This window comes from Apium graveolens, chromosome 1 (genome assembly GCF_009905375.1).
Source record: "Apium graveolens cultivar Ventura chromosome 1, ASM990537v1, whole genome shotgun sequence".
Taxonomy (NCBI): Eukaryota; Viridiplantae; Streptophyta; class Magnoliopsida; order Apiales; family Apiaceae; genus Apium; species Apium graveolens.
In genome coordinates this window covers 106,482,339-106,554,427 of record NC_133647.1, presented here as the reverse complement: position 1 = coordinate 106,554,427, position 72,089 = coordinate 106,482,339, and the positions used below count along the sequence as shown (strand labels likewise).

At 35.3% G+C, this 72,089-nt stretch overlaps 1 protein-coding gene, 1 long non-coding RNA gene and 1 other non-coding gene across 6 annotated transcripts; 1 reads left to right on the top strand and 2 right to left on the bottom strand.

Annotated features, from left to right (window-relative positions):
- Positions 1-7,113: 7,113 nt before the first annotated feature.
- LOC141679592 (small nucleolar RNA R71) lies at positions 7,114-7,220 on the bottom strand. The gene has a single exon (XR_012558138.1). It is a non-coding gene; the product is annotated as a small nucleolar RNA R71 (small nucleolar RNA).
- A 28,793-nt stretch (positions 7,221-36,013) lies between these two features.
- Positions 36,014-42,053, top strand: LOC141665499 (uncharacterized). Of its 2 annotated transcripts, none has more exons than XM_074471494.1 (8): positions 36,014-36,208; positions 36,378-36,462; positions 36,574-36,733; positions 38,295-38,371; positions 38,974-39,123; positions 39,949-40,234; positions 41,030-41,263; positions 41,392-42,053. In XM_074471494.1, exons 3-8 carry the CDS (start codon positions 36,587-36,589, stop codon positions 41,761-41,763), a joined length of 1,266 nt encoding a protein of 421 aa, XP_074327595.1. In that variant the 5' UTR covers positions 36,014-36,208; positions 36,378-36,462; positions 36,574-36,586; the 3' UTR covers positions 41,764-42,053. The 2 variants fall into 2 exon arrangements, with proteins under 2 accessions (XP_074327595.1, XP_074327589.1); XM_074471488.1 differs by having other exon boundaries at positions 36,014-36,240.
- Positions 42,054-44,425: 2,372 nt separating this feature from the next.
- LOC141720364 (uncharacterized) lies at positions 44,426-61,442 on the bottom strand. Of its 3 annotated transcripts, XR_012574271.1 has the most exons (6): positions 61,193-61,442; positions 60,838-61,094; positions 60,561-60,616; positions 58,229-58,274; positions 58,084-58,156; positions 44,426-44,794 (listed from the first exon to the last, which is right to left on the bottom strand). It is a non-coding gene; the product is annotated as an uncharacterized LOC141720364 (long non-coding RNA). The 3 variants fall into 3 exon arrangements; XR_012574263.1 differs by lacking the exon at positions 60,838-61,094 and having other exon boundaries at positions 44,426-44,805; XR_012574262.1 differs by lacking the exon at positions 60,838-61,094.
- Between the last annotated feature and the right edge of the window lie 10,647 nt (positions 61,443-72,089).

The window sequence follows — 72,089 nt, the reverse complement described above, 5'->3', positions numbered from 1 at the left end:
AAATTTAAAATCTTATAAACTCTCTTTATTACAAACCGTTATCTAACCAGTTTTAAAGTAAGTTCATCTTTATTCAAACAAACACACTAACTATCTACACTCCACCTGTTCGGGAAACTCAAAGCTTTCTTCCTGGATTAGGATCAACACCTTGGGTATGAGAGGATCCCGCGGCTTGACCCGCTTCTTTACTACTCAAGTCCTGATAGGTTTCATATTCCTTCTTAACTGAAACAATAAGGTGAATAACACAAAAAAGGAGTGAGCCAATAATTGTTCAACAAGTCCGCAAAATATAAACAGTGTTAAAGCAATTTAAATGAAACGATAATCTGGGTACATCTGCAAAGATATAACCCCGCGAGGATAGAAAGAAGGCCATTACTGGCGAATACCAAATGAACTAAACTAGACATGAGTTCGCATCTATACCCTGCTGATTAGCCAGGATACAGTGCAAATCTATATCTCACTATGTAGATCTAGTTGGGCACTCAGGCTCTACGGCCTATCTCAAGGATCCGGTTATACCCCGGTCCTTAGGATCAAGTAAAACTTAATCCCAAACGTCATTATCCAGTCCATGGAGTAGCAACCGGAACAATCGGTATGCCTTGATATATTCTAATCACCAGAATATACCAATGTATATGGGTAACAATTGGAATATGAATAGAGGATTCAAAGGACAAGGAGAAAATAAGAATCGAAATGAAATATGAACAAGAGAATAACAATTATGTATCAATGTTTGTGAATAAGAATTAAAAGAGTGCAAGCGTAATAAGAATCTTAAAAAACGTCACTATTCTGAAATTAGAATAGGGGAAAAAACTTGCCTTCCACACGATTTACTCCAAATATTTCTCCTTCGTCTATCACCGGCTTAAGTTGCCTTGCTGGCTTGGCTTCTATCAAAGAAATAGACTGATTTAGTCATCTCGTATCTTAATCGAGTCTCAAACCGGCTTCACGTAGCTCTTATTGTCTACCCATACATGTATTATTGACTCGTATATTATTTATTAACAAGCAAGAGTCGATTAACCATATAATACACATAAGCACATAAGCTACATAATCATTTTTATGTTTAAAATAATTTTTTGAATCAAAATTGACTCGCTGTTCGCTTAACTGATCATTATCTGACTTGTTTCCTATTTTTCGGAATTTATTGGACTCGTCTCTACACGCGATTCAGCTTATAATCAAATAAATATCAAAGGTCAGCCAGTTTCTAGAAGAAATTAAGTTTTAATATTATTTTTAATGAAAATAAATCATTTTTCCGAGTCAAAGGGCTTTTGTTTCGCTCGAATCGGACCAACGGTCTAATTAATATCAACTAAACACAGATAAATCAATTTATGATTCAATATAAATAATTATTACTAATTATTGAACCTTAAAATAATTTTTAAATAATTATCTGGGAAAAATCAGAATTAAAAATGATTTTTCTATAATTTTTGGAATTGAAATAAATTTATTATAATTTATTGAAAATTATTTAATTAATTATGAAAATAATTAATCATTTTTAAATAATTAATTAATAATAAGAACTTAAGAAAATAATTAAATCTGATTTTTAGAAAATATTTCAGAATTATTTATAATATAAATCAATTAATTAAATACTTAATTAATCAATTTATAAAATAAATAAAACTGATTTTATAATTAATAAAAATTAAAATTAAAATTAAATTCCAGAAACATTTGTCAGAAACCAAACTCTGACAAAATTGGATCAAAACCTGATAATCCAATCAGGTCAAGCGGGTCAAAATCCGGGTCGTGAAGAACACGCTGGATTTTACCCAGAATCCGGCCACCGAAGCAGATTCCGGCGTGCTGTTTTCAGGCCAAAAACGACTTGGTTTGGTTCGTTTTTCACAGGTTTTCTATTCCAATCAACTTCAGCAATTCATCTCCGGCCAAAACAGACCATAAACATCTTCATCTCCGATCAAAACCGACATCAACTCCGACCAAATATCGAATTTCTTCATTTGTACATGAAATTGAACGTTCTATAGTGCAAATCGAAGCTAAAAACACATACAATCAAACCCTTAACATTTCAAGAACGAAATATTCACCAAAATCACGAAGTTATGATTTGAAAATTGAACATAAACCCTAATAATCGAAAATTACTATCCAGGAATCGTTTGTTCAATTAAACACCATGAATCGATTGCAAATAACATCAGGAAGCTATATCAATCATCAAAACATCATAATAACCCTAGAATCAAAAAACCCTGATTCGAACATAAACCCTAAAAATCGAAAATCAAAAACGATGCATTAAAACGTGAAATTGATGATAAAAACAGAAAGAACAGATCAAAATCTTCGATTTGGATACTCGAACTGCTTGATTTGGTACAGAAATCCGATCAAAATCTACGATTGAATCCTCGACCCGAATTTGTTCTACCCGACCTGGCTGCAGAGAATTTTGTATATTTTTCTGAATTTTATTTAATTAATAATAATTAGGCTATTTATAGTAGTAAAATTAATACTCCTAATTAAAATTAAGGCCCTAATTCTACATCTTTTAAAATTGATTGGCCCCTAATTTTATAATTTTTGAGTATCAAAATTTAATTTATAAATATTTTATATATACAATATATATGCCAAAATTTCCCAAAACTGTGAATAATGCAAAAATACAAAGAAATGATATAAATAAAAGTCCTATAATTTTATAAAAATAAAAATATGATTTTTGTGGGGTTTATAACACCCAATGGGGCCCGGAAAAGTCATTTTTCGCCAAACAAGAAAATTTGTAAAATACCTAGATGTTCGGAATAACACGATGGTAAAAGCCGTTTGATGAAAAATAAAGCCCATTACTTTATTTGAAATATCAGCTATAAAATCATGATTCGAGTCGTATAACTTTTGATAGGAAAGCTATAAATACAAAATAAATTATCTGAAAAATACCCTAAAAATACCCGGATAATACATAATGCACGTAACACGTAGCAGTTAGGGTTTTGCAACTAATTACACATAAATCACACATTAACACACATAATTTATTATAAATATAATATAATACAAGCGTAATTTTCCCAAACGGTACATCCTCCCCCCTTACTAGGATTATGTCCTTAAAATCTCGCTAAGAAAACAAATGGGGATACTTTTCTAACATTTCACTCTCAAGTTCCCAGGTTGATTCTTCAACCATAGGATTTCTCCACAAAACTCGAACTAAAGATACAGACTTATTCCTCAACACTCTCTCTTGCCGATCTAGAATTCTTACCGACTGTTCTATAAAAGATAAATCAGGTTGGATATCTACCGGTTCATATTCTATTACATGTCTAGAATCAGGATTATATCGCTTAAGCATGGAAACGTGAAACACGTTGTGAATATGTTGCATATGAGGCGGTAAGGCTAACTCGTAAGCAACTTTTCCGACTTTCTTCAAGATTTCAAATGGACCAACGTATCGTGGCTTCAATTTACCCTTGTTGCCAAATCTGGTCAATCCTTTCCATGGCGATATTTTGAATAGCGTATGCTCTCCTTCTTGGTAGTCCATATCTTTCCTAGCTTGATCTGTATATTTGTGTTATCGACTATGCGCTGCATCCAGTCACTTTCGGATAAGTTCTATCTTTTCTTTAGTATGTTGAATTAATTCTGGACCCAAAATCTTGCGTTCTCCAACTTTATCCCAACACACTGCTGATCTGTATTTTCTACCATATAAAGCTTCGTAAGGCGGCATTCCAATGCTCGCGTGATAGCTGTTGTTGTAAGAAAATTCAACCAATGGTAAGTGCTCATCTCAGCAGCCTTCGAAATCAATCGCACAAACTCGTAACATGTCTTCGATTGTTTGGATAGTTCTTTCACTTTTCCCATCGGTTTGCGGATGATAAGCGGTACTCATATTTAATTTAGTTCCAAGACATTCTTGAAATTGTCTCCAAAATCTTGAATTAAATCGGGGATCTCGATCAGACACGATAGATATTGGAACTCTATGTCGCATCACAATTTCCTTGAGATATAAGTGCACTAGCTTGTCGAGTGAAAATCTTTCATTAATCGGTAGAAAGTGTGCTGACTTCGTTAGTCTGTCAATGATTACCCATATCACGTCATGATTTGCTTTGGTTCTTGGAAGTCCTACCACAAAATCCATTGTTAGATGTTCCCACTTTCATTCTGGAATATCTAATGGTTGCAGTAATCCACTTGGACGTTGATGTTCCGATTTAACCCGTTGGCATGTATATCATTTACTTACCCATTATGTTATCTCCTTCTTCATATTTGGCCACCAAAAATTTTCTTTCAGATCGCGGTACATTTTTGTACTTCCCGGATGTATGGAATATTTCGAACTGTGCGCATCTCATAATATCTCTTCCTTCAACTCGGCCACATTAGGGATCCAGACTCTTGATGCAAAGCGTAAAATTCCTTCGTTATCCTTCTGGGTTGTGATTTCTTCTCCCGTTAAGTTATCAACTTGACCCATCACTTCTTCTTGACATTGTCGAATCTTTTCTAACAATTTTGGATGGAAAGTCATTGCATAAATAGCTTCACTAGAGTCATTGGGAACACGAATCTCAATTTCCAACTTGTCAAGTTCCTTAGCTAATTCTTCATATGAAGTTAACAAATTCAATCTTTCTTTTCGGCTCAGTGCATCTGTCACAACGTTCGCTTTCCCTGGATGATAGCTAATCGTAACATCGTAATCTTTAATAAATTCTAGCCATTGTCGTTGCCTCATGTTAAGTTTCTTCTGCGTAAAGATGTACTTCAAACTTTTATGATCCGTGTAGATTTCGCATTTTTCACCGTAAACATAGTGTCTCCAAAGTTTCAATGCAAATACGATCACTTCTAATTCCAGATTATGTGTAAGATATTTCTATTCATGAGGTTTTAGCTGTCTCGAGGCATATGCAATTACGTTACTGATAAGTGGCATTTTATACCACTTAGAACGTCTTAAAATGGCTTAAATTGGTGTCTTGAAATTAAGTATTTTGTGTATTTGATGCGTTTTTCTAGTGTTTATGCATTTCAGGGTATTAGTTGCATTTCGAAGGAGGAATCGTCAAGAATAAGCCTTGGCATGTGTTCACCATTGAGAGAGGAAAAGAATGGGCAGATTACGGCGAAGAAACGGAGCAAACCTGGAATTTTTCCAGTAGGGTCCTGCGCGCCCGCGCAGCAATGCTGAGCGGCCGCGCAGCAGCCTTGCGCGCCCGCGCAGAAATGCTGAGCGGCCGCGCAGGGTCGGGGAAAAAGATATATTATTTTAGACTTCTACTTCTGTTTGGCTTCCAACTTCTATGTAATCTGAGTTTTATGGGACTATTATATAAGTAGATTTGAGATGTTTTTCACAGAGTATTAAGAGGAGATTATGTTTTAGATTATGTTTTTGCAAGAAGCGAAGGAGATAAGGAAGAAGACCGATTTAGCACACAGCAACGAAGAGGAAGCATATATTCTTGTGATTCTTGTTTCGTTGTAACGTTGGATGCTAGTTTTCTTGCTTTGACTTATTTACTCTTATGACGTACTCTGTTTTAATATAATCAGTTTAGTTATTATTTTCTTGTGTTTGCTTATCATGATTTCATATGAACCCATGATGGCGATAAGTTCTATTATGGGCTAATCGTGATCATGGGGTTGCAACGGATTTATTATGGAATTCTTTAGTTAATTGTTTAATACTTTAGTATGTGATGATTGCATGATATCTAGTATTGGTTGTGCGTATTCGTCTTATGTGCGTCGCGAACATATAAGATAGGGTGTTAATTTCTTGTGAAGCGACGGTGAATCTTGAGATTTAGAACTTGCCATGCTAGCATAGGTTCATGTACGTTGTGCATGATTAGTGGGTAACTCTAACAGTTTTATTTACCCTATGTAATCAAAAGGGATAACTTGTGCTTAAATCGTTGTGTTGTCAATTTCTGTAGACATATAGGAACTCAACATAATTGATGACTATTCAACTTCTATCTTAATTGTGGATGTTTGGTAGAATGGTATTAGTACAATGAAAGTTGGCTTTTATCAGTTTCGTGTTATTCGATTAATATCATCACTGTCACATGCTAAAGGTAATAACTATGGCTATAGAAGGAAGTAATAATGAAGTTGTGATCTCATGAGTGTTTTATTATTGATAAATTAAAGTGTTAGTTAAGTGGTTAATTAAGTAGTTAATTATAGTTAATATTTAATCAACAATTTTAAGTGTTATTATCTTAACATTGAGAAGTAGTCATACATTGGTGAGTGAGTTAAATTAGACAATAAATTAGTCTGAGTCTCTGAGGGAACGAACTAGAAAGTATTCTATATTACTTGTGAACGCGTATACTTGCGTGAATATTAGTGCGTGATTTCGCCCTAACAAGTTTTTGGCGCCGCTGTCGGGGACTCGGCGTATTTGTTTAGTTTATGTACTTACCATCATTGGTCATTAGGACTCAGTGATTAGGACGTAGTAGTTAATTACTCTTTTCGGTTGTGTTTCAGGTACTTTAGCAAACGTTTATGCAAATTCGTTCTCGTGCCCGCAAGAGGACCTTAGATACAGCTGAGGAGAAAGACGAAGTTCTTGATACACCGGAGAAGTTAGATTTTGAGGATTCGGATTCAGGAACTGAGCAGGAAGAACCAGTAAACATGGGAGATCGTATTGTTCAAGCTAATCCAGCTCTTATGGATTTTTCTCGGCCTAAAATTGATGACATTCAGTCAAGCATCCTTCATCCGGCTATTCAAGCTAACACCTTTGAAATCAAGCTGGGCACTATTCAGATGGTGCAGAATTCTGTTTCTTTTGGAGGAGCGGCAACTGAAGACTCCAACATGCACATAAGGAATTTTGTCGAGATCTGCAGCACTTTTAAGTATAATGGTGTGACTGATGAGGCTATCAAGTTGAGGCTTTTCCCATTCTCACTGAGGGATAAGGCTAAAGACTGGTTACATTCTGAACCAGCCGGGTCCATCACTACGTGGCAAGATCTTGCGCAAAAGTTTCTGGTGAAGTTTTATCCAATGGCAAAGACTGCTGCTATGAGGAGTGCTCTTACTCAGTTTGCGCAGCAACCTACAGAATCTATGTGCGAGGCTTGGGAACGCTACAAGGAAATGTTGAGAAAATGTCCACATCATGGAATGCCGGATTGGATGGTAATCACTGGTTTTTATAATGGTTTGGGGGCCCAATCTCGGCCCATGCTCGATGCAGCAGCTAGAGGCGCCTTATGGGCTAAAAGCTATACTGAGGCGTACAATCTTATCGAGACGATGGCTGCAAATGAGCATCAGAACCCAACTCAGAGGATGACATCAGGCAAGGTAGCAGGTATTCTGGAAGTTGATGCAGCCACCGCTATTGCAGCCCAGCTCCAAGCGCTATCAATGCAGGTTGATTCTTTGGCTACGTATGGAGTTAATCAAATAGCTATGGTTTGTGCTACGGATCAGTGTTCTCTTGTCAACAAATCTGTTCAGTATGTGAATAATTATCAGCGACAACAGCAGCCTGTGCCAGCGACCTATCATCCTAACAACAGAAATCATCCAAATTTCAGCTGGGGGAATAATCAGAATGCTATTCAGCCACCATATCAGCAAGGAGTGAGTAAACAGTTTAACCCACCTGGATTCCAGCAACCACAGCAGTATGCTACAAGGCAATCATATCCTCAACAGGGAAGTGCAGCTGCACCTACTAGTGCTGATTTTGAGGAACTTAAGCTGTTGTGCAAGAGTCAGGCGGTTTCTATCAAGACCTTGGAAAATCAAATCGGTCAATTAGCCAATGCAGTGCTCAATCGTCAACCTGGCACTCTTCCCAGTGACACGGAAGTACCAGGCAGGAAGGAAGCTAAAGAGCAAGTCAAGGCTATTACCTTAAGGTCTGGAAAAGTAGCTGATGCTGAAAAGGCAAAAGAAGTCGAAGCTGAAGTTAGAGATGAAGAATTTAAGCAAAAGGAGAAAGCGGCGGAACCAAGGAAGACTACTGTTGAACACACTCTGCCTGAGGCTAATACAGGGGAGAAACAACTATATCCTCCACCACCTTTTCCTAAGAGATTGCAGCAACAAAAGCTGGATAGACAGTTCGGGAAGTTCTTGGAGGTGTTCAAGAAACTTCACATCAATATACCTTTCGCTGAGGCTCTGGAACAAATGCCTAGTTATGCGAAGTTTATGAAGACTATTCTTTCAAGGAAGGTGAAACTGGATGACCTTGAAACCGTTGCTCTCACGGAAGAATGCAGCGCTGTTCTGCAGCAAAAGTTACCACCAAAACTGAAAGATCCAGGAAGCTTCACCATTCCTTGCACCATTGGCAATCTAACTTTTGACAAGTGCCTTTGTGATTTGGGAGCAAGTATTAATCTGATGCCCTTATCGATCTTTAAAAAGCTGGATCTGCCTGATCCAAAACCCACATACATGTCGCTACAATTGGCTGACCGTTCCATTACTTACCCAAGGGGCATAGTTGAGGATGTGCTTGTCAAGGTGGATAAGCTCTTCTTTCCTGCAGATTTTGTTATTCTGGATTTTGAGGAAGATAAGAAGATTCCCATAATCTTGGGGAGGCCTTTCTTGGCTACTGGCCGTACCTTGATAGATGTGCAAAAAGGGGAACTTACTATGCGGGTCCAAGATCAGGATGTGACCTTCAACGTATTCAAGGCAATGAAATTCCCGACAGAAGATGAGGAGTGCTTAAAAGTGGATGTGATTGACTCTGCGGTTACTTCAGAACTCGATCACATGCTAATGTCTGATGCATTGGAAAAGGCCTTAGTGGGGGATTTTGACAGCGATGATGAAGATAGCAACGAGCAATTACAATATCTGAACGCTTCTCCATGGAAGCGAAAGCTCGACATACCATTTGAATCTCTTGGTACTTCTGACCTTAAGAATGCTGAAGGGAAGCTCAAACCATCAATAGAGGAAGCACCTACCTTGGAGCTTAAACCATTACCTGAACACTTGAGGTATGCTTTTTTAGGTGATTCATCTACGTTACCTGTTATTATTTCAGCTGACCTTTCAGGTAGTGAGGAAGACAAGCTCTTAAGTATTTTGAGAGAATTCAAATCGGCTATAGGATGGACCATAGCAGACATCAAGGGGATAAGTCCTTCATATTGTATGCATAAAATTCTGTTAGAGGAAGGTAGTAAGCCAACTGTGGAACAGCAGCGAAGACTGAACCCGATCATGAAGGAGGTGGTGAAGAAAGAAATTCTGAAATGGCTAGATGCAGGCATCATTTATCCTATTTCTGACAGCTCGTGGGTGAGCCCCGTGCAATGTGTACCTAAGAAAGGAGGTATCACTGTGGTCGCAAATGAAAAGAATGAGCTCATCCCTACTCGAACAGTTACAAGATGGAGAGTATGCATGGATTATAGAAAATTGAACAAAGCCACAAGGAAGGATCACTTCCCTCTCCCATTCATTGATCAAATGCTTGACAGATTGGCGGGACATGAGTATTTTTGTCTTCTGGATGGTTATTCCGGGTACAATCAGATTTGTATTGCACCAGAGGATCAGGAAAAGACTACCTTCACTTGTCCATTTGGCACATTTGCTTTTCGTAGAGTTTCGTTTGGGTTATGTGGCGCCCCGGCCACCTTTCAGAGATGTATGATGGCTATATTCTCTGACATGATTGGAAATAACGTCGAAGTGTTCATGGATGACTTCTCCGTCTTTGGACACTCATATGATGAATGTTTAAATAATCTGCGCGCCGTACTCAAAAGATGCGTGGAAACTAATTTGGTGCTTAATTGGGAGAAATGTCATTTTATGGTGCGTGAAGGCATTATCCTTGGGCATAAGGTCTCTAGAAAAGGTCTGGAGGTGGACAAGGCCAAGGTGGGAGTCATTGAAAATCTTCCCCCACCTAATTCGGTGAAAGGAATTCGTAGTTTTCTCGGTCATGCGGGTTTTTATCGGCGATTCATCAAGGACTTTTCAAAGATATCTAAGCCGTTCTGCAATTTACTTGAGAAAGATATGCCTTTTAAATTTGATGATGAATGTTTGGCAGCATTCGAGACTCTCAAGGAGAGTTTGATCACGGCACCAGTTATTACAGCATCAGATTGGACAGAACCGTTTGAGATGATGTGTGATGCGAGTGATTATGCGGTAGGTGCAGTTCTGGGACAGCGCAAGAAAAATCTCTTCCATGTGGTCTACTATACGAGTAAGACTTTAAATGGGGCCCAATTGAACTACACCACTACTGAGAAGGAGCTTTTGGCTATAGTCTTTGGCTTTGAGAAATTTTGATCTTATCTGCTTGGTACGAAAGTGACAGTATTCACTGATCATGCAGCTATTCGCTATCTGGTTTCTAAGAAGGATTCGAAGCCGAGACTCATTCGTTGGGTGCTTTTACTTCAAGAATTTGAGTTAGAGATCAAAGATAGAAAAGGTACTGAGAATCAAGTAGCTGACCATCTCTCTAGGTTGGAGAATCCCGATTCTACTTCACAAGATAGGACGTTAATCAATGAATCTTTTCCGGATGAGCAGTTGTTTGCAATTCAGAAGGAAGAACCATGGTTTGCAGATATTGTAAACTATCTTGTCAGCAATATAATGCCTCCTAATTTGACATCCGCTCAAAAGAAGAAGTTTCTGCATGAGGTGAAGTGGTATATGTGGGATGAACCATATTTGTTTAGACAGGGAGCTGACCAGATCATCAGGAGATGTATCCCGTTCTGTGAGACGGAGGGGATATTACGAGACTGCCATTCCACGGTTTATGGTGGACACTATGGAGGTGAGAAGACGGCAGCTCGTATTCTGCAAGCAGGTTTTTTCTGGCCTACTTTGTTCAAAGATGCTCATCAGTTTGTTTTAAGGTGTGATCGTTGCCAAAGAGTGGGAAATTTGTCAAGGAAGGATGAGATGCCATTAAATGTGATGCTTGAAGTCGAGGTCTTTGATGTATGGGGAATCGATTTCATGGGGCCTTTTATCTCGTCTTGCAATAATCAGTACATCTTGCTGGCAGTCGATTATATCTCAAAATGGGTCGAAGTTAAAGCTTTACCGACAAATGATGCAAAGGCAGTGCTAAATTTTCTTCATAAGCAAATTTTCACAAGGTTTGGAACACCTCGGGTAATCATAAGTGATGAAGGATCGCATTTTTACAACCGTAAGTTCACTTCTATGATGCGGCGTTATAATGTGAATCATCGAGTAGCTACTGCCTATCATCCGCAAACAAATAGTCAAGCGGAAGTGTCTAACAGAGAGATAAAGCGCATTCTAGAGAAGGTTGTTTGTCCGTCAAGGAAGGATTGGTCTTTAAAGCTCGATGAAGCTGTTTGGGCTTACAGAACAGCATACAAAACTCCACTTGGGATGTCACCGTTTCAGTTGGTGTACGGTAAGGGATGTCATCTATCGGCGGAGCTTGAGCATAAGGCCTACTGGGCATTGAAGAAATTGAACCTGGATTTAGATGCAGCTGGTAAGAAAAGAATGCTTCAGCTTAATGAACTTGATGAATTTCGACTTCAAGCGTACGAGAATAACAAAATGTATAAGGAAAAGGTGAAGAGGTGGCACGATAGGAAGCTACATCCTAAGTTATTTATGCCAGGGCAACAAGTTCTGTTATTCAACTCTCGGCTCCGACTTTTTCCTGGGAAGTTAAAATCAAGGTGCTCTGGACCTTTTATTGTCAAAACTGTGTTTCCACATGGAGCGGTGGAAATTTTTGAGAATGATTCGGACCAAGCATTCAAGGTTAACGGTCAGCGGTTGAAGCACTACTATGGGGACATGGCAAACCGAGAGGTGGTTAGTGCCATTTTGTTGACTACTTGAGAAAGGTACGGAACGTCAAGCTAATGACGAAAAAGAAGCGCTGCGTGGGAGGTAACCCATGAATTGTTGTTACAGGAACCCTTAGAAGTTAATAACCTATCCAAAAACACAAAAAAATCAGAAAACAGGGGCTGAAAAAAAAAATTCCAGAGACCCTCTGCGCGCCCGCGCAGAAATGCTGAGCGGCCGCGCAGGGGTCGAGTTCCAAAAAATTTTTTACAGTTCAGAAAAAAAAAAAACACACACATAAAAACCCATCACAGCCCATAAACCCACGAATTCTTTTCCCATTACCCCATGATTTTATCCCTCAACCCCACTCCTAATCTAATTTAACCTACTCCACACCCTATATATACATACACCTATCCCACATATCTCCCACAAACTTCCTACACTTAAACCCTCTCATAAACATCAAAAATCAGTTCTTACACACTTTTATTCACAAATCAATGGCACCCAAGAGAGCACGCACTATTGACAGCAGCAGCACAGTTCCTACTGCTGATTCATCAAGGGGTACTGCTGCAAGGCCTCGGTTAACTGACAGAGCCGCGGAGGAGGAGTACACTAGGCTGTTGGGGAAGCCGATTCTGAAGGAGAGGGGGTTTTTACCATCAGGGAGGGATCGTGAGTTGTTGCCCATGATTGCAGAGAAGGGGTGGATAGCTTTTTGTGAGTCACCCGAAGCAGTACCGATGAGTGTTGTTCACGAGTTCTACGCGAACGCGAAGGCTGAAAAGAATGGGTTTTCTGTAGTTCGTGGGCTGACGGTTGATTATCATCCTGCGGCGATTCGCCGTGTGATTGGACAGCGAGAGAGAAAGCCCGAGGAGGAGAACTAGAATGAAAAGACTGCTGAGGACTTTGACTTGGATTTGATTTGTGCGACTCTCTGTCGACCGGGCACAGTTTGGAACCGCAGTCCAGCCAATAATGAGTATCGTCACTTTCCGGCGATCGCCATGAACAGGTATGCCCGTGCATGGAATGCATTTATATGTGCTAATATTTTGCCTTCTTCACATGCACACGAGGTCACAGTTGAGAGAGCACAGTTGTTGTGGGGAATTCTGCATGAGGAATACTATGTGGACCTTGGTGAGTTTATCTACCAAGGAATTCTGAAGTTTTTGAGGGGAGCAAAGCATATGAACATCCCTTATGCATCCACGGTTACAAAGCTATGCCGAGCAGTAGGAGTGAATTGGCCGGCTCATGAGCAGTTGCAGTTGCCAGCAGCTCCGATAGATTCTGGCACTCTGAATGGGATGCAGGAGTGGACCGGTGGTGAGCCTGAGGAGCATGGGCTGGGTTATCGTCTTCCAGGAGGGCGTCCAGCCGAGGTGCTACTATGGCCAGGCCAGGGCGTGGTGAGGCTAGTTCTTCGAGAGCTCGGGAGGGTGCTGGGATGGGTGATGCCCAGTATAAGAGGCTTTCACGGCGGATGGATGCCATGTATGAGACGCAGAGCAGGTTTGCTCAGGAGCTCACCCTTGCGTTAGGGACTGCTTTTCGAGGCCTTGGAGCTGATATCCAGTGGCCAGTTTTTGGTGAGGACTCTGCATACCCGCCGCCTGATACTCCATCTACTGAGGGTGATGATGATGATGACTCCGAGTAGGTATACCCTGTGTTCCTTTCTACTACCTTCACTGGGGACAGTGAAGATTTTAAGTTTGGGGGTGGTAGTTAAGGAATATTTTGTGTGTGTCATATAGCTGCATATTCATGATAGTTAGTTCATATAGTTGCATAATTTTTGCCATATAGTTTTTTTTTTATATATAGCTTTATTTGTTTGTCATATCATATAGCTCATGCATATACCATGATCCCTTTTGCAATGATTTATTGACTGAATTGTGATATTGATGCGAGTGTAGTGATAGCATTAAAGTGTTATTAAGTTGTGTAGGTTGATATGCATGCTAGAAGCACTTGTATTGTCACTAAGTCTTAGAGAATGCTTAAGGACTAGATTGTTGTTATGATCTGATTATTTTCGAGGATAATCTATTTATTATGCTTAGTATTTGATAATAGGTTCTTAGTGGTAAAGGCATGAAAAAGAAAAAAAAAATAGAGTAAAAATGGAATTTGTTGCTAGTTGTGGCTAGGCGTCAAATGGCTAGTAGCCGGCTCGCATGTTATGCGAGTAGTCTAGGGTTGAGCAAGATGGAGCGAAACGCACTTGCTCAGAAAAAAAAAATAAAAAAAAATTGCATAATTGATCAAGAGTGGGCTCTTTGGTATTCGAGTTATTAAGTTCTTAGGGGACTTTGTGCCTAGTTGTAACACCCCCAGATCCGGGGTCGGGGATCCGGGTCGTCACGGTCTTTCTTTCCACAATATCACTTCACTTAATTAATAAATAACCTTATGCTGTGACCCCACACTAACACACACCACAACCCGTTATAGTCTCAGAGATGAAATTGAAATAAGTACAAGTCTTTGAATCCACAATTTAAAAGTTATTACAACCCAAAATGATTACTTGATAAATTTACAGTTAATTGCCATTATCTGCCACAAGTTATAATTATACATAATTGATTCTCAAAAGTAGATGGTCTGATCTACAATAGATCTACCTCTGCAGCTATAGCAGCTACAACATCAACGGGAAGACGCAGGACGCTTCCCACGCGCTTGCGCTGGGTCTGCTGGAGTCTGGCCATCTTTCCTAACTGTTGTTGTGTGATGAAGAAATAAAGCAAGGGTTTGTAGTTTATACCTTCCTTGGAGAGTGGAGAATCAAGAGAATGGCTTGGAATCACCTTTAAAGCCCTTATCCAAGCTTAATCTAAACAAAACTTCAAGAACACAAATTTTAGTTCTTGAAAACACTATTCACCATCTTCTTTCATGATTTATAGAAAAAGATTGGCTTGGAATTAGAAGCTTAAACTTATAGGAAGTATGTAACTATCCATGGGGAAGCTTAGATAATTACCTTGCTAAATAGTAAGTGGAGGAGCTTGGACTTTCATTTTTTAAGAAAACCACCCGAGAGCTTCATGAACAAAGCCTTGGTTGCTTTTGATTTTTTGATGAAAATGATTTTTGCTTGGCTTGGTTGCTTGGTTTTTGTGCTTGCTTTAGTCAATTACCTTCTTGCCCTTGAATTTGTGTGGTTCTCATTCAACCACACCTCCTTCCTTCCCATGTCATGCTTATATCATCCTCATGATGTCATCCTCCCCCCTTTGTCCTCTCCTTATTGGTTGGATGACCTCATCATCCCTAACCTTCTTGATTAACCTCCTAATTGTTTGCCTAATGACCGCTGATCTGTTATACGGTTCGCTTAACTTTCGTTTTCGTTTATCGTTTGAGGGATCATACCCGGGATCTTATTACTTAGGTTCCCTTAACCTTTCTCAATATATTGTATTCCTTTTATGATCCTCTCTTATAATCCTTTAATTTAAATCCTTTTTATCCTGTTACCTTATACTCAATTCTTTCCGTATCTATTGGATTTCCGGGAAAAATCAAAGTGTTCGGATTTGGATTCTGACGATCTTTACATACACTTATATCCCATATAAAGTACTAATAAAATCTCAGAATATCAATAACAGAACCCCTACATAGTGTGGCATGAAAAGTTTTCTCATTCAGCAAAAACACTATTCATAAGGGTTTCAAAAATTTCTCAAAAATTGGGGTTATTACACTAGTGACCTAAGGCTTTTAGAGTCTGGGATCCGCTAACATAACGCTCGTTACATGGATACCATTGTATAAGTCTTTTGTGGACCTCACTCATTGCACGGTCAAATAAGCATTTGAGTTGTAAATAAAAAGCACGATTCCGTAGTAAGCTCCAGAGTTCTTATAGTGTTGTATATCACTTTGTGCCTAGAATTTTTATTCTTTGTATAATCGTAGGATTGCCTTGAGGATAGTCTAGTCATAGTAATTGGTCTAGTTCCAAAGCATATCTGTTAAGCATTTGCACACACCACGTTTCTGGCGGTATGTCCGTTTGCATGAGTTTATTGATCTTTAGTGTCTAACTCCATTCGTTGAGACGTGACAATTTGGTTGGTTAATTGTAGTAAGGGGGATCGTTGCATTTTCATATAGATTGCATTCATGCATATTTTTATTTGTTTTTGAGTCTGTGACGCTTGAGGACAAGCATCGATTTAAGTTTGGGGGTGTGATAAGTGGCATTTTATACCACTTAGAACGTCTTAAAATGGCTTAAATTGGTGTCTTGAAATCAAGTATTTTGTGTATTTGATGCGTTTTTCTAGTGTTTATGCATTTCAGGGTATTAGTTGCATTTCGAAGGAGGAATCGTCAAGAATAAGCCTTGGCATGTGTTCACCATTGAGAGAGGAAAAGAATGGGCAGATTACGGCGAAGAAACGGAGCAAACCTGGAATTTTTCCAGTAGGGTCCTGCGCGCCCGCGCAGCAATGCTGAGCGGCCGCGCAGCAGCCTTGCGCGCCCGCGCAGAAATGCTGAGCGGCCGCGCAGGGTCGGGGAAAAAGATATATTATTTTAGACTTCTACTTCTGTTTGGCTTCCAACTTCTATGTAATCTGAGTTTTATGGGACTATTATATAAGTAGATTTGAGACGTTTTTCACAGAGTATTAAGAGGAGATTATGTTTTAGATTGTGTTTTTGCAAGAAGCGAAGGAGATAAGGAAGAAGACCGATTTAGCACACAGCAACGAAGAGGAAGCATATATTCTTGTGATTCTTGTTTCGTTGTAACGTTGGATGCTAGTTTTCTTGCTTTGACTTATTTACTCTTGTGACGTACTCTGTTTTAATATAATCAGTTTAGTTATTATTTTCTTGTGTTTGCTTATCATGATTTCATATGAACCCATGATGGCGATAAGTTCTATTATGGGCTAATCGTGATCATGGGGTTGCAACGGATTTATTATGGAATTCTTTAGTTAATTGTTTAATACTTTAGTATGTGATGATTGCATGATATCTAGTATTGGTTGTGCATATTCGTCTTATGTGCGTCGCGAACATATAAGATAGGGTGTTAATTTCTTGTGAAGCGACGGTGAATCTTGAGATTTAGAACTTGCCATGCTAGCATAGGTTCATGTACGTTGTGCATGATTAGTGGGTAACTCTAACAGTTTTATTTACCCTATGTAATCAAAAGGGATAACTTGTGCTTAAATCGTTGTGTTGTCAATTTCTGTAGACATATAGGAACTCAACATAATTGATGACTATTCAACTTCTATCTTAATTGTGGATGTTTGGTAGAATGGTATTAGTACAATGAAAGTTGGCTTTTATCAGTTTCGTGTTATTCGATTAATGTCATCACTGTCACATGCTAAAGGTAATAACTATGGCTATAGAAGGAAGTAATAATAAAGTTGTGATCTCATGAGTGTTTTATTATTGATAAATTAAAGTGTTATTTAAGTGGTTAATTAAGTAGTTAATTATAGTTAATATTTAATCAACAATTTTAAGTGTTATTATCTTAACATTGAGAAGTAGTCATACATTGGTGAGTGAGTTAAATTAGACAATAAATTAGTCTGAGTCTCTGAGGGAACGAACTAGAAAGTATTCTATATTACTTGCGAACGCGTATACTTGCGTGAATATTAGTGCGTGATTTCGCCCTAACAGTTACCGTCCGCGGTATGAAGCGTCGCTGTAAATGACAAATTCTCCATACTCATTTGGTAACACAAGTACCAGTGTAGTTACTAACCGATTCTTCAGTTCTTGAAAACTTTCCTCACATTTGTCATCCCATACGAACTTTTCACTTTTTCGAGTCAACTTGGTCAGTGGCGTTGTTATCTTCGCAAAATCCTTGACAAACCTTCTATAGTATCCTACCAATCCCAAGAAACTTCGAACTTCTGTTGGTGTCTTCGGCCTTTCCCAATTTAACACAGCTTCAATCTTCGCTGGGCCAACTTGAATGCCTTCCCTACTAATGATATGACCTAAAAATTATACTTCCTTCAACCAAAATTCGCATTTCGAGAACTTTGCATACAGTTGTTCCTTCTTTAGAATTTCCAAAGCAATCCTCAAGTGCTCGGCATGCTCTTCTTCAGTCTTCGAATAAATCAAGATGTCATCAATAAATACAATCACGAATTTATCCAAGTACCTCTTGAATACCTTATTCATCAGATCCATGAATGCTGCTAACACGTTGGTCAAACCGAATGCCATTACGAGAAACTCATAATGTCCGTATCTGGTACGAAAAGCAGTCTTGGGAATATCTTCAGCTTTAATCTTCAATTGATGATAAACCGATCTCAAATCTATCTTAGAAAACCATGCGGCTCCTTTTAGTTGATCAAATAAATCATCGATTCTCGATAGAGGATATTTATTCTTGATAGTCAGCTTATTCAGTTCCTGATAGTCGATGCATAGTCGGATGCTACCGTCTTTCTTCTTTATGAATAATACCGGTACACCCCATAGGGATATACTGGGTCTTATGATTCCCCTGTCTAGTAGATCTTGTAATTGTGTCGATAATTCTTTCATCTCGACCGGTGCCATTCGATATGGAGCTTTCGAAACTGGTTCTGTACCTGGCGCAAAATCAATTATAAACTCAATTTCTCGGTCTGACGGTAAACCTGGAATCTCGTCTGGAAAGACATCAAGAAATTTACATACAACTAGAATATCTTTTATTTTGGGACTTCCCTTCTCTGAATCTAATACGTAGACTATATACATCTCACATCCTTGTCAAAATAATCATTTGGTCTGCATTATTTTCAGAAATTTCTTTCGCTGTTTTTCGCCTTTAAACATTACCGTTGCATTTTCTGCAGTTCGCAATTTCATTTTCTTATTTGCGCAATCGATCTGGGCATTATGACAAGCTAACCAACCCATTCCCAAAATAACGTCAAACTCTCCTAATTTAAAAGGAATCAGGTCTACGGAGAAATGATGTCCGGCTATCTCGATATCGCACGCAAGACATACTCGATCTACCGGAACTTGGTCGTCATTCGTTAATTTTATAATTAACGTCTCGCCCAACTATTCAGTTTTATAATATATCTTATCAAAGAATTCTTCAGAAATAAAAGATCGTGTAGCTCCAGAATCAATTAGTACTTTTGAATTTACTGAGTTCACCAAAAGTGTACCTACAATCACACTAGGACTCTGCACGGCTTCTTTTATTATCATATTAAAAGTCCTTGCTCTAGGTTGATTAGGTTGCGGTGGAGGAGGTAATGCCAACATTTTAGGAATACTAGCTGCCATTGCTGGTCCTTTGCAATTCCTAGTGATATGTCCTTTCTTCTCACACTAGAAACAAGTAACTTCTGTCTTTCCCGCTGGACATTCATTAGATTAGTGCCCTTTCTGCTTATATTTGAAACACGTCACATTTGCCTTGATACAGATGCCGGTATGTTTCCGACCACAAGTCTTACAGTACGGCATTGGGACTTTAATTATTCTCTGCTGGCTGGGAGCTTAGAAATGATTTCCTGTATTCTGGTTGCCTTGTCCTACCCTTTTGAAATTCATATTTATCCGGGCTTGAAATCCCGGCTTCCTGTTGGAGCGCTTTTGGAAACTTTCATGTCCTCTTTCCTTTTGGGATCTTTCGCTTTCTCCCTCAATGATCATGGCTTTCTGGACTATGCCAGTATAAGTTGTCAACTCAAAAACTGCAACTTGATCACGGATCCACGGTCATAATACCTGCTGCAATCTTTGAGCTCGTTTTTCCTCATTATCAACTTGTTCTAGAACAAATCTAGCCAATTCAGTACACTTGGCTTCGTATTTTGTCACGGACATACTTCCCTGCTTCAGCTCTAGAAATTTAATCTGCATCTAATTTTTCACATAGCGAGGAAAATGTTTCTCTAAAAACAGCTCTTTAAACCTATCACAGGCTATAATGTCTTCACCTTCTAAAGCTTTCCTAGATTCCCACCAATGATTTGCTTCTCCCTTCAGAAAGTAGCTAGCAAAATCAGTCTTTTATTCCTCACCTACTTTCACAAGTGGAAATGCTTTCTCTATTTCCTTCAACCAAGTGGTAGCCTTAATAGGATCTGCTGTTTCATCAAACTCTAGAGGCTTAACTGACTGAAACTGCTTGAAGGTAACAACAGGTATAGCTGGTGGTATCTGAGGTTCAGGACGAGGTGGCGGTTGTAACATTTGTTGTTGAATCTGTTGCTGATGTTGTTGCATCTGCTGCTGCATCATTACCATTTGTTGTTGCATCAAATGGAACATTTGGTTCATGGTATCATTGGTCTATCCCTCTGAGTTGCTGTTGGAGGTTTCGGTTCTAGTCTTTCTCTTTGGTGCCATTTTCTGATAATAAAATAAATGATTTATTTTTAACAGTTTATCAAACAATTGACAAAAAGTAAGAAAACAATTTATCCTGTATAAACAAAAATTTAAATAATAATTTACCATAAAAACAGGAAATTTAAACAATTAACCGAAATGATTTTATTTGATTTTTTTTATATAGAATTTAAAGTATGGAAAACTGTAAAATAATAGGGTAAACGTAAATGCTGTAAAATTGTAAAGACTGAAATTTAAATAAAAGAAAATTTGGAAAAGTTCATTTTATATATAACACCAGCCTCAAGTGTGGATGCTTGGTACAAAAAGTATCGGTCAACCGTCATGGCTGCTACTACAAGTCAAGCTAACTACTACACATATACATCACTAACCATACTATACTAGCTGCATTTATCTACATCAGTCACCTATACTACGCATCTGGTCTCCTGCGGTCAGATCTCAAAATCCTGGCGGAATACGCCTCAGGTAATCTCGGAATATCTGGACAACTGTTTGTGCCAAACAAAGAACCCTATGAAACTCCGCATAAGAAGGCGGCCCGTCATGTGTCAGAGCATCTAACTCAAAAGTAGCATTCATCACTGTGGACTATAGCCTTTGTCTCATCATATAATCTGGCTGAAGTGCGGCTAATGGTCCCCGGTCTTTCTGATCAAACAAATGCATAATCTCCCTACACTGGGCTCTCCAGTACTTAGCATCCTCTCTCACAATACTGTAATCATAATACGGTACCATATATGGCTGTGCAACATGTCCTACTGACTCCTGCGACGGAACTCTCTACATCCCTCCAGCACCCTGTTGTGGTAATCTCAACTGTAAATCTACATCATGCTCACCCATACCCTCAACGGGAACCATCTGAAATACCTCTAGCTCTGGGGCATGCACCTGAATGTGAGGTAACATTGCTGGTGGTGGAAACTCTAGCTCAGCCTCTGGCATAAACTGATGCTCTAATGGAAGTGGAGGTGGAAGCATCGACCCAAAGAACTCTGTTGGATCAAACATCTCTATTGGATCATGAATCAGCCCTGGCACTGGTGGTGCTAGCTCCTGGGGCAATGGTGGAGGTGGTGGAAGAGGTGGAAATATGTACTCAGACACTGGTGGAATAACTGGTGCAACTGGTCCTGTGATTGTCCTCTCAGATGAAGCTGAATAACCAGATGACGCCATCTGATAATATACCAAAGAAAGAAGGAAGGTCACTAAATAATTCCTAGAACTTCTACTTTCTTATTCTAATCTCATCTAATCCTAACACTACTCTTCTGTAAGTCATATGTCATAGCCTATTTGTATATTCGAGGATTCAACTCAACTCAAATAAGAATGTAATAAGTAAATAGTGGATCGACCGTCAGAGAGATCTCACAAAGTAATATCTGTCAAAGGATTCAGAAACAAGGTTCATCTACAGACTTGAGGAGGTAATTCACTGGAAGAAGTTCAAGAAGTTGATCATGCCTCAGTGATATAAATCAAGATCGTGGATTTAATCAAGTGACAGAGATCTCGTCAGAGTATCATTAATTACAAGGATTTAATCTGAAGAAAATCAAAGCGTCAAAGTCAAGACATGAAGAAACGTCACGGAAGTTAGTCACTCATGAACCAGACAGTACATCGAGTGTCAACGTTGAAGTGGTGGAATTGATTCATAATTCTCAGTGATTTTCAGAAGATATTCAGAAGAATGGATGCTGCTCATGGTTAGTATTAATTCTCTATTAATTAATTAAGTCATATAATTTAATTAAGTAAATAAATTATATCTGCAAAGATTAATTTATTGATTAATTAAATTAATTGATTAATTAATTCATAATTAATTTTAGGAATTTTCAGAAGTTTAATTGGATTAAATTCAATCTTAAATCAGCAAGACAATTGAAAATGAACTAGCATGACAATCTGGATTGTCATACCGATTGTCATGCCAGTTCAAAAGATTGTCCTACCGATTGTCATGCCAGTTCAAAAGATTGTCCTACCGATAGTCATGCTGGTTCAAACGATTGTCTTGCTAGCTCAAAAGGATAGTCTCACCAATTGTCATACAAGCTTAAAGGATTGTCATTCCAATTCAATTAATTCGGCTGTTGATAAATAGAAGTAGAAGTCATTCAACTCAATGATCTCAATCATACAAAACACATTCAAGAACAAAGAAAAGAAAGCAGCCGCCTTGAAACATTTTATTTTCTTCTCTGCTTACATCAAGATCAAAATTCTAGTTTGTTAATGTTAAATCCAAACCACTAGAATTATTTATCTTGTTCTTATGTAACAATCTAGCGGATCAAAATCCCTAGAACTTAATCTCAAATCGCGTTTAGCATTTGATTCTAATTATTGCAAAAATAGAAAAAGTTCATGTCGAATTTATTCTAGATTTGTGATAATTGATTTGAGATTAATACCTTGTAATCGATACAGTTGTTGTAACACCTTTCAAGTTTAATAATATTTTTATTTAACTTGAATTTTGTTTCACATTTTTTATTCCGCATTTATTCGATTATTTGGTAACGTTTGTATTCAACCCCCCCTTCTACAAACACATTGGGACCTAACAATTGGTATCAGAGCCTTCTGATTAACGAATCAATGGCCCAAATTGTCAAGAGATTCTCTAATGTCAGATTCAGGAGGAATCCCAAGCTTAAGTACAAGTCCAACTACAACAAATTCCAGAAAGGTGGATCTTCATCCTCTAACACCAGCAGTGGTGGATACAAAACAGGGATGGTTGATCGGGGCACCATTAGATGCTATAACTGCAATGAGTTGGGACACTTTGCCACAGAATGTAGGAAGCCAAAGCAAATAAGAAAGAACTCTGAAAGGGCTTATCTGGCAAAGGGAAGAAGCTGGGATGATACTGATAGTGAAGATGAAGAAGAAGGAAATCTTGCTCTTATGGCTATTGATGGAAAAGTTTCATCGTCAAGAATAGAGGTAAAACTTTCTGATGCTGAAATGGTTTATCATCTAAGAGGTAACTTAGATTGTGCACGTCGTGATAATGAACTGTTAAGTTTACAGATCACAGACCTTGAGAAAGAGGTCAATGAATTAAGACTTGTGCACATTAATCAAGACAAATTAAAAGAACAGGTATCTTTTCTAGAGAATAGAGTTGACTGTTATAGAAAACTCGAAACTATTCTCAAAGACAAGATCACCGGTCTTGAGACTAAGGTTAGAGCCTACTTCAATTCTTGTTCGAAGGCTAAAGAGTTCTACAGTAAGCAAGCTGTTAATCAAACATCTGGAATAGGTTATGATTACAATGTTGCTATTGGAGAATTAGGCATAAACTCCCCTCCTCATGTCTGTGCTAAAGGGAGGGAAGTACCACATGTGCTTAAGGGTGTTGATGAACCCCTCTATAAAGCATCAATTGCTGAACCATTTGATGCGACCTCTTCTGTTATTCAAGAAGAAATACGTGCTGAGGATCATGCTTATGAGAAGATTGTTTCCAAGTCAAGTGAGTCGAAAGTTCCAGTCAAAGTTGTGAAAGCAACTGAGACTAACTCAGACACACATGAGTTGGATAACAATAATGCCATGTCTACCATGCATAAATTACCTGCTGTTAATCACTCTCATAAAGCATGTAGTGTTGCTAATTGTATGTCTTGTGCTTTTAATATGATGTATGCTTATTTTAATGGTAAGCATGTGTCTAATGATAAGACTACTCCTCGTCAGCATGTGAATAACAAGAAGCATGATAGGTCTAAGACTGCCAGTCCTTCTAAGGCTAGAAAGGAGACATTTGTGCCTAAGCTTAAACAGAAATTTGTTAAGGCTGTTTACAAGGTCAAATGTTCAGTCATTGAGAAAGTTGAGACAATTAAAATTAAAAATGTTGTTTTGCCTGACAAAGGACAGTTCTACAAGTATGTCGGGCCCAACCAAGTTTGGGTTCCGAAGAAGGTCTAATCCATTTGTAGCCAAGGCATTAAACAGGTGTAACCGGTAGTGTGGATTCTTGACAGTGGATCATCAAGACATATGACCGGAGATAGAGCCCTGCTATCAAATGTGGATTGAGAAAGCTGGCCCCCTGGTTACCTTTGGAGATAACAGCAAAGGTTTATCTGAGGGATATGGCTGTTTGCAAGCTGGGAATGTTATCATTGTAATTTTGTATATTGTGCTAGGTTATTATCAGGAAGCAGTATCTAACATATAGCACCAGTGACGAGACTTGAGAATATTACGACATATCAGACACCTGCTGCACATTACACTTGGAATTGTACTCTAGTAAGATGTGTACAAGTGTACTCCTGGTTGGTAAGTCAAAAGAGGAAGTCAATGCACCACAGTTCATGGACTTTGCAGCTGCAGATCTATTGGACTATGCAATTTCTTCTTCACAATCTCACTTCAGGTTGGTATGAACTAGTATACTGCTCAAGCAATCGTCAAGGACATGGTATGGCACTCTAACAGAAGTTATAATTTTATATGAATAAGTAGAGTCGTCATATTAATAACTATCTTATCACTAAGCACAATCATATTGTTTTATATGTGCAGTGGTATATTGATTATGCAACATAACCATTAGTATCTAAAGTACTTGACAAGTATCAGTCAATGATATCTTGTTAACATTATGTTGCAGATATTTGTAAGCTTTTGACATGAATGAGAATTACTTAGACTTTACCCTAAGTGATCAATGTTTTATCAAAAACTCATTCATATTGAAAAACAAAATCAAACTTCTTTCTACATTAGTGATTTCTTATTTCATGTAAAATATTTTGAAATCACTATTGTAAATCATTTTCTCTCTATTACCATATGTTCTATGATACAGGTTCAGTCTCCATTGACTTTCTTTCATTGACAGTCATGAGGTTGAAAACCCACAACATCTATCCCAAACTGTAAAGACAAACACAAAAACAGAACCAACCAACACTCTCTTACCACTAAATGTAGTATGAATGAGCGTGAGGGAGATAGTGCCTTAGTGCACCACATAAGGAAGGTTCTGTAGTCAACCCAGTAGCTCTGTCTCCTACATAGATGAGTAGTATTTAAACCGAGACAACTGCTAGACCCCATACATCTTCTCAAAAAGATGTAATGGCTGAAAAGGCACAAAAACAGTTACTAGATTCATTCTCTCAACAGGGTGAGTCTATTGAATTTTGCCTGTCGGCCAAGGTATCCGATGTAGTGTCACCACTTCAAACATAATCAATTCTTGATGCACAAGGAGAGGTTACACACACAAAGGATGAGTTGACGGAAACAAGAGTTTCGACCATTTTAAGGTCAGATTCGATTGTTCAAGGTTCGTTAGTGGACCAATTGCCTTTACAGGTGTTAGGAGAGGATACTGATCCAAAAGCCATATGTCAGTGGTCAGTGTCTACCTCCCCAGGCTTAAATCCCCTGGATGCATCTGCGGATAGTGGATCTGACATAGGTGCAGATCGGCAACTTGTTGACAATGATTCAGATATTACCTGATAAGTCACAAGGAAGTGTCTTCACAGACATTAGAAGGGAACTTTGATCTTTATGCTAAAATCGTTGGATCATTGTTTACCTTCCCAGAATTCAAATCTGGAACCCTAAAAGGGAAACTAGCAACTTGTAGATTATGACTCAGATTTATCTGACGAGTTTAACAAGGATGGGGATTTGTGAACTCCCATTGCACCACCTGTGACCTCCTTTAAGGATGGCTAAGGTGATTTTCCTTGCAGGTACAGCTGGATTATGGAGCTATGAGAGAAGAGTGATACACTTGTGAGAATGAGTGTAAACACGAGTGGAGAGAAGAGTGATACACTTGTGAGAATGAGTGTAAACACGAGTGGAGAGAAGAGTGAAACACATGTGAGGTACACTAAACAGAATCACACACTCACAGTGAGGTAGAAAGAGAAACTACTTGTTATTTCTTTTCCAACCAAGTGAAATATGAGAACTCCTTCAGACGACGGCATACATTCCTTCTTTAAGGGGGAGATAAAAGCTTAAGAAATAGTTTGAAGGATTCCTCAACTAAGGGGGAGAAATAGCAGGGAGGAAGAAAAAGATCCTAAAAATGTACACTACACCACACCATTGTTGTTTCTAACTACGGATCCTATTGTACGGGAGAGGTGGTAAACACAAGGTGATTTCCTAGTAAGGGAAGAAGCAGTTAGGGGAGTACCATTGGTTTTTATCTGCGGATCCTATTGTACGGGAGAGGTGGTAAAACGAAGGTGATCTTCTTTAATCAGTTGATTCTCATAGGGGGAGAAGCAAGAGATATGGGCTTCTCAACAGGAAATGTGGTTGTACAAATGAAGATGGAACTACTTGAAGATATGTCCAGTCTAGAGGAACATCTACTTAGAATCTGAAAAATGTTAAATCTCATCCAGAACTTTTCTGCTATTTACTTTGCATGTATGTTTATATCTTTTTCTTATTTGTTAGTTGAGTTATCCTCTAGGTATTTGTGTGTTATTGTCTAACAAATAAATAGGGGGAGATTGTAAGTCATATGTCATAGCCTATTTGTATATTCGAGGATTCAACTCAACTCAAATAAGAATGTAATAAGTAAATAGTGGATCGACCGTCAGAGAGATCTCGCAAAGTAATATCTGTCAAAGGATTCAGAAATAAGGTTCATCTACAGACTTGAGGAGGTAATTCACTGGAAGAAGTTCAAGAAGTTGATCATGCCTCAGTGATATAAATCAAGATCGTGGATTTAATCAAGTGACAGAGATCTCGTCAGAGTATCATTAATTACAAGGATTTAATCTGAAGAAAATCAAAGCGTCAAAGTCAAGACATGAAGAAACGTCACAGAAGTTAGTCACTCATGAACCAGACAGTACATCGAGTGTCAACGTTGAAGTGGTGGAATTGATTCATAATTCTCAGTGATTTTCAGAAGATATTCAGAAGAATGGATGCTGCTCAGGGTTAGTATTAATTCTCTATTAATTAATTAAGTCATATAATATAATTAAGTAAATAAATTATATATGCAAAGATTAATTTATTGATTAATTAAATTAATTGATTAATTAATTCAGAATTAATTTTAGGAATTTTCAGAAGTTTAATTGGATTAAATTCAATCTTAAATCAGCAAGACAATTGAAAATGAACTAGCATGACAATCTGGATTGTCATACCGATTGTCATACCAGTTCAAAAGATTGTCCTACCGATTGTCATGCCAGTTCAAAAGATTGTCCTACCGATAGTCATGCTGGTTCAAACGATTGTCTTGCTAGCTCAAAAGGATAGTCTCACCGATTGTCATACAAGCTTAAAGGATTGTCATTCCAATTCAATTAATTCGGCTGTTGATAAATAGAAGCAGAAGTCATTCAACTCAATGATCTCAATCATACAGAACACATTCAAGAACAAAGAAAAGAAAGCAGCCGCCTTGAAATATTTTATTTTCTTCTCTGCTTACATCAAGATCAAAATTCTAGTTTGTTAATGTTAAATCCAAACCACTAGAATTATTTATCTTGTTCTTGTGTAACAATCTAGCGGATCAAAATCCCTAGAACTTAATCTCAAATCGCGTTTAGCATTTGATTCTAATTATTGCAAAAATAGAAAAAGTTCATGTCGAATTTATTCTAGATTTGTGATAATTGATTTGAGATTAATACCTTGTAATCGATACAGTTGTTGTAACACCTTTCAAGTTTAATAATATTTTTATTTAACTTGAATTTTGTTTCACATTTTTTATTCCGTATTTATTCGATTATTTGGTAACGTTTGTATTCAACCCCCCCCCCCCTTCTACAAACACATTGGGACCTAACATCTTCCTATTTGACTATTCCTATCCTATGTGATCTTCCTATCTTATCTTATTCCTAATATTCTTGTTTTCAGGGACCAAACCTACATCTCTGATGCCAAACCTGTAACGCCCTCCAGACTTGGGGTATAAGTCTGGGGGTTACTAGCCAATCTCCAAACCTGTACAACCTGGATAACAATAATAAAGAAATATATTTAAACCCCTTTTACACTAACCAGGATCTTTTTAGGTTGAAGTATAAAAACAAGAACCACTAACTACTTTATTAAAAACCAAATTTAAAATCTTACAAACTCTCTTTATTACAAACCATTGTCTAACCAGTTTTAAACTAAGTTCATCTTTATTCAAACACACACACACACTAACTATCTACACTCCACCTGTTCGAGAAACTCAAAGCTTTCTTCCTGGATTGGGATCAACGCCTTGGATATGAGAGGATCCCACAGCTTGACCCGCTTCTTTACTACTCGAGTCCTGATAGGTTTCATATTCCTTCTTAACTGAAACAATAAGGTGAATAACACAAAAAAGGGTGAGCCAACAATTGCTCAATAAGTCCGCAAAATATAAACAGTGTTAAAGTAAATTAAATGAATTGGTAATCTGGGTACATCTGCAAAGATATAACGCCGCGAGGATAGAAAGAAGGCCATTACTGGCGAATACCAAATGAACTAAACTAGACACAAGTTTACATCTATACCCTGCCGATCAGCCAGGATACAATGCAGATCTATATCTCACTATATAGATCTATTCGGGCACCCAGGCTCTACGGCCTATCTCAAGGATCCGGTTATGCCCCGCTCCTTAGGATCAAGTAAAACTTAATCCCAAACGTCATTATCTAGTCCATGAAGTAGCAACCGGAACAATCGGTATGCCTTGATATATTCTAATCACCAGAATATACCAACGTATATGGGTAACAATTGGAATATGAATAGAGGATTCAAAGGACAAGGACAAATCAAGAATCGAAATGAAATATGAACAAGAGAATAGCAATTATGTATCAGTGTTTGTGAATAAGAATCAAAAGAGTGCTAGCGTGATAAGAATCTGAAGAAACGTCACTATTCTGAAATTAGAATAGGGGAAAAAACTTGCCTTCCACAAGATTTACTCCAAATATTTCTCCTTCTTCTATCACCGGCTCAAGATGCCTTGCTAGTTTGGCTTCTATCAAAGAAATAGACAAATTTAGTCATCTCGTATTTCAATCGCGTCTCAAACCGACTTCACGTAGCTCCTATTGTCTACCCATACGCGTATTATTGACTCGTATATTATTTATTAACAAGCAAGAGTCGATTAACCACATAATACACATAAGCACATAAGCACATAAGCTACATAATCATTTTTATGTTTAAAATAATTTTTAGAATCAAAATTGACTCGCTGTTCGCTTAACTGATCATTATCTGACTTGTTTCCTATTTTTCGGAATTTATTGGACTTGTCTCTGCACGCGATTCGGCTTATAATCAAATAAATATCAAAGGTCAGCCAGTTTCTAGAAGAAATTAAGTTTTAATATTATTTTTAATGAAAATAAATCATTTTTCTGAGTCAAAGGGCTTTTGTTTCGCTCGAATCGGACCAACGGTCTAATTAATATCAACTAAACACAGATAAATCAATTTATGATTCAATATAAATAATTATTACTAATTATTAAACCCTAAAATAATTTTTAAATAATTATCTGGGAAAAATCCGAATTAAAAATGATTTTTCTATAATTTTTGGAATTGAAATGAATTTATTATGATTTATTAAAAATTATTTGATTAATTATGAAAATAATTAATCATTTTTAAATAATTAATAAATAATAAGTACTAAAGAAAAGAATTAAATCTGATTTTTAGAAAATATTTCATAATTATTTATAATATAAATCAATTAATTAAATACTTAATTAATCAATTTATAAAATAAATAAAACTGATTTTATAATTAATAAAAATTAAAATTAAAATTAAATTCCAGAAACATTTGTCAGAAACCAAACTCTGACAAAATTGGATCAAAACCTGATAATCCAATCGGGTCAAAATCCGAGTCGTGAAGAACACACTGGATTTTGCCTAGAATCCGGCCACCGGAGCAGATTCCGGCGTGCCGTTTTCAGGCCAAAAACGACTTGGTTTGGTTCGTTTTTCTCAGGGTTTCTATTCCAATCAACTTCAGCAATTCATCTCCGGCCAAAACAGACCATAAACATCTTCATCTCCGATCAAAACCGACATCAACTCCGGTCAAATATCGAATTTCTTCATTTGTACATGAAATTGAACGTTCTATATTGCAAATCTAAGCAAAGAACACATACAATCAAACCCCTAACATTTCAAGAACCAAATATTCACCAAAATCACGAAGGTATGATTTGAAAATTGAACATAAACCCTAATAATTGAAAATTACTATCCAGGAATCTTTTGTTCAATTAAACACCATGAATCGATTGGAAATAACATCAGGAAGCTATATCAATCATCAAAACATCATATTAACCCTGAAATCAAGAGGCCCTAATTCGAACATAAACCCTATAAATCGAAAATCAAAAACGATGCATCAAAACGTGAAATTGATGATAAAAACAGAAAGAACAGATCAAAATCTTCGATTTGGATACTCGAACTGCTTGATTTGGTACAGAAATCCGATCAAAATCAACGATTGAATCCTCGACCCGAATTTGTTCTACCCGACCCGGCTGCAGAGAATTTTGTGTATTTTTCTGAATTTTAATTAATTAATTAATAATAATTAGGCTATTTATAGTAGTAAAATTAATACTCCTAACTAAAATTAAGGCCCTAATTCTACATCTTTTAAAATTAATTGGCCCCTAATTTTATAATTTTTGAGTATCAAAATTTAATTTATAAATATTTTATATATACAATATATATGCCAAAATTTCCCAAAAATTGTGAATAATGCAAAAATACAAAGAAATGGTATAAATGAAAGTCCTATAATTTTATAAAAATAAAAATGTGATTTTTGTGGAGTTTTTAACACCCAATGGGGCCCAGAAAAGTCATTTTTCGTGAAACGAGAAAATTTGTAAAAAACCTAAATGTTCGGAATAACACGATGGTACAAGCCGTTTGATGAAAAATAAAGCCCATTATTTTATTTAAAATATCAGCTATAAAATCATGATTCGGGTCGTATAACTTTTGATAGGAAAGCTATAAATACAAAATAAAATATCTGAAAAATACCCTGAAAATACCCGGATAATACATAATGCACGTAACACGTAGCAGTTAGGGGTTTGCAACTAATTACACATAAACGACACATTAACACACATAATTTATTATAAATATAATATAATACAAGCGTAATCCCAGACGTTACAATAAGCATCTTCAAAATGCAGAATTATGTTGCTTTGGGAGCCATCATGGGAAAGATCAACATTTCACTGCCTGCCTTACCTGAACAAATTAGGCCAGAACTTCCAACTCCCCTGATCATGCCTGTTTCCAAGACTAAGGGGGAGATTGAGGCTATGATTGCACAATCCAGGGATGCTAAGACACAATCTCAAAAGCCTGTTTAGGTGGGACAAAGCTCAAATACTCAAGTTGATGTTGGAAAAGAAAGACTACTAAGGGCTGTGAAAGGACCTCATCAAGATCAGGAATTCAATGACCTTCTTGCAGCACTAAGAGTGTCTCTTCAACACAACTATATGAGTTGCAAGAAAGCTTTAGGCAAGAACATCAATTTTGTAAGAACAGTGGTGGTAAAGATTAACAACTTCTTAGAGAAAAGAATTGTGATGAATATAAATGACGGTGGGGTGGACATGTGTCTTCAGTTTACCTTGGAAAATCTTCAAACATTGAGAGCATCTGAATTGGATGTTATGATTGACAAAGTACACCAAGTAATTCCTGAAGATACTCAACTTCTACATGAGCTTAAAAAGGATCAGATAGCAGCTTTTCCAGAAGCCTATCTATCTCCAAACAAGGGAATTGTTTATGTCTTCCCTTCAACTAATCATGCCAAGCATCTCTACATTCCCAAACATTGTGTCAGATCAAACTTAAGGTTGTTCATGACTCTACAGTCTGATTTAAAGATCAAGAAGAGCAAGAAGTATGAGGATGTGGAGATGATAAAAATCTTGGAAAGATAGATTATAGATTATGACAACATGTTGCCAACTACTAAGTACAATCCAAGGAAAGATGAGGATGATGATGAGCAGAAAGATGAGCAAAAACCTTCTGGCTCAAATTCAAGTCAATCCTCCAAGGCAATAAGTAGAGAAGAAGAATGATGGGAAGAAAAGAGAAAGTGAGAGGAGAACCAAAAAGAATCATGATAGTTCAGAACCACAACAAACCCAAAAAATCCAAACATAACTAGCTCAACCTACAACATCAACTATCTCAAACATAAAGCCACCTCAAACCTCAAAACCTAAATTTCTATTCAAACAAATAGCTAACTCTTTCCTGAAAATTCCAATTACCACAAACCAGACAAGTCTCAAGAAAATCACAACCTTACCTTTAGCCAAGCCTTCACTAAAAGTCAATCTCAAATCTGTTGGGAGAAAGCCTAAGAAAGCCAAGCTTACAAAGAAAGGAGAAGTCACTGAAAGAGCCATCTGGAACTTTTCAAGCAATCTAACTTTCTACCTTTGAATTGGTGCATCTTAGATGAAGATCATTTTCAACAACTTGTTGAGAAAATAGTCAGAGTCTGGGTTGTATCTCTTAGGGAAGTTAGAATCTTCTATGAAGATGGGTCCTTCACCTTTCTTGGTAGTGATTTAATGGATTCTCTTTCTACCACAGAAATTAAGAGAATAATAAGTTTGATAAAGGACAAGAATACTGCCACAAGGGCATGGAGATCAGTTATAGCTGAATGGTTGATTGAAAGGGAAGAAACAAGAAAAAGAAATGAGGTTGAATCTGAAGAGAGAAGGAGGAAGTATGATGAAGAAATTGAGATGTTCATAAAAAGATCAGAAGAGCTCAAGGCCACAGGAATGAGTAGAATCTCTAAGGATGGGAAATTTCTAAACATCAAAGCTGGTGGATTCTTAAGATTTAGGATTGATTTACTAAACAGTGGTTATCCAAAGGTTGCAAGATAAAAACTTGTAGAAGTTCTAAGTGGAACACCCATTATAGAAGAACTAGAAATTCTTGATCACTTGAATGATGTTCTTAGGGAAGAAACAGATACAAAAACTGTCTTTACCTAATACTTGTAACCATTAAACTTTGTAAATCTCCTAATGTATAAAAGTTGTAATTGTATCAAGTTTTATGTATTGATTTTATTTTCCATATTTTTTTTAACTTGGGGTTAGTCTTGTAAACATGCATGAATTTGTGTTAAGCAATCTTCTCACAAATTGGGGGAGATTGTTGTGCAAGACATGCCTGAACTTAAACAAGACGAAGTCAAATTGATAATTCTAAGTAAGTTGTATTGTAATCTTAGTTTGCATTTGTACTTGTAACATTTAAAGTCTGTAAAAATGTAAAAGAGCAGACTGAAGTCTTTTTGTTTAAAAAATATCAAGCCTAAGTATTATATCCGAAAGAAGATCAAGAAGATCATGCCTCAGAAGAATTTTGAAGAAGCTTGGAGTTGAATAAATCTGTTTGGATAAAAATATTTTAAGTCAAGATCTCTACAAGTCACATATTTAATGTTATAGAGAAGTCACTCGAGAACTCCAAATGACTTATCGAGAAGTTAGAAAAGCTTATAGAGAACTCACAGAGATATCGACACGCCAAATTGAAGACATGAAGATTGGAGATATCAACAAGCCATTTCTTCACTAGAGAACTCAGAGTTATCGACAAGTCAACATTCATTAGAGAACTCTGAGTTATCGATAAGTCAAACTTCACTAAAGAACTCAGAATTATTGATAAGCCAAAATTCACTAGAGAACTCTGAGTTATCGACAAGTCAAATTTGACTAGAGAACTCTGAGTTATCGATAAGTCAATAAACCACTAGAGAACTAAGAGACATCAATAAGTCAAAGTGAAGATATGATGACTAGAGATCTCGACAGGCCAAATTCTCTTATAGAAAACTCAGAGACCTCTACAAGTCAAATTAACTATGTAGTATTTGAGATCTCGATAATCCAATATACTTATCGAGATGTCAAGTTCTCTATAGACCAAATGGAGATCTCGAGGTGAAGTCTCAAAGTACAAGATTACATACCAGTTCAATATCCAAGATTTACAATCAACAAACAATCCAAACAGCTAGATCGACAAGTCTACAAAAGCAGCTTGAAGGATGTGTAAGATCAATGGTAAAGATTAACTGACAAAGGAAGATCAAAGTAAACACAGGATACTAAGATATGCTAAGCCAGAAATGGAAGATACACTTTTTCTAAAATGGAAATGACAAGTGACAGTTTACTAAAGTTAATAGCATGTCTTATTGTACACTATGTAAACCAGCAGTTAACTAAATTATAAAGTTAACACTGGTCTTTTAGTCAGTTGTAACAATTTAGAAAGAAAATCTTGTAACACTCTCAAGAAGAAGGTAAGGTCTTTATCAACAAAGAGCCTAGAAATTTTGTAGCAAAATATTCTTAATTTTAATATAAAATCAAGTGAGTTTTGAAAAGATTTGTGTTCTTTATTATTGCATGGTTAATTTCTGCAGTAATACATTTCACTACAATATTTAATTTACGTTGTTCAACCATAAAAAGTTCAAAAAAGCATAAAAACAGAAAAACTCATTCACCCCATCTGTGTGTTATTCATTTCCTAACAAATTTTGCTATCATAATTATAAATAATACCATTAGAGTGTTTATCATTCTCCTTAAATAAAATTTACATAATTATTGTTTTATCATATTTTAGCTAACAGTTCTTGTAATTACCATTAAAAATACTCATATGGGGTGTTTGGATGCAGTGTGAGAATGCGAATCGAATGAGAATGGAGGGTACGCGAACGAGGGTTAATGGGAATGCGAATGCGAATGAAATGGAAAACCAAGGATTATGGTGGGTTTGATTTAATCACACTCCACCTCTAAATTGTCAATCCAAACACTATCACTTAGGTTTAAGGCCATGTTCCCGAGTTTTTTAAAGGGGAAGAAGTAGTTAAGGAGATAAAGTAATTTAATCCCATTTTTAGAGTGAAAGTTTGTTAAATTTGTATTCATTATCACTTGTTTTAGCCCATTTTAAAAACTCGAGAGCACAATTCTAAATGCAACTAAAACTACTTTACTCACCCGCCACTTACTTTATTTCATATTTAAAATTCGGGAGTAAGAGATATGATTTTGATTCCTGTTAATCGGACATATTAACAATCAACCAAATATCCCCATAATATAATGGAAAATAATTCTTTTGTTTTCACTTACAGCTTTATGAACGATTGAGGGTTCGTTTTAAAAATATTTTCCGAATGAGCATAAGTTCAAGTTAGTACTATATAAAACAATAGATGATAAAAATTTAACCGCAGAATTTTTTAACCGTGCTCCAACTTAGTCTAATCTAAAATCTTGTAAAAAATTACTACACCCTACATTTCACTGAATTTTTTTATATATTTTTTACTCATACTTGACACGCATTTTAAGGATAAGAATATGATTTTATAATTTATTTTTAGTTTTTTTTTCTGTATAAAAATTTAAATATTATTATTTTATTAAAATTATTTAGAAAAACATATTTTACGAGAAATTTAAAATACGTGCTGATCTCCGCTAATCCCCGGACGAGTGAGTAATTTGTTTGTAAATTCCAAATAATTGACTTGTCGCCGTATTTTGGTTGATTTAATTACCCGTAACCGCTGGTGACGCCCTGTTATTCCCGAATTTAGCGTATTCCCCTCCCAAAATCTATACTCACACCAACTTGTAACTTGTGTCTATACATCTCCATTTCTCGCTGTCAAGTTTTTACCACCATTTTCATTTTCTTCAAAGCCGCCATTGTTGCCCTCTCGCTCAGGCTCAATTCCACGCACACTCAGATCTACACACACACAGTTAATTCACTTACCTTGATCGCGAACTACAGGTTTAATTTCAACTAATTCACAACTAATTCAACTCAGTTTCAACTAATTTAACATATATAGATACAAATTTAAGTTATAAATGTGTATTTATAAGTTAATGATCTCTGATTTGTTGATTGTTGTGATTTTTCTACAGATTAGTTGAACTGAGCTGCTTTGGTTCCCTAGGGCTTGTGTATCATGTACTGTTAATATTTTTTGTGGTGTACAGTTTAATTGCGGTGCGTTTTCGTTTCGTGATTATTTGTTATTTTATTGTTTCGAGAATTTTTTGTTTGTTTGTTTGTTTGTTTACAGTGTGGGATGTTGATTAGGTTTTGGTTATGTTATAGGAAGTTGTACAGGATGGGACATATTTACTATATTGCGGTTGCGTTGCCCTGCACGGTTGGGGCTATTGTGTTGGCACTTGTGCACATTTATAGGCATTTGTTGAATTATACGGAACCTACTTATCAGAGATACATTGTTCGGATTATCTTCATGGTTCCTGTGAGTTTTTCTACTCATTTTTATTTGTTCGAAACTGTATGTGGATGATTAATGTTGTGGATTTGTGGTCGTTTTGAATATGTGGAATGTAAAATTTGTGTTGGAGTTGTCGTATTGTTTGAATTTCGTTTCTCCAAGGGTCTGATTTTATGTTTAATTAGTGTCCGAACCCAGAAATTTCTAGAGTAAGATTTAGTGCGGAATGATTTTAATGTAAAGAGTAAGTACGCAAGCAAACCTCCTATGTTTGGATGATTTAAATATTATACAGCAGTTCCAATGAGTTATTAATTGAATAAAACTAATTTTCAGTTGTATCTTGCTTCAGTTATCCGAAAGATAGAGCCAAAGACTAATTTTGTATTTTTATGCCTATAACTTTACGTAGATATATTTTAAACAGAGGTGTACCTTTAGCGGCATGCCTTTAATTTTGTCAAATGTTTGTTGGTTGAATGGAATTTGGTTTTGGTGCATCCATCAACTTTCAGAATATTTTTTAAAAGGGGGCTTACATGGAATTTTTGTTGAATATTGTCATACTATGCTGTCTTTTCTTCCATTCAGTACAATAAACGTATCTAGATTCTATGTTCTCCTCTTTGCTTTGTTTATCTCTTTTGCTCTTTCTTTAACTAGGCTTACCTTTTTCTGTGTGTCAACTTTGTTGTCGTGAGAATTTAAAGTTTCGGAAAGTGCAATTGTTCTTTGTTCGGTAGCAACTACCTTTTATAAACCTTAGATTAAGCTTTTTCGCAGTAAGTTAAACTTTGCTACAAAAAGAATAAGTTTAACTTTGCTGCAAAAAAAAAATTCTGCTTATCTCTGGATGAGTCAGATTGCCCACTTTAAGTGTTAACAGATCTCTTCAGGGACCTATTGTGGCTTATCTAGAGACTTGAGTTTCTTGGGTCTCTTGCCATATTAGTTTCCGATGTCTCCGATGCCCTTTAAGATGCGACTTTTTTATATTTGAGTGTATCACTTTCTGTATAGAAGCGCTTCATATTGTGAGAACTATTTCTGAGTTTGCACTTGAAGAATGGCATCAGTGAAGTGTAGTTGGTAGCTTTAGACACTGTGGTATTATTGTGTTCAAGTTTCTTCTGTAGTTTGACTTAACAGCTGAAGTACCTGGATGATGGCTCCTTTCAGAGAAACTCCAGGACATAAAAGAATAATCCTTAAGATATTGAGACGTTCTGTTATTATATGTAACTTTTTTGGTGGAGTCTGCTGTATGCTGCTATGTAGTTTGATATTGCATGTAGCTTGTGTTTATTGCGGATATTATGATCCGCAATCCACTCCTTTTCCTGTAGAAGTATGTTTATGAGCTATGGCTCAAGTACTAATGAGGTGGCTTTACAAGAACGTAAATTTGGATTTAGTAATTAGTAAATGTAATGTAATTATTTCATGAACTGCAGTGTTTTCTCTTTATTACTTTGTGCTTCTGCTGTAAGGTCTTTTTTTGTTCTCTCCATTTATTTGCTGAGGTGTCTTATACTCTTATTAAAATTTATTGTTTCTAATCTTATAAATGATGTCTGTTTGACAGGTTTATGCATTAATGTCCTTCCTGTCCCTTGTCATAAATGAGAGTGCTACAATATATTTCAACTCCATTAGAGAAATGTAAGTACACTCATATCTTTAGTTTTTATACTGTGAATCCAGTTTTAGTTCCCTTCCACGGTCATACTTTGCATACTTTCTGCTCTTTAAGTTAAAAAGTTACATCCAAGCTAATATTCTCTTAATCTCTCCCCTAATATGCATTTCAGTTACTCCGTTTACGTTATAGTTTTGTGAGCATGTTTATGACTTGATTGCATGACATTATGGTGTTAACATATGATTTCAGCTTTACAATACTCATCTTTGATAATTTCTACTAGTCTGATGTATTTGGATGGAGGCTACAAGCACCTGAATTTTGCTTGTTGTACTAAACCAGTTTTTCTGTTCTGAACTTGGATAATAAGCTAGAAATGAACAAGTCCATTAATTGCTTGACATGGTAAAATTTGATTAGGCCAATTATTAAAGGACATGATCCAATACATAGCTTTGTTTTCTTTTGATAGTTTATAATAATAAATATAAAGAATACTCGCGTTATTTGAATATATATGTCTTTGATTGCCGAATACTCTTCATGATATTGTTTCCTGTTTGACAGAGATTCATACAAAAATTCAGCACAAGATAAACTTGCTTTTCTCTTGCTCTTTCAGATATGAAGCATGGGTCATCTATAATTTCTTGTCACTGTGCCTAGCATGGGTAGGTGGACCCGGAGCTGTCGTAATAAGTCTTAGTGGTCGCGTTCTGAAGTCAAATTGGTGTCTAATGACATGTTGCTTCCCTCCTATTCCTCTTGATGGGTGAGCTATTCCATCATCTCCGCCTTGTGGTTGATTGTTAATTTTTCATGGGCAACCTTTAAACGAATTAGGATTTGATTGCTATGACAAAAATATAACTGTGTTAGCTGAATTCTGTTGGACAAAATTAAAGTCAATAAGTGAATTTTCTTTGTTCCTGAAATTTTTTAGAACGAGTTATGGACAACAAGACAAAAATAGAAGCTTGCTGCTTTTCTTGCCAAACTATGTCTACAGGCATTGCAAGGAGTTTTAATGGGTGAAAGATGAATGAAAATAAAAGCTGACAGAAGCATGTTTTTTTTATCATCTCATTACTACCTACCATAGTACCATGAACAAACACAAATAATAGGTAAAATTAAAATCAAAACGATGGTTAAATAGTTGTCAAGATTAAAAGATTTACATGTCTTCTATTTCCTTAATGGACTTCGGACAATAAGTGTGTTTCCTTGTCGTGTTGTTTTTTCTTCCCAAAAAATCTATGTTAGGATCTTATTTGTGTTCCCAAAAAAAACTATGTTAGGATCTTATGTTGGTAGAAATTGATATTGATTCCTGTCCTATATGCACTATGTTTTGCCACTCTAATCATTCGGTAAGCTATATTATCTGTATGATAGAGAATTTAAATGCTGATTCGTAATGCCTAATCATTTGGCTAGAATTTAAGTGCCTCATTCAGGCTTGTGTACTTCATAAGATGCTGTTACGTTTAGATTGAAGTTTAAAATAAGTTTCTTATGGAATTGATCCGCATATGAAGTTTACATCTCTCTGTACTTGATAAACTATGTATCTGAAGCTGTTAAAGCTGTGCAGGCGCTTCATACGAAGGTGCAAGCAAGGGTGTTTGCAATTTGTGATCCTTAAGCCTATATTAGTTGCAGTGACACTCGTCCTTTACGCAAATGGAAAGTATCATGACGGAAATTTCAGTGCAGGACAATCATATTTGTATCTCACTATCATATATACGATTTCATACTCTGTGGCGTTGTATGCCCTGGCCTTGTTCTATGTTGCATGCAGGGATTTGCTCCAACCATTCAATCCTGTTCCGAAGTTCATCATTATCAAGTCTGTCGTCTTCCTCACTTATTGGCAGGTACTGCTTAAGTGTATTGTTTTGTGTTAATAGGAGAGGTGGCCCGTTCTGGCACAATTTAGAGTTAAAATGTCTTGAAGAGCACAATCTGAAAAATTGGCCCTTTTTGGTACAAGAAGATGCCACTTGATTTAATGTCATTGTTATCTTACCAATTTTAATATAAGATCAGTGGTCAAAGTTGGCACATGGGGAGCATGTACTGCCATGTCCAGGGTTCAACCCCACCGGCTGCCTTCTGTGTTTTTTTATAATCCAAGCAACCAGTACCAGTTTATAAAAACCGGACATGTATATGTGTTATTAAGAACGCAATTGTACTTTGCTTTTTTCATTTGCTTTTAACAAAATATATCTATAAATGAATAGAATACCACTCGCCGTTGTGTTTTCAGATTACTCATGTTAAAGATGCGTTTCTCTGTGACATTTAGGGTTTGTTTTAATCTAATTTTACTTAACTGTTAAGCATTTCTGTTAGTTAATCACTCATTTTCTGATAATAACATTTACTAGGTTATTTATGTCAAATATGTGTTTGTAGTATGATTGAAATATAGCATACTTGTGATCTGGCTCACCATGTAATATCATGTGATTTACTAATCACTTCTTTGCAGAAAATTTAAAGCTTGCTTCATAACTTTTTCTCGCATTGTGATTTATCATTGTTTTGAATCATGTAGTCTTTTGTAATAAGGGTACAATCTGATTAGGTGCGTGTCTTTGTTTTTTTTGGGACTAGATACATATAACTAAGATTCTACTTACATCAATTATCTTCTTTTTTCTTAGGGTGTTTTGGTATTTTTAGCGGCAAAGTCTGGGTTCATAAAGGATACAAAGGAAGCTGCTGAATTTCAAAATTTTATTATTTGTGTTGAGATGCTTATTGCTGCTGTTGGTCACCTCTATGCATTTCCATACAAGGAATATGCTGGTGCAAACATTGGCATTTCTCGTGGATTTTCAGAAAATCTTGCACATGCTCTGAAGTTAAATGACTTCTATCATGATACTGTTCATCAGGTATGTCCGCTAACTTTCTGCTCATTCTAATGTTTCAGCGTTTAATCTCTTATTAAAATAATCTTGTTTGCTACAAATTATTTCTGTTCCTTCTTGAAGTTTCATATATAGTCTTGTCTATTCTGCAGTTTGCACCAACCTACCATGATTATGTACTATACAACCATAGCGAGAGTGAGGGGGAATCAAGGAAGTATCGAGCTAGAACCTTTGTTCCTACTGGACCAGAGATGGATGCTGTTAGGAAAAATAAGCATGTAACTGGAAACAAGTTAGAAGACATACAGCTTTCAAGTATATCATGTTCTGCTACTAGCACTCCCCCGAACCAGAGCACAGTACAGGTCCTACAGGATACCTCAAAATCAGAGGCAATGAACTCTTCATTACTAATGGATGCCTCTCTGGCAGTGCCATATGACCTGACACTTGTTGACATAGACATGTCCAGTTATCCTGGAGAGGTGCCTGCTGCTAATAATTTATCTGGGACAAGGTGACAATAGTGGTTAGATGCTCAATTGTAATTTCTGATCCAATAACTGTTTTGGGGTGCTAATATTGGTTTCTTTTCCCTATTTATTGTCATGCTTTCAGGTCATTATGTTTCTACTGTCATTAGATTTTGTACATGTAGGATACTTCTTTTTCACACACTTACACAATATAAGTTGCAAAATGTATTGTGGACACACAACAATATTTGTGCTACTTTAGAATTTGTATCAAAATTTTGGTGTATCGTAGCTTTACGCAATATGGGACTTCCTGTGGATTTAGGTGGATTTAATGATGTGTAGCTTGAGAATGCAAATATATAATACAATTACCACAGTTTGCTGGGCCTGTTGTGTACAGTTTAGAAGTTTTGATTACTAGTGATTGGTTTGTGATTAAGATAGTATATAGGGAGTATATATATCATATAAAGAAGAAAATTTTGGAGGGTGTCTTCAGGAACTTGCCTTGAGGTGGTGAGTTCTTCATATATAAAGTTACAAGGATACATTTATAAATTCTCAATAAGAATATAAATCAATAATTCAAATACATATTAGTTCCGAGTATCTTCTCCTGCGGCCATCTGGATCATTACTACTTTTTAAAGGATTAGGGTCTCTATTGTTTACAAGTAGCATTACTGGTGGTTTCAGCGAGTAAAACAAGCCTCTCCAGTCTTCATCAAACCATTTATTCTTAAGGAACGTACCTGCTTCTTTGCTTTTTTCTTTTTCTCTTCGTCTTTTTGAAATTCTAATTGCTTTTTCTTTTTCTGTTTGTCCTGTTGGAATTGTAAACGGTAAGCAAAAATCATTCTCAACACTGCAGAGTATGTATTCACCTGCAAACAACCTTATGAAACTCATTGGTTGATACTCATGTTTGAATACCTCTGTGACGAATGTTTTTCCTACAAAAGACTAGGTGAAAAAATCGCGTTTCACACGGTCTAGAATGATATTTTAAATAATAATTTAGATATTACGTGCAAAATTTGGTTAAATAGATAAATCAAACAGTAACTTTGAATTAGTTAATCAAAAGGCGCCTTTAATATTAAGCAACACAAATGATTAATAAATTATATATAGACAATAGAAATTGGAGGATCAATCTTATAAAATAATTAGGGTTTTTGGGTTAATTGCACTTTACACCCTACTATTATGTTTCAAAAACAAATTTGTACCAGAACTTTAAGAAATTCAGTTTGCATCCTCATACTTCAACTTTGGGATTCATTATGCACCCCTTTTCATAATTTTGTTGAATTGGGTAGGGGTAAAACCGGAAATTCAGCAATATACTTGATCAAAATAAAATTTATCTTATTCAAATATTATTAAAAATTGTATATTATTTTATAGCAACTATAAAATAATTTTTTTTAATTTTCAAATAACACTATTAATTTTACATTCAATTATCATTTTTTTAATATCAATTTCAAAATTTTTATTACTCTACTTAATTAAATTAAGTTATATAATCAAAATTAATTGTTAAAATATTTTTTTGTAAAATTACAAAATACTATAATTAATAATATAAAATGAAATCAATACTCAAATTACTATTATCATTTAAAAAATTAAAAACTTACAATTTTGTATCAAAATTCAATTTTTAACATTATTTTAAAAGATATGAAATTAATTTACTTAATATTTTTGCTGAATTTCCGGTTTTGCCCCTATCAAATTCAACAAAATTCTGGAAAGGGGTGCATAATGAATCCCAAAATTGAAGTATAGGGGTGCAAACTGAATTTTCCAAAATTCTGGTACAAATTTGTTTTTGAAACATAATAATAGGGTGCAAAGTGCAATTAACTCAAATAATTATACAAAAAACAGCTGTTACTTTTCGGATCATAAAATTAGGAGAAATTAGACCATCATAGGGTAACTGGAAAAATTACACAAGTACTTGGATGAGTTGTGGGTAATAAAGACACTTGCAGAATTAAAATAATGCTGACACCGATATTATAATTTTTGTGTTAATTCTTGTAGGCAAATAAAGCTTGCATAAAAGTTCTTTGCAGAAGTTCCAAACTTAGGTGCTAGAAACTCAACTCACCAACTTGATTGATTCCTAGAGCGCTTGAACATCCTTGTAAAAAATTAACCTTGCATCCTTCTTTAGTGTTTTTTTATACCTCCTCTCACCTGCTTTTTCTATAAATTTGTAAATTTTGAAACTCCTTCATACAATAGCATGATCAAGCAAAATAAATGACTTATTGACATAGCTGTGTTCTACGAACATGTGCTAACCTCAAGTGATTCAGGCATTCATGTATAATTAACATTTTTTCATCACTTGTCTATAGCTTTCATCAACTTAGTGATCCCAATTATCTAACATTTCTTCATCACTTGTCTATAACTTTCATCAACTTAGTGATCCCAATTATCAGTGACAACTTTTCTTTCAGATGATGTTGTACCTTCATCACCAATTGTAGTACAAATTATCTATAGAGTAAACATTTGTGCTAAAGTCATATTGCTAAAGTATTTGTTGCACCTTAAAAGCTATAGTTTCAATAGGATTCCGAGCCTAATTTTCTTATATCCGCAAGGAAGTGTCTAGCAAGTAACATCATTTGGAATGATTCCTTGCCTACTCACCATATCAACCAATCAACATGCATCATCCATATTTCCGAAATAACAAAAACAACATATAAGAATGTTATACAATATCACATCTGGAATCTGACCTATCCTAAATATCTTGAGAAAAAGAGCATCTGTCTTTTCCGTAAGATGTACCCTACAATATCCATAAAGAAGAGCACTACACTTGTTACTTCTACAACAAAAATAAAATTATTTTATCGTATACTTTTTACAATTCTAAAAAAATATGAAGATAGTTTTTAGATCTAACCAAATATAACTTGTAAACAACATATTTATATTTACACTCAGGTCTCGGTGAATTCAAAGTCTTTCTGTTAATCAAGAAATGAGACAAAATGAGCAAACAACGAAATCTATACCGCAATGGTTGAGCATCAACCTGAAACAAAACTGTAATCAAATTAAATGTAACCATTAAGACAGAAAAGTATTGTATGGAACGGGCATGATGTACTATATTTAATATATTACCATGATCAAAATTCTCGATTTACTGTTTAAATCAGGCATCAGTTTGAGTTCAAAGGCAGTTAATGGAATTTATAATTCACTTCTTCTTTGTAATATCTTATAAATCCAACTTAGTACGCCTTGCAAACATGACATGATTGATATGAAGAGTACAGAAGTTGAAAATGTCAGCAGTTTTATGACCTACGAAGACTGAAGTTTTGGAATGTTAGATATATTTGATAATGTTATGGTTAATATGTTTTATGTTTAGATTTCAGATCTTATTTGAACAGAACAAATCAGTACTTAACTGATCAGTACTTATACTGGAAGTCAGAACTTAAGGGATATCAGTACTTATGTTATCGGGAGATAGATATCAGAACTTAAGTGCTGAAGGACGATCAGATAAGGACAGTAGCTGATTAAAGTTAAGAAGATCAAGATAAACATAAGAAGAGATATGCATGAAGAAGGAATTCCGTGAAGAATGGAATACTTGGAATAGAAGATATCTGATTGATATATTTTAGGAAGCAGAATTATATTACATATCAATTAGCGAATATCTTGTAACTGTGTAGTATATAAACACAGAAATAGAGTTTACACTATATGTGTTATAATTATCGAGAATATTATTAAGTATAACTCTAGCAGCTCTCGTGATATTTTGTTCATCACTGAGAGATAACAGTTCCAGATTGTAACAGAGTTTATTGTTTAAATAAAGTTTGTTTTCTGTTACATAAGTTCTTGAAGTTTGATTTGATTGTGATAAACACTGTATTCACCCCCTCTACAGTGAAAGTGTGACCTAACAAGTGGTATCAGAGCTATCTGTTAACATACATACAGTTAAAGATCCAAACACAATCATGTCTGACACAGAAACTCCAACTAAGCCTACCAAAACTGAGGAATCATCAAAGACATCAATTCAGAGTCGATATGAGACTATCAGAGTTCCCATATTGAGACCATCTGAATATCCCATATGGAAGGTAAGGATGACCATGTTTCTGGAAGCAACAGATCCAGAATACCTTGATAGAATCAGGGAAGGGCCTCACAAACCTACCAAGCTCGCTGTTGTAGTTCCAGGTGAAGCAGCAATGACCGTACCAAAGGAAAAGAATGATTACACTGCTGAAGATATAGCATCTATTGCTAAGGATGCCAAGGTACGTCACTTATTGCATAGTGCCATTGATAATGTAATGTCAAACAGGGTAATCAACTGCAAGACTGCTAAGGAGATATGGGATGCACTGGAGACAAGGTGTCAAGGAACTGAAACAGTTAAGAAGAACAGGAAGACAATACTCACTCAAGAGTATGAACACTTTGACTCTAGGACTAATGAGTCATTGACTGATGTGTATGAAAGATTTGTCAAACTCTTGAATGACTTGTCATTGGTTAATAAGGAGTATGATCTTGAAGATACAAACCTCAAATTCCTGTTAGCTCTTCCTGAATGTTGGGATTTGAAGGCAACAACAATAAGAGACAACTACAATCTTGATGAAACAACTCTTGATGAAATCTATGGAATGCTCAAGACTCATGAACTTGAGATGGAACAAAGAAGCAAGAGAAAAGGAGGAAAGTCAAGGACAGTTGCTCTCAAGGTTGAAGAGGAATCCCCCAAACCACCTTCCTCAAAGAAAGATAAGGGTAAAGCTCTTATCATAAAATCTGATACTGAGTCATCAAGTTCTGAGAGTGATGATGACTCAGATTCTGAAAGCTTGCCTGAAACTGATGCTGATGAGGAGATAATGAAGCTGTGTGCTCTTATGGTGAAAGGAATCACAAAGATTGCATACAGGAAGTTCAGGAAGGGAAAGAAGTTTTCCAGGAAAGGCATAAGTTCTGATAAGAAGAGTTTCAGAAGATCTGAAGGAAAAGGAGGAAAGTCTGACAGAGGAGATTATGCTAATGTTAAATGTTATAATTGTGGTGAGAAAGGCCACATATCTCCTGAGTGCAAGAAGACCAAGAATGACAAAGGCAAAGCTCTTGTCACAAAGCAGAAAAGCTGGACAGACACCTCAGACTCTGAAAGTGAGGAGAACTATGCATTGATGGCAAATGCTGAAAAATCAAGTTCTGAGAGCAGTTCTGAAACTGCTGAAACAAAGGTACCTCAGACTACTTATGCTTTTCATACTGATGATATTAATGAGTTGAGAAGATATCTTAAAACCATGTTTGTTAGTTATAGAGATCAAACTTTAACATGTGAAAGATTAACTTCTGAAAATCTTGCTTTTAAGAAAAGAAACAATTTCTTAGAAAAAGAGTTAGTCATGTTTCATCAAACTCAGAAGGATAGAGATGATGCTTTTTATGTTAGGGATGAAGTGCTAAAAATGAATAAATCTCTAAAAACTGAGTTAGAAAAGGAGAGAGAGATTATCAGAACTTGGACTAACTCTGGCAAAACAACTCAAAATTTGCTGAGCAGTGGAAACTGGAAAGAGGGCTTAGGTTATGAAGAAAATAATGAAAAAGGAACTGAAGAAATTAAGCCTGTTGATAAGCAAAAGCCGAAGTTAAAACCTGTTAAGTTTGTAACTGAAAAATCCGAAACTGAGAAATCAGAAGTTAAAAAGGAATTAGCTTCTGACAAACTAAAACAGGAAAAGACAGCTGAAGTTAACATAGGCTTAATGACAAAGAAGCAGCTTAAGCATAAGCTGAAAGATGTTAAGAATGCAAACAAGGTAAAATCACCTAGGAAAAACAGGAATGGAAAGGAAGGTGTGAATAAAAGCAATAACTATAAATCTATTCCTGATGCTCCTAGGAAAGCATGTTATAACTGTGGAAGTTCTAACCATCTGGCTTCTTTTTGCAGGAAGAATAAGAATATTAACTCCTTATCTACAAAGTCAGGAGTTAAGAGTCAGTCTGTTAGATACAAACCACAAAATCCTTGTTTTCATTGTGGTAGTTTATGGCATTCCATTTATACTTGTAAGGAATATCATAGTTTGTACTATGATTATTATCAAATAAAACCTTCTTTAAAGAAAGTTTCTGTTGTTCCTTCTAGTATAAGTTCTGATAAGAAAACTGTTAACATAAAATCTGATGTTAAAACCGCTGCAAATGTTAACAAACCTAAAAAGGCCAAAGGATCCAAGCAAGTCTGGGTCCTTAAAACTAATAATTAGTGGTCTTTTTGATTGCAGGGCAACAGGAAAAATATTTTAGTTCTGGACAGTGGATGTTCAGGACACATGACTGGAAATAAGGCCCTGCTATCAGACTTTGTGGAGAAAGCTGGCCCAAGTGTTTCTTATGGAGATGGCAACATTGGAAAAACTTTGGGATATGGCAATATCAATCTTGGGAATGTCATCATTAAAGATGTAGCTCTAGTCTCAGGACTTAAACACAACTTACTGAGTATAAGTCAAATCTGTGACAGAGGTTATCATGTTGATTTCTTTGCAGAACATTGTGAAATAGTTAGTAAATCTAAAGGAAAAATTGTTCTGAAGGGATTCAGGCGTGGTAACATTTATGAAGCTAAGCTTTCAACAAGTTCTGATGGTTCTGCAATCTGTTTAGTGAGTAGAGCCTCAACTGAAGAAAGCTGGAATTGGCACAAGAAACTCTCTCATTTAAACTTCAACAAGATAAATGAACTGATCAAGAAAGATCTTGTGAGAGGACTGCCAAAATCAGTGTTTGTTCCTGATGGTCTTTGTGACTCATGTCAGAAGGCTAAACAAAGAAAATCTTCGTTCAAGAGCAAGACTGAATCGTCAATTCTTGAGCCTTATTATCTACTTCATGTTGATCTATTTGGTCCAGTGAATGTCATGTCTATTGCAAAGAAGAAATATGCGTTGGTCATAGTAGATGAGTTCACCAGATACACATGGGTGTATTTCTTGCACACAAAAAGTGAAACTGCATCTATCCTGATTGATCATGTCAAACATCTGGATAAATTGATCAAAGATTCTGTGAAAATTTTGAGGAGTGATAATGGCACTGAATTCAAGAATTTGATAATGGAAGAGTTCTGCAAAAATCATGGAATAAAGCAAGAATTTTCTGCTCCTGGAACTCCACAGCAAAATGGAGTTGTTGAAAGGAAGAATAGAACTCTAATTGAAGCTGCACGAACAATGCTTGAAGAAGCAAAGCTTCCAACCTATTTCTGGGCTGAAGCTGTGCAGACTGCTTGTTTTACTCAAAATGCAACACTCATTAACAAGCATGGAAAAACACCATATGAGATGGTGAAGAACAAGAAGCCAAATCTCAAATACTTTCATGTATTTGGATGTAAATGTTTTGTTCTCAAGACTCATCCTGAACAGCTATCCAAGTTTGATCTAAAAGCTGATGAGGGAATCTTTGTAGGATATCCACTTTCTACAAAAGCCTTCAGAGTCTATAATTTGAGAACAAAAGTGGTCATGGAATCTATCAATGTCTCTTTTGATGACAAGAAGATCACTGGACTTGAAGATTGCATTGATCATGATAAGCTGAGATTTGAAAATGAAGATTCATATTCTGATATCTCAAGTCCTGACAGTCTAAGTCCTGATACTGTAAATTCTGATGGATTAAACTCTGATGTTATTGAAACTGTGGTGACTACGTCAAAGGAAGATGCACCAATGCAGGGGGAGCATATTCAAGATATTATCACATCTCAAGAAGCATCAGAACATACATCTGGCTCTTCAAATTCTGATTCGTCAAGTTCTGATAAGCCAAGTACTGACAGTGCTGAAAATCTAAATACTGAAGGATCCAACTCAGAGAGCATAGTTTCAGGGGGAGCATCAGAAAATGAAACCGAAGACAGCATGAATCATGGGGGAGCATCCAGTTCTAGAGAAAATCTTCCATCTGCAAGGAAGTGGACAAAATCACATACACCTGATTTAATAATTGGAAATCCTGAGGCAGGTGTCAGAACTAGAACAGGTACTTCGAATGAATGTCTTTACAATTCTTTTCTCTCTCAGTCTGAGCCAAAGAAAGTGGAAGAAGCTCTTCAAGATGCTGATTGGGTGCAAGCAATGCAGGAAGAGTTGAATGAATTTGAAAGAAACAAAGTCTGGACCTTAGTGCCAAGACCCAAGAATAGATCGGTTGTTGGTACAAAGTGGGTATTCAGAAACAAAACTGACAGTGATGGCATAATTGTAAGGAACAAGGCAAGGCTGGTTGCAAAAGGATATTCTCAACAGGAGGGAATTGACTATGATGAAACATTTGCTCCAGTTGCTAGGTTAGAAGCCATAAGGATATTCATGGCTTATGCTGCTCACAAAAAGTTTACTGTCTTTCAAATGGATGTGAAAAGTGCTTTTCTCAATGGAGAATTGGAAGAGGAAGTATATGTTGAACAACCTCCAGGCTTTGTAGATTCCAAACATCCAGATTATGTCTACAGGCTTGATAAAGCACTTTATGGACTTAAGCAAGCTCCAAGAGCATGGTATGAGACTTTAGCTCAGTTTCTTCTGGAAAGTGGATTCAACAGAGGAACTATTGACAAAACATTGTTCTATCTCAATCATGGCAGGGACTTACTTCTGATCCAGATTTATGTTGATGATATTATTTTTGGGTCTCCAAATGACAAACTTTGCAAAAAGTTTGCCAACCTAATGCAGTCAAGATATCAGATGAGTATGATGGGAGAACTTAGTTATTTTCTGGGCCTTCAAGTCAAGCAGACTGAAGAAGGAACTTTTATTTGTCAATCTAAGTATACCAGAAACTTGCTGAAGAAATTTGGAATGCAAGACTGTTCAAGTGCATCCACTCCCATGGCCACTGCAACAAAACTGGATAAGGATACTGGTAATTCAGTAGATATTACTGATTACAGAGATGCAGATTTTGCAGGTTGCAAAATTGACAGGAAAAGCACAAGTGGAAGCTGCCAATTTCTTGGAGGCAGGTTGGTTTCTTGGTATAGCAAGAAACAAAAGTCAATTTCCACATCAACTGCAGAAGCAGAGTATATTGCTGCAGGAAGCTGCTGTGCACAGATTCTCTGGATGAAGAATCAGTTACTGGATTATGGGTTAACATATTTCAAAATCCCTATTTACTGTGATAATCAAAGTGCTATTGCTATGACAGGTAATCCAGTTCAACACTCTATGACAAAGCACATCAGCATCAGGTACCATTTCATCAGGGAACATGTGGATGAAGGTACAGTGGAATTGCATTTTGTTCCCACAGATCAACAAGTAGCAGATATCTTCACAAAACCACTGTGTGAAGCTACCTTTTCAAAATTGGTAAATGAACTTGGAATGATTTCAGGTTCTTTCTCTAAATCTGCTTAAACTTGTTCTATGTTATCAGACTTTATGATCAGTATTTACAGAATTAATCACTTTGTATATTCTGTGCATTAATTGATAAATGTCTTTAAGTACTGACTGTTGTCTGATATATGTTTCTAAACTCTGATAAGTGATATGTCTGTTTCAGTAACTATTTAATCCCATGAGGATAACTGTGCTAGATACTGACCTACTAGTCTTCAATAAACAAATGATCCCATGAAAGAAGTAATTATTTATGTGGAAATCTTATGACACAAGCAAATTCTGATAACTGAGCTTAGTTAAGTTTACTTTGTATATCTTATTACTAAGTCACAAATTAGAATAATGCTACTCATCTGTTTAAGTTCTGATTCTAGTAAAACTGCTGAATGTACTAAGTGCTGATAAACCTCACTTATCAAAAGAAAAAGAAAAAGAATCAAAGAATAATATCAGGTACTCCTTTGAGATCTAGAGTAAAAATGTGAATGGGACGACCCAAGTGCATTGCTGGTATTAAGTAAATATGCATTAGAAAAGCAAAATATTTTTCTTGGTGACTTTTCACACTCTATGATTACTGGAGAAATACTCTGATAATAGCATAAATTCTAATAAACAGTCGTGACTCACTTACACTGAGAAGCCTCTGTAAAATAGAATTTCAAAAGATGCATAAAATTAGCACAAAACAGTAGAGGTGGACTCATGCATGAACTCATTTATCAGTAGGTTTCAGGATAATGACAGCTCTTTAGCAAAATTTTAATTATGACTTATTTCTAAGATGTACTGAAGTAGATCAGACTTTACTCTTTGTCTGTTATTTAGCTTAATGCACACACACATCACTCCATATGAATGATGAAATTTCTGTGGTGGTCTATGTTATTTTAGATAAACAGTCATTGTGTCACTTCTGCACAAATTCTGAGGACAAGTTCTAGTTCCACGTTCTGATGATTAAGTTCTGACGTTCATAACTAAGAACTTGTATGAGTATTTACTAAGATAGATATTCCTTGTTCGAGTTAAGACATTATGTTCTGATGACTGTTAAGTTCTGGTATAGGTCTAAGTTCTGATTTTTCAGTCTAACCCTTTACTTGACTTATCTGTGAGTAAAATTTGGTAACAGTCTCAGATTAATTTCGAAATGTTGAAGTGGAAGATTAAATAGTCTATGGTTAAAACATAATGGCACTCGTCCTTGAACAGTTCACTCTTGTTACATGTGCACATTCTTTTTCCAATGACTGTTATTCTTTTTCAAGGTCTAGGGAGACGAGGTAGAATTAATTCTACCTGTCTGCATTCAATATCTTTGTGTCTCTTGACATTCTCTTGCCTATATATGCAGCCACTTCACATTAGTCTTCTCATCACACTTGTATCACAAATTCAGTTTTGTTTTTCATTTACTATCACAAATGGCTGAATTTGGCTGGTTCTACAATTACGGTGATGAGACGGTGCATGTCTTTTTGAATGGAATTCCAACTCCCTACCCTATCACCAACATCCCTCACAATCTCTGGATTCAATTTCCAGAGGTTATCAAACGTGATCTGGTGGCCGTTCGAAGAGACCTTCACCTTCGTCGTATCCGTCAGCAAGAGCGAATCATTCGACTCGCTCTCTTGTTTGTCGAAGATAGGAAGAGGAAGATGACTTAATCTCGTCTTCTTCCTGTTCTTCTTCATCCTCAGCTTTGTCAGGCTTCTTAGCTAGGACTAAAGCTGTTGATGTTAGGATTAGAAGCTTAGGGAAAATCTTGTATTAATGTAATTTCTATTTCATATATGTATTGACTTGATATATTAATGAAAACTGTCTTTACTTCAAGATTTTGTCTCTGAGTTATTTTATCTTGTGTTGATAAATCCTGATTGATATTCTGATGACCATTTAAATTTTGTTTTTATTTAAGTTCTGATTCTCCGTCAGCACTTATTCATAGAAATTATCTCGGTCATTTTTAACATGATTCATTTTCAGAATATTAATGTTGCAGTGAAAAACAATCCAATCAGTGATAACGGGTTAAAATTTGAATTGTTTCCCTTGATAAAAGGAACAGTTTTTTTTCCTTGAAACTCGGCAAATGGGTAAGTCATGATTACTGTTTTCTCGAGCCCAGTAACTATCCGTTATTACTGCATGTCTGACAGGTGTCCAACGGTAACATTTTTTTTGTATAAGTACAGCAGAGAGAAGATTTCTTTAATCTTTTTAATTTCTTCATCTTCTATCTCTCTTCTTACTTTTACTCTCTTTCACTTTACTATTTCCGTTGTTTTCATACAGATATTATCTCAAACACCTAACAGGCATACTCGAATTTCAATATTTTTTTCACATGGCACCAAAGGATTTAATCATTGATGGAGCAAAGTTCGTTCCAAACAACTATGCTGCAATTCTTGATCATACTGAAGCTCCATCTGAATTGCATTTTGTGCAAGATCTTCTTGCACATAGTGAGGTTGGGTACGCCTTAACTCAGCCTGAATTCTTTTCAAGTCAACAAGTTCTGAGGTTCTGGAGGACTGGCGTTTTTGATGATGGTGGTAACCGTGGAACTCCCAGTATTATTTTCCAAGTGGGTGATTCATCTTTTGTAGTCACTCCTGGTACAGTACGCAGGGCTTTACATCTTCCAGAGGATTGTACTTTCTCAGTTCCAGAGGACTCAGCCCTTCGGGAGTTAATGGCTGAATTGGGATATGAAAAGAGTCTGACGAAACTTGGACAATTGAAACGGGCTAATATCAGAAGAGAATGGAGTTTCTTCTTCGATTGCATCACCAAGGCCTTTGGCAACAAGTGTTCAAATTTTGATGCCATCCCAATTCTAAGTCAGCACATCGGGTATGCTATTATCCATCAAACTCATTTTGATTTTGCAACTGGAATAATTGGTTTTATTGGGGATAGGATGACAGAGGATCGAGATGTTGTTTATTTTGCTAGATTCTGTCAACTTATTTATACGTATTGTACTGCTGAACCCCAGTTAGTCAGCACTCAAACCCCACCTTTTAAGGTTGCAAAAAGGTACTTTAACGACCTGATAAATGCTGACACAAAGAAATCAATGGTGAGACAATTACAGATTCCTCAGTCTGTGAAACAGATTCTGGTAAATGCTGATCCAGCTACTTACAAATCTGTTTACTCAAATGTTCAACCAACTCACCATAACCAAAATCCATCAACCTCAGTCCCTACCTCTCATTCTACTCAACCTACCCTCAGAACTTATCTCAAATCCTATCTCTCCACTTCACAGAATGCTCAACCTTCTTCTTCAGCACCTACTGTGAAGCCTACATCCTCTAAGCCAAAGAGAACAAAGACTGTTCCTCAAACATCTCAGAAGAAGCGGAGGATTACTTTGAGAGATGGATCAGATTCTGAGGATCAGATTCCATCTTCAGAACCTATGATATATGAAGCTGAGAAGGCAACTTCTCAGAAGGATTCTGCAATTGGGGGTTCTAGGCTTCTCAAGAGGCTTAGACGTATGACGGTTCCTGCAACTCCCAAGGAATCCACATCAACAAGGAAGTACAAGAAACAGAGGGCACAGAGGCCAGTTTCAGATGATGAGGAGGAAGCAGCTAAGGAAGGGGATCAGGAATCTCTGATCTCGCAAGACAAGGAATTTGCTCCAGTCACTTCTTCTCCGTCAACTCAATCTCAGGAACCTGTATCTGACAAGGCTAATTCACCTTCTATATCTCTTGTTGATCCAGGCACAAGTGCTGAAATTGATATTCAGAACTTGGTTGTGCCTGAAATACTTTTGTTAGAAGCTCCAACAACAAATAATCCTTCCACAACACCTGTTACTGATGCTGTTCAAACTCCTGAGTTATCACTATCACCTTCTCTGCATCAAGATGATGATCAGATTTTAGGTGAGCATCAGGATATGGCTGTTGATCAGAACTTAGAATCCGATCAGCAATTAGAGGATGTTGAAGCCTCCATTGCTACTCACACAGTTGTCTTATCAGAAGATACTGATTCTTTAAGTTCTGATGCTGCAAATGTTGGAGATACTGGTGAAGCTGCTACAACTGTAGATGCTGATGCAGCAGGTCCTTCAGGACATACTCCTCCATTGACTCTTCCTAAGTCTGAACTGCTAAAGGAGTTTGTTATCAAGGATGCACCAGTACCTTGGAGTGAAACTCCTGCAGGTCAGGAGTGGACTAAGGAATGGAACTCAGTTTCATGTGTTCCAAATGCTTTACATCTTGCTGAGCACTTGACTAAAGCTGATGAAATCTTAAATTCTGATGATTTTAAAACCCAGCTTAGAGTCACTGCATTGAGTACTAAACATCTACAAGGTCTTCATTCCAATACTCATGCAGAGCTACACAAGATTCAGGAGAACTTTATTAAACAGGAACAAGTTTGGAAACTTGATAAGAAAAAGTTCTTCCAACCTACCATTGACAGGGTTGCTTATATTGAGAAAACTCAAGAGAAGCAACAAGCTCAGATTGATCAAATTCTGACAAATCAAGCTTCTCAGCAATCGCAACTTACTGAAATCCAGACCTCAGTGGAACTACTTATCTCTCTTTTATTACCTGCTGATGCCAAAAAGGGGGAGAAGGTAATTAAGTCCAAATGCAAAACCAACAAGTCACTGCAAGGAAAGGATGATGGAAAAGATGACCAAGGAAACTCTGGAATGGGTAGTGGTCATAGTCAAGGTAGAAGGTTTACATCAAGACAAGCTAGTCACAGAACAAGTTCTGATACTGGGAAAAGAATAAGTTCTGCTGCTGGTAAAAGGATAAGTTCTGATGAACTTCTAGATCTTGATGAGGAAATGTCAAGACAGTTATTTCTTCAAGAAAATCCAGGGATGGACTTGGAAAGTTTAAAGGAAGAAGAAGCCAGACTTAAATCAGAGAAAGTCACATCTAAATCTGAAGCTTCTGGTAAAAAGTTACTTCCAAAACCTAAAGGCATTGTGATCAAAGAAAGGATACATACTGAAGAAACTTTGGCTAGATCACAACCACAGATAGATCCAAGATCCAAGGGTAAAGAAAAGGTTGGTGAACCTATCAAGCCTTATGTACCTCCTGAGGAAGAAGAAATTACTGATGGAAAAGATAATCTTGCTCTGACTTCAAGAAAAGTTCTTAAAACAATCTCTGACATGGCTCAAGTTGTTCAGAGTCAAGAAATTGTAAGTTCTGATATTCAGAAGAAGCAAGTAACCTCTGACAGTGCTCAAGTTAACTTGATATCAGAAAATAAATCTAAAACACTCCTACCAGGATTCACTAAAGCAAAACAGACTCAATCTTTGAAGACTACTTCAAGTGGTTTTGAAGCAAGAGTAGTTACTGGAAAGGAAGCTAGAGATAAAACTGGATTGGGAAGTGCTGATGAAAGAAGAGTACACAACACTACTGATGATCCAACTTCCTTGTGTGAACCAGGTATTGGAGCAACTCCTGAAAGATTGAATCAACTAGAATCTGTACAGATGGTTTACCATACCTACTTGAAAGAATACATCATGTTGTATTTCATGACAGATGGTAGGGTTTATCATATAAGACAAAATGCCATTCCGTTGAAGTATTTTGAAGAATTGGAGCATGTATTGTTCTTACTTCAAGTGGATGACAGAATAACAGAGACTGCTGCAAACTACTTAAAGGAACAGATTCAGAGACAGAAAAGACTTTATTCTGTTAAGTCTGACAGCAGATATGTTCCAAAGTACAGAAATCACAATGGTGATATTGTTGATATGAAGCCTAATACTGCACAGATCAGAACATATCTTGGTATTAAGGGGCTTGAATTCAATCTAGAGTCTAATAAAGCTTATGTCATAAGACTAGATCGGGAGTTGAGAAAAGCAAAGGTTATTGATCTCAGAGCTGCAATATTTCAAACTGGTGAAGATACTGCAGAGCTTAAAGATGTCAAACAGAGAATGATTGATGAACTCAGATATGCTGAGAAATGTTTGTTGAAGAATTATCTCAGAACAACTCCTGACATCAGAGAGATCAGAAAATGATGAAGCCAAGTCGAAGATCTACAACTGCTTAAATTCTGATATTTATACAGATTGAAGTTGTTATCAGAAGTTGAATTGGTAAAAACTTTAAGGACTGTAAGTTGTAGTTATCTTGTCTATTTCTCATGCATTTGTACTTAATGTTTTTGACATCATCAAATATCTGTTAAACTTGTATATTTTGTTAATTTACAAGTTGGGGGAGATTGTTAGATATATTTGATAATGTCATGGTTAATATGTTTTATGTTTAGATTTCAGATCTTATTTGAACAGAACAAATCAGTACTTAACTGATCAGTACTTATACTGGAAGTCAGAACTTAAGGGATATCAGTACTTATGTTATCGGGAGATAGATATCAGAACTTAAGTGCTGAAGGACGATCAGATAAGGACAGTAGCTGATTAAAGTTAAGAAGATCAAGATAAACATAAGAAGAGATATGCATGAAGAAGGAATTCCGTGAAGAATGGAATACTTGGAATAGAAGATATCTGATTGATATATTTTAGGAAGCAGAATTATATTACATATCAATTAGCGAATATCTTGTAACTGTGTAGTATATAAACACAGAAATAGAGTTTACACTATATGTGTTATAATTATCGAGAATATTATTAAGTATAACTCTAGCAGCTCTCGTGATATTTTGTTCATCACTGAGAGATAACAGTTCCAGATTGTAACAGAGTTTATTGTTTAAATAAAGTTTGTTTTCTGTTACATAAGTTCTTGAAGTTTGATTTGATTGTGATAAACACTGTATTCACCCCCTCTACAGTGAAAGTGTGACCTAACATGGAAATTACTGGTTGGCCCAAGATTATTGTTAGCATCAAATCCCATTTGAAGTAGATTATGTAGCTCAGTGCCCCATACAACCTGCAGTTTCGAGTTACATTTAGTTTGATAAGCTTTTAACAGAAAATAGCACAAGCTTAGTTTTAAGAACACCTGTTTAACTGAGGCATATAATGGTATGGAGTCGTATTTGGGATGCCTGGAAAATTTCCAGTGAAAAAGGATGGGTTAGTCTTAATCCCTGATATTCAAGGATTGATGCACTATTGCTTCTTGAATCAATAAGCTATAAGTAATAATGTAAAGATGAAGCTCATAATGGATAAAGGAAAATTTTAAAATTCTAGGTTCACAGTTGCAAGTTTCATCTACAGGAAATGCAACAACAACACAATTATATCATCACTAAACGCCAGAAACAAGATTTATACCGTTTGAACTTTTACGTGCTATAATGTGTGGAAATGAGCCAAGTCCTATTTTTCCTCTAATACCATCCGACATAAATTAAAGGAATACTCCAAACGAACTTTTTAATTGATTTGCATAAGAAATTGTTCAGTTGTATTCATGTTATGTAATATATTTGCCCGAAAATTATTAGGCAGACATGCACTAAATAGAGAAATCCCAATATATTCTTATGAGTATAATGTAAATATTATGTCTAGACTTTTTTTAATTTTAGCTTAATTTGTTTGACAGCAAATCAAGAATTACAGAATTCGGTGGGTATGAAACTCACATTCAAAATATTTTGACTTCACATTATGCTAAACTGGTTGTCATTTGATTTAAGTTTGTCATTTGATTTAAGTTTTTACACACTTCTAACTTATGTTAGTTCTAATTTGAATCGTTAATAAAGAGGTATCTAAATCTGCATATTAATTTAGAAGCCTGAGATGAAATTAGCTAAACTGCAAGCGCCCAAAATTTAAGATCAACAACAAAATTGTCAACTTTAAATAGCTTAATAAATAATATAATATAAGATAATTATCTATTTCTGTATGATAAGCGAGAGAATGCATAGTCTATTAAATATGAAATATCTACCATAATATATCTATCAGAAAGTTTCAAGTCATGTATCTAGCCTTTGTATTTTTTAATTATGTTCATTTTTTGGCCACTACTTAAATATTAAGTTCATCCTATTTTCAACTTAATTTAGTTAGAGATGTCCCAGTTGCGATGGTTGCTCATAAACTAAAAAAAAACCCTTAATAAAGACTTAAAAATAAAAAATAACACAATTGTTGGTAGAATACCATAGAGCAATAGGGATATGAATTTGCAATGAAGATCAGATGTTAATACTTAACTGTCTATCCTTGACAAAGATCTTTTACCACTTTAGGCTTTTCTCCCCCACCAAGGGAAGTTAGTTAGGTGTGCAAGTTTAGATCAATATAACAAGGAGGTAATATTTTTTGATAAAGAGCCAAAAAATATTATGTTTCCCGGCTCTTGGATATTTTTAAAAAAATTATTGAAGATAGAGAGTATTTTTTGTCACTAGCTTTATACCCGTGCAATGCACGTGATTTTATTAATTTTTTTATGTGTTTTTTGGTGTTTTTTTTTAATTTTTATAAAAAAAATTAAGTGAATGGTTTTTAATTTTTGTATGATTATATTTAATGATTTTGATTTTTAATTATTCATATGCATATTTTTAGTATAAACATGAATGATATAATTGATTATTTAATAAATTATTTTCACTTGTATTAATATTATTTTTAAATGGTGTTATCGAATTTAATACATTACTTTCGATTGTATTAATAATAATTTTTATTTTAATAATTGAAATTTAATTTTGTGTTATATTTTTACTTGTATTATACTTTCAATATGCGTAAACATAAATAATGTAATTGATTATTTAATAATTTATATTCCATGTATTAATATTATTTTTAAATGGTGTTACTGAATTTAATACATTACTTTTGATTTGATATTATTATTTTTTATTTATTACATTATTTCCACTTGCATTTAACATAAATTATGTTATTTATTTTAATCTATTTTTATAAAACTTTCTAGTTAATATTTATTTATTAGAAATGATAATATCATATTATTTATGATATATTATACATTTATTTTTTAGAAACCGTATTATTTTTTTCAAATTTTAAAAGTTTAATTTTAATGAAAAGAAGTTAACAAATTAATAGGAAAGTTTCTTCTAGAACTATTGACGTATGTGATTTCAAATATTACTATGCTAGTTAGATGTTGCTTTGTTTTGAGTATTTTGTAGGTTTAGTTGTTTAAGTGTTAGTAGGACGGTGACAACCAAACCATGCCTTACCGTACCATATTATCTGCTTTACTCTAATTATATATAAGGATATAATAATTATACCTTGGCAGGATCAAATTCTAACATAATAAATTAAAAATGAACGAAGCATGCGGAGAATACACATATAGGTAGTACTGAGATGGGAAAAGTAACTGATACATTGTGTAAATCCGCTAAAGTGTGAAGCTGGTCTCTTAGCCATTTAATCAGTTGTCCTGCAGGAACATATAACAAACATTATTCACTACTGAGAGCCTACTTGAAACCTCAGTAGAGTAAAGCAGAAAAAATGCCGAAGGTAAGGTATAATAATTAATCAAGGTTAGTGGCAAGATGCTACTAAAACCACATACGTAAAGAACAGAATGAAAAATTGATATAAAAAATATGTCACTTTATAACCTGCTAACAGCAAGGAAAGAGAAAATCTAATTACCAGTTTCAAGCACTTCTGTAGTGCTAGTATGGCTGCAACAACTAGGTTTACAAGTAACTAAGCATCATAAGAATCCAACTTACTAATCAAAATAATCACAACAAAAACGTACTGAGTGATCTTGAGTTTTTTTTTTCAAAAGGCGAAAAGAAATAGAAATGAGAGGTTAAAAATGGGGAAATGTAGTAGACAACGAAGAAACAACTTCAAACAAAGAAAGCTTCAACCCCATTAACGAATCTTTCATCCCTTATTACCTGAAATAACCCCAAAAAATTGAAGTTTTAACAATAAAGGAACAATCTCCAACCATTTTATTCCATTTAAAAATACTATGATAGATGCAGCAACAAACCTGATTGAACGGAAAAAGCTGTTAACCGTCTCTTCTTTCAGCCCATATCTTATGTTTATTATACATAATAAATAGGTTGGACATTGCCTTTTTGAAATAAATAGGCTAAAACTGATTGGAAGTGAAAGATTAAAATATTTGTCTGTTGATTTACTTTGCACTAATTGCTCGATTGCTAATTTCCCCTACAGTTACAAGTAGACGATGAACGAATACAGATAAATGGAAATGAGCGTAGAAGCATGAGAAATAGTTTTAATCTATTCGAGCAATGACACTTCAGCCACGGGAATCCTCCTCTGTAACAGCGGACTTCTAAAATAATATTTCATTTTTTAGTTTCTTGTATATCTTTATCATTATAAAATTATAAATAATAAATAAATATATTAAATCAAAAAATTTAAAAAATCGTTCTCTCCTTAAACATGTTTACTCCGATGAGTCGCTCTCTCATTATTCATAAATATAATATCATAAAGTTATATTATTTATTAGTCAATAATCAATATAATATTTTTTTCTATTTAGTAATCTGAAAATTTGAGAAAATTACAAAAATATATAGAGGAGTTATGCCTCATGTTCTCCTTTACTATTACATATATAATATGTAATATACTTATGTAACGATTTTACAAAATATTGAGAAAATATATTTATAGATACTTATCTTTATGATATTTTATAGGCTACAAATAAAAAGAAAATTTTAGGAAAGATATAATATGATAAGTTGATTTTAAGAAAAATAGAAAAATGATAATAAAAATGAAATTAGAAAATATGAAGATGGTAAATGGATTTAAATAGAAAGTAGAAGTTTTAGGAGAATATTATGATAACAGAGTTGATTTTAAAAATTTTAATGGAAGATGCTGTATAAATATTTATAGATATCTGTATCTGTAATATTTCAGAGGTTAAAAAAAGAATATAGTATATTAATTTTAGGAGAAACATGAGGAATAGTAGTAAAAACCAAATTTATCATTACGAAGATGGTAAATTGATTTAAATATCGGCTGAACGCAACAGGAACATATCGGCTATTGTAAAAATGACCAAAAACTGGTATGAGTTTCCTAGAGCTTTTGCCTTTCCTTACCGTTGGCAAGATTCTTTCATGGTTGGATCCTTTTATCATTCTACCTTGTAGCGTAAAAAATACTGAGGTTTAAATTTGCAAAGCAATTTATAGCAACCATGGGATATTAGTTTACTTTAGTGCTTCCGTTATCTTCTTTATCCCTTTTTATTACATCATTATGTGAAATAACCGCGCTTCGCGCGGTTTATTAACGTATTTATATAAAAAAAATGTTGGAATCAAATCATGATTTTTCTATGGAATTTAGTACTGATCAAGTTTTATTATATTCAGATTTTATTGGATTCAAAATTTGAAGATATTTCATATATATGATTAGACATTGATAATTTTTGCATGACGATGGATCGATACTTGTATAGAGAAAGCGAGCACCCGATTAAAATTTTGGCATGGATGAAAATTTGAGACTAAAAATGATGAGGTTTTAATACAATGTCAAAATTTAACCATTAAACATAGGAATTTGAGAATAAAAGTGTTAAAAGTTTAATATAATGTCAAAATCTAACTTTAAACATAGTATGCATTATATTTACGAATTTCTTTCCTAATTTGTATAAAATTGCCTCATGTATGCTTTTTACGGCCTGCCTTACCTCAACCGCATTCCAATCATTATCAACCTTGACACTCAATCTGAGAATAAAAGTGTTAAGGGTTCAATATAATGTCAAAATCTAACTTTAAATATAATGTGCATTATATTTACAGATTTCTTCCCTATTTTGTATACTATTGCCTCTGGTATGCAATTTTTACTTGTAGAGCCTATCTCACCTCAACCGCATTCTAATCGTAGCGTATTCCAATCATTATCAACCTTGGCACTCAATCTGTTGCATCTTGACACGAGCAATTCAATAATTCTCATCATATTCCCAGAATACACATATGAAAACCCAAAAAAGCAGAAAAAGGAGAATTATCACTACTAGAAAATTCCATATCTACACATTTAAAGAAAAACTTCATTTTTAGTTGATATACGCGGTGGTGGAAACCAACATGGAAGATAATGCTAATTACCAATTAACAACTATAAGTAAAAGGGAAAATAGAGATATATGCACTTGACCAAATTTTGTACATTTTTGTCTTACCTGTATTGGTTGATTCAATATTGACCCGCATGAGTACTCAGATTCCGCATGAGTACTCAGATTATCCTCGGGTCCTCGTGACTTTGAAGTAGACACATCACAAATAGAAACAATTTTTTTTCTATGCATGTAAATTAATTAACAAATTAAAAATGTTATCAAAATGACTATACCCCGCACATGCTAATTTGGGCATGAATATAAAATTGAAATACTCACGTGTTTGTGCAGATAGATAAACTTCTGGAAAATAGGAAGACAACTAAAACCAAAATGAGAATTCTGTTCACCCAGCAAATGTAATATTTTTGCCCGCAAATATATAGAGATGTGTATTGAGTAACAGACTTTTCGCCTTCTCTTTCACATTATAACCGAATCTTTATGAAATACAATGAAAGTGTATGCAGTTACAATATAAATCAATAAATGAAGAAGGTTAAGAGTTGCCGATATGTTTTCATTAATAATTATAAATTGATTTTAAATTGATAAATAGTGAAAATCACAGAAAATTAAAGATTAGAGAATAGAAGATTGAGAAAGCACCACGTCAGTCACGTGAGATTCTACTTTATATAAGTGTATAGATAGATACATAGATATATAGATATATAGATATATAGATATAAATTGTCATTAACTTTTTAGAGCATTTCCAATAGAGGTTATCAAGGGGTTGCCAAATCTTATGTGACATGACACTCTTAGTTGCCAAACTATTAGAGTTGTATGGTTGCGAAGAGGTTGCCTACTAAGGTTGCCAAAATTTGGCAACTTCCTAAAATGGTTAAAAATACATATACAAATGCAAAAAGTTTATATTAATAATGTTTTTTTTAGTTTATGATGAGTCATTTATAATTTAATTTAAGGGATCACATAAGCAACAATTAAAGGTTGCTAACTATTAGAGTAGAATGTTGCTAAGTTGATATGAAATTGAGTGAAAATAAAATATTAATATATATGATGATTTGACAGAGTTAGCAACTAGGTTTACAACCCCTTCTTAGATATGTTCTAACACCCACATTTCCATAAAATGACGATTATATGGTATTCTTCCATAATAAAGTCACAACCAAAAGTAAAATCAGTTGGGAGACTTATTTGTCTGTTTTTTAATATTTAACCAAAAAATATGCAAACACCAGTTACCAAGAGCAATTCCAAAAGGCTCCTAAATCACCTCCTAAGTCAAAATTTAGAGAGAATATATTAAAAATTAACTCCATCAAATTCCTAAGTTATCCTCAAATTTTTAGGAGTCTCTCTCCTCTCCTTACTTCATTTTTTATTAGTATATACATTTTTTCTTAATTTTATATCAATATGATTTTTCTTACTCCATTATTTACACAGTAGATTGAATTCAATCTACTGCCTCGGTGATATTAATCTGCATTATTTACACAGTAGATTAAATTCAATCTACAGCCTTAGTGATATTAATTAGTAACAGTAGATTGAATTCAATCTATAGCCTCGGTGATATAAAAAAGTTTTTGTGACAAAAAATACATAACCTTTTATATAGTTAAAATTCAATATTTTATACCTTACTAAAAAGAGAGATTCAACATTTTATATTATTTTAGAAAAAAAATGTAACTAAAGTGTTTGAATTGGTTGAAAAACATGCAAGAGAAGCCATATATAATAGTAGTGTGTAGTAATGTGCAATTATAGCTAACGTGTGAACCCTATTCATGTGAAATATTTATGTTCAAAATATAGTTTAAAAAATAAATAAAGATAAATTTGAGGAGGATTGTTGGAATGAGAAGACAAATTTCTATCTTAAATTACAAGGAGCCCATTTAATAATATTGTTTTTTAGGATAGGAGGAAGGAACTCTTGAAGTTTCTCTAACCTTGCCTTTGGATAAATAGCAAGTGTATCACCTGCATTTGCACTTGCATTATGTTTCATACAAAATTATGAGAACTTCCAACTATCGGAGCTCAAACTATAGATATAAAACATCATACTTGAGTAGATGGGGAACAAGTTTGACTATATTGTAATAATCATCATAGGAGGCGGATCTTCTAAAAGGCAAGGGGGTCATTCGACCTCCTTAAAATTTTAATTTAATTTTGATTGCAACGTAAATTCAACCGAATTCGATCAATTTTAAGTATTTTTGGTTGCAACGTAAATTCAACCGAATTCGATCAATTTTAACAAACCGGTTTTTAAAAAAAATAGCGAAAATTGCTGCTCCACACAGATAAAACCAAACGTCCAAAATTTTATAATGAACAATGGTGGTCGATCAGAGGCAACTATTGTCAAACAAGCACTTTCTATAATTAATCCTGCTTCTAACTCTCTCTGAGCCTACTAAGTTTGAGCTTCTATCCTCAAAGGAACCTCTTTCTGGACGTATAAGCAGCCTCGGTAATGCTCTGACCATTTACAGTTGAACATTCCATTGCAATGTCCAATGCTGATTTCTGAAGCTCTACAACAACAACACTTTTTTCTTTAATCAAATTAATTGCGTCTGCGTGATCCATGGTTGCATAATCTGTAGAGTGAATCACCTTCCCATGAAACACATCAGGTCCTTTACCTTTTGGACACTCAGGAATGTTGGAAAGGCTGCTAAATTTTCCAAAACAAAGAATCACAAAGCTCATTTGGTAAACCTGTATCGAGGAATCAGTTAGAACAATAAACAGAGAGTAAACATAAATATAGTGCTGGAGATTTTAAATCTTTTACCTCGGTCAACAGATACATATATTAGTGATATAACCAAAGTTTTATATCAAAATAATTTTATTTGGTTTGTCATTTTAACAATCAAACATCAGTTTGACTAGTACAACTAACTAGTGTTTAGTCCTGAATTGCTGTTTTAATTTTTTAAAATATATTTTTTATCGATCCAACCGTATGGATGTCAATATATATATATATATATTAAAAAAATATTTTTCAGATCAAAATAATTTTATTTGGTTTGTCATTTTAACATTCAAACATCAGTTTGACTAGTACAACTAACTAGTGTTTAGTCCTGAATTGGTGTTTCGATTTTTTTATAAATATTTTTCATCGATCCAACCATATGGTTGTCAATAGATATGTATATCAGTGATATAACCAAAGTTTCAGATCAAAATAATTTTATTTGATTTGCAATTTTAAAAGTCAAATATCAGTTTGACTAGTACAACTAACTAGCATCAATTTTATTTTTTAACAAATAAAGAAATTTGAAAATTCTTATAGCGCATAATTTATTTTTTTAAGAACTAAATGCTTTTACTTGGAAAACTTTAATTCTCTCCCATATTCATAATTTCAAAATATTCACTTACACTTACATAAAGTTTTTATTAAAAATAAAATTTTGAAAAATACTAAATACAACCGAATTCCATTGAAATATAACTTCGAAAAGGGTGGAAAATTTCCCTCACTTTTTTTTGAAAATTTTAAAAGTATGGGTAAATTTCCCGCCTTTTTAAATATAAAATTTGACCTAAAAAAATTGTATGTAGATGTCGATCAATAATCGTAGTTGGATGAATCGTCTCTTAGAAAGTAATCGCATTACACTTACTTCCGAGTATAAATTGGGCGTTGAGTCATTTCTAAAGTTTGCCAAAGATAATAACAAAGTGGTTGAAGGTTTGTTAAAATGTCCTTGCAATGATTATAGAAATGGAAGTTGGGAGACTATTGAAAATGTTAGATATCATTTAATATCTAAAGGCATTTGCTTAGGTTATAAAGTTTGGACATCTCATGGCGAGTAATTACCAAAACGACGAAATAGAACATCACGTCGTGTACAAAGAGTGTTGGGAAAATAAATAGTACTACGACTAAACTAACACAACGAGGCAGATATATAACCAATAACAAGAACAAGGCAAAATCACCAATAACGAAAACAAGTCATAAAGGTCGAATACACAATATAATCAGAAACTGTTAACTAAAAACAAGACGAGAAAGAAAGCTTATCGTAATGAAGCTTTCAACACAGCTGAGTCACCAATCCCTCAAGAGGAAGAGGCTGTTCTTGAAGAGTTTATTGCCCTCACTTACTGTGTCCAGAGTCTGTAATAACCCTCCCAGAATAAAACAACAATAGAACACCGGTCTCACAGCAGCACGATGTTCAACAGCGATCAAACCTCAGTCGCCCAGAAAACCTATGTATGTATGTATATATATTTTCAGAGAGAGATAAGGGAGATGAGAGAAGGCTGCTAGGGTTTTACAGATGAGTGTATCTCTGTTTATATCGAAATTGTTTTTCTTATTTTTAATCCCAAAAACACAACTGATCAGTTTTTAATTAAAATAAATATTTTATTTAAAATATATTTCAATATAAATATTATTTAGAATTGTAACAGTTAGACATGAATAAATATTTTACTTAAAACATATTTCAATATGAATATTTAATTAATACAATAGTAAAATCCCTCGCCCAGGTCGCCTCGCGTATGCGAGACGCCGAGATATTTGCCCAAATCGCCCTTCGACCCGACGCGACCGATTCATCCTAATATCTTGTTATTACCATATTGAATATACTTCGAGGGATCTCCTCTCAGGTGTATTGGGTTCCCGCTGTAGATGAACCATGATGGGTTATCAGTCCCATCCCCAATCTCGACTTAAGGACCACAACATGCTCAAGCCCCTTAGTCAAATGATCAACTATATTATCCCGATTTCCTATGAACTCTATAGCAATATTCCTATCAGACACAAAACCCCTTATAGACTTAAGTCTAACTTGGATGTGTCGCTTTATTTTAGCATTATACTTCACACTTCTGATCTTGTCAATAGTTGTACGGATATCATAATGAACAGAAATGGCAGGAAGCAATTTGCTTACTACTGGTAACATTGACATCAATCCATGTAACCATTTAGCCTCCGTCCCCGTGGCATCCAATGCACACAACTCAGCTTCGAACGTAGACCGAGTAATTAAAGTCTGTCTAGAAGACTTCCAGGACACTTCTGCACCCCTAAGGGTAAACAGATCTCCAGTCACTCCATTAGAACCGAATTTCTTAGCTATCCAGCTTGCATCACTGTATCCCTCGAGTACCCCCGAAAATCTCCGATAATGCAAACCAAGGGAAATAGTTCCCTTAAGATATCTAAGAACTCTATCCAATGCCTCCTAATGATCTTGTTCGGACAACTTGTATATCTAGCTAACTTAGACACATAATAAGAAATATCTGGTCTAGTCACATTAGCAATATATTGCAAACTACCAATAATCTGAGAATACCTTAACAGAGACACAGGAACACCAGAACTATTCTTGATAAGGCCAACTTTAGGATCAATTAGAGTACTAGCGATTCTATAATTTGAATAACCATAGTATAGATTTCTCTTTATAATGAGACTGTGACAAGGTTATTCCACCAGTTGACCGAGTAAACTTGATCCCAAGAATCACACTAGCTTCACCCATATCCTTCATCTCAAAGTGCCTTTTCAAGAAACTCTTTGTCTCATTAATAATCTCAATATTAATTCCAAATAACAAAATATCATCCACATATAAGCACACAATCACACATTCATTTCCTCTAACATTATAGTAGACACAATTGTCACTTTCATTAACTAAAAACTCAAAGCCTAAAACAATTTCATCAAACTTCTTATGCCAGTCTATAGGAGCTTATTTTAGGTCATAAATGTATTTGACTAACTTACATACTTTCCTCTCATTACCAGAAGCAATAAATCCCTCAAGCTGATCCATATAAATCTCTTCTTCAAGGTCACCATGAAGAAAAACTGTCTTTACATCCATCTGATGGATGATAAGACCATGTACGGAAGCCAATGCAATAAGCAATCTGATTGTTGTCATTCTAGCAACAGGAGAGTATGTATAAAAATAGTCAATTCCTTCTCTTTTCCTAAAGCCCTTAGCAACTAGCCTAGCCTTGTACTTATCTATTGAGCCATCAGGGTTTAACTTCCTTTTAAAAATCCACTTACATCCTATAGTAGAACATCCAGGAAGGAGATCGACTAACTCCCATGTTCGGTTAGAAATAATAGAGTCCATCTCACTCTTCACAGCGCCTTTCCAGTGCCTTGACTCCGAAAAATCCATGGCCTGACGGAAAGTTAAAGGTTCGTCTTCGACATTGTAAGTGATATAATCACTTCCAAAGTCCTTGACTACCCTTGCACGCTTACTCCTTCTAGGTTCCTCTACTTCGTTAGGAGTAGAGCTACTACCAGGATCCGCCCCTGAAGGGTTTTTAGCACATAAACGCAACGAAAACGTAAATTTAAATCTTAAAAAAAACCGAAACCCTCCGCAGGATCCATGCGAAAAATAAAATTTAATTCGTAGTTCAGTATGTTTACCTTAATAAGCTTTACGTTAATGGAAAGATGTAGGTCTTTAATAGCGATCCAAGAACAACGAGCAGAGATCCGTAGCAGCTGCTCCTCAAGTGTGAAACACTTCACCGGTATCCACCAAGAAAACGATGTAATGAAGGAGGAGGAGGTGGAGAGAAATAGGCTTTTGTAAATCTTTGGGTTGAGGCTAAAATAGGGTTTATAATAGTATATTTATAGGCAAAATTTTCAGCTGAAAATTTTCCCATAAAATATTATTATTGTTAACCCTTTATTATTCTCATTAATAATTAAAACACCTTTTAATTATTAATCCATTTTCTAAACACTTTAGAAATAATTCTCTCTTTTGATTTAATTTCCAAAAATTAAATTCTTAATTAATAATATTAAGAACCTTTTCTTAATTAATTTATAATCAATTAAATCTCATCTAATCAATTATTAAATTTGCCAATTAATTATTTATTTCATAAATAAATAATTATCAGCCATTATTAATTAATTACTCCACCATTAAATCATTCTCTTTTATGGTGTGACCCTGTAGGTTCAATATTAAGCTGGTAGTAGAAATAAATAATAATAAAATTATTTTATCATTATTTAGATAAATACTCTAATCCATTAAATATGATTAATTAATTAATCATATTTATTCTATATCGTGAGGGATACTTCTCAGCATATCGCGACTATCCGGATAATACGAATTCACTGCTTAGAATACCAAGAACCTATTCAGTGAGTAGTTATCGTACAATTAATTCCTTCTACCCTGCAATGTCATGATTAAATACAAGGCATGAAACTTGTGTCAAGCCTATCTTATTTAATCACTTGCTTTCCCATTCACTATGCTTAGTTCTATTTAATGTAAATTAGAAACTCCTTTCTAATTTCATTCACTCTGGCCAGAGATTCCTGAACTAACATAAGTGGATCAGCATTGAACATTCTCTTCCTTCACTGGAAGGGGTAGATCCTTTATTGATCATACACTATCTTCGTGTACAAATTCCTATACCCAGTAGAGCCCTTACAATTGTCCCTTGAGACTAAGAACTAAACCAAAGCATAGTTCAGTGTACACAAGATGACTATGATGACCTCAAGTCTAAGGATACTTGTACAACTATCACTATATGAACAACTGCTGACACGTGAGTGAACTCCATCAGTTTTCAGCTGTGTGAGTCATGTTCAGTGAACTTATTCTATAATAAGCACCTACATACTAGCTATAATGTCACCACGCAAATGTCTATGAGAACAGACATCCTTCATAATGAAGCAAGCATAGTATGTACCGATCTTTTTGGATTATTAATTAACAGTTAGTAATCCTACGACCAAGAACTATTTAAGTTTAGAGTTATCATCTTTTAGGTCTCATTTTTATGATCTCATCACAATCCATAAAAAGCTTTACTCTAAACTGTGGTATATCTTATTTAAACATTTAAATAGATAGAGCCCGCAATAAAAAAACAAGTCTTTTATTAATATCAATGAAATTAAAACAGATTATATAAAAGTTATTCCTAAATCCTCATACATGATTGGACTTAGGACATATCTCTTTCAATCTCCCACTTGTACTAAAGCCAATCACTCTGGTATCTAATACCCATCTTGTCTTTATGACGATCAAAGTGACTCTGAGAAAGTGGCTTTGTGAGTGGGTCTGCTACGTTGTTATGTGTGTCAAGTCTCTCGACGTTGACATCTCCTCTATTTTTAACTCAGATTCACCACCAAAAAGAAGAAAAATGTCCTGAGTCCTTCACAAGTACTTAATGATGTTTTTCACTGCTTTCCATTGGTCTTCATTTAGATTGGACTGATATCTGCTCGTCACACTAATTGAATAAGCAATATCAGGCCTTGTACACAACATCGCGTACATGATAGATCCTATTGCTGAAGCATAAGGAATCTTACTCATATGCTCTCTTTCCTCAGGTGTCTTAGGAGACATTTTTTCATAAAGGGACACTTCATGGCTCATCGGTATGAGACCTCTTTTGGAGTTTTCCATGCTAAACCTTTTAAGCACTTTCTGGATGTATGTACCCTGGGTAAGACCTATCATTCTTCTAGATCTATTTCTATATATCTTCATACCGAGAATGTAGGATGCTTCTCCTAAGTCCTTCATGGTGAAGTTCTTTGATAGCCATACTTTGACTGATTGTAGCATCGGTATATCATTTCCTATAAGAAGTATGTCATCCACATACAATACAAGAAATGTTACCGCGCTCCCACTAACCTTCTTGTAGACACATG

What these genes read in the sequence shown, in the direction of transcription:
- LOC141665499 (XM_074471494.1), top strand. Translation starts at nt 36,587, where the DNA reads ATGGGACATATTTACTATATTGCGGTTGCGTTGCCCTGCACGGTTGGG. An exon ending in CCTCCTATTCCTCTTGATGG is followed by an intron (nt 39,124 to 39,948) that starts GTGAGCTATTCC and finishes AAAGCTGTGCAG; the next exon opens with GCGCTTCATACGAAGGTGCA. An exon ending in TCTTCCTCACTTATTGGCAG is followed by an intron (nt 40,235 to 41,029) that starts GTACTGCTTAAG and finishes CTTTTTTCTTAG; the next exon opens with GGTGTTTTGGTATTTTTAGC.